Here is a 72,089-nt window from a genome sequence, read left to right as displayed (position 1 = left end):
GTCACTTCTATTGCTGTGCAAGAAACTTGTGAGTTTAATTAGATCCCACTGTTAAATTTTTGGTTTTGTTGCAATTGCTTTTGAGGACTTAATCATAAATTCCTTCCCAAGGCCAGTGTCAAAAATGATGTTTCTTAGGTTTTCTCCTGAGATTCTTATAGTTTGAAGTCTAACATTTAAATCATTAATCTATTCTGAGTTAACTTTGGTATATGATGAAAACTAGGGGTCCAATTTCAATCTTCTGCATATGGCTAGCCAGCTATCGAAGCACAATTTACTGACTAGAAAGTCCTTTCCCCATTTCTTATTCTTGTCAACTTTGGTAAAGATCAGATGGCTGTAGGCATGCAGCTTTATTTTTGGGTTCTCTATGCTATTCCATTATACTATGTGTCTGTTTTTGTACCAGTACCATACTGGTTTGATTATTGTAGCTTCATAGTATAATTTGAAGTCAGGTAATATGATGTCTTTGGTTTTGTTCTTTTTGATTAGGATTGGCTTGGCTATTTGGGCTATTTTTTGGTTCTATGTAAATTTTAAAATAGATTTTTCTAGTTCTCTGAAAAATTACATTGATAGTTTGATAGTAATAGCATTGGAAGTCTAGATTGCTTTGGGCAAGATGGCTATTTTAATGATATTGATGCTTCCAATCCGTAAGCATAAAATGTTTTTTCATTTGTTTGTATCATCTGTGATTTCTTTCAGCAGTGTTTTGTAGTTCTTCTTGTAGAGATCTTTTACTTGCTTGGTTAGAAGTATTCCAATGCATTTTTTTTCCAGTTATTGTAAATGAGATTGTGTTCTTCATTTGGCTCTCAGCTTGATCTTTGTGTGTAGAAATGCTACTGATTTTCATATGTTTATTTTGTATTCTGAAATTTTACTAAAGTTTATCAGCTTCAAGACTCTTTTGGTGGAGTCTTTACGGTTTTCCAGGTAGGTCTAGAATCGTATTTTCAGTGAAGAGAGAGAATTTGACTTCTTCTCATATTTCAATGTCTTTTATTTCTTTCTCTTGTCTGATTGCTCCGGCTAGGACTTCCTGTACTATGTTGAATAGCAGACTTTGTCTTGTTCCAGTTATCAAGGGGAATGCTTCTAGATTTTGCTCATTCAGTATGATGTTGGCTGTGGGTTTGTCATGGATGACTCATTATTTTTACGTATGTTCCTTTGACAGCTAGTTTCTTGAGTATTTTCTTGATGAAGGAATGTTGAATTTTATTGAAAGCTTTTTCCATTTTTATTAAGATGATTCTATGGTTTTTGTTTTTAATTCTTTTTATGTGGTGTATCACATTTATTGATTTGTGTATGTTGAAACAACCTTGCAAACCAGAATGAAGCCTACTTGACCATGGTGAATAAACTGTTTGATGGGCTGCTGGATTCAGTTTGATAGCACTTTCTTGAGGTCTTTTTGCATCTGTGTTCATCAAGGATATTGGATGGTAGTTTTCTTTTTTCATTGTGTCTTTGCTAGATATTGGTATTAGAGTAATGCTGGCTCTGTAGAATTAGGGAGAATTCCTTTTTCCTTGAGTTTTTGAAATAGTTTCAGTAGAATTAGTACCAACTTTTCTTTGTATGTCTGGTACAGTTCAGCTGTGAATTCATCTGGTCCAGGACCTTTCATTTGGTAGATTATTTATTTATTTATTTATTTATTTTTACTCATTCAGTTGTGGAACTCATTATTCGTCTGCTCAGGGTTTCGATTTCTTTCTGATTCAATCTTGAGAGATTGTATTTTTCCAGAAATTTATCCATTTCCTCTAGCTTTTCTACTTCATGTGCATAGACGTGTTCACCATATCTGAGTATCTTTTGTATTTCTGTGGGATTGGTTGTGATGTCACCTTTTCATTTCTGATTATGCTTATTTGGATCTTCTCTTTTCTTTGTTAATCTAGCTAGTGTTCTGTCAGTCTTGTTTATCCTTTCAAAGAATCATCTTTTGGTTTCCTTTCAAAGAATCATGTTTTGGTTTTGTTGATTCTTTATGTATTTTGGGGGTCTCCATTTTCTTCAGTTTAGTTCTGATTTTAGTCATTTCTTTCTGCTAGTTTTTTTATTTTTTTTAGTTCCTCTAGGTATGATGTTAGATTGTTAATTTGAGATCTTCTAACTTTTTAATTTAGCTGTGTATTGCTATAGATTTTCCTGTTAACACTGCTTTTACTGCATCCCAGAGGTTTTGGTGTGTTCTGTCTCTGTTTTAATTCATTTCAAATAATTACTTGATTTCAGCTTTAATTTTGTTGTTTACCCAAAAGTCATTCATGAGCAAGTTGTTTAATTTTCGTGTAATTGTGCAGTTTTGAGAGATATTCTAGGTATTGATTTACATTTTTATTCCAATATGTTCCAAGGATATGGTTGTTATGGCTTTGATTTTTTTGAAATTTATTTGAGACTTGCTTTATGGCCATCTTGGAGTATGTTCCATGTGCAGAGGAGGAGAATAGATATCTGGTTGTTGATGTGTTGAGTATTCTGTAGATGTCTATTGGATTCAATTGGTGCTCTCAAATCAGAATTTCTTTGTTAGTTTTCTGACTTGGTGATCTGCCTAATGCTGTCAGAGAGTTGTTGAAGTCTTCTACTATTATTGCCTGGCTGTCTAAGTCTTTTTGTAGGTATAAATGTACTTGTTTTCTAATTCTGCGTCAATGTTGGTACATATATACACACACACACACACACATATATGCATGCATATATATGTGTGTGTGTGATATATGTGTGTGTGTGTATAGGATAGTTAAGCATTCTTGTTGAATTTGAACGCTTTATTATTATGTAATACCCTTCTTTTCCTATTTTTACTGTTCCTGGTTTAAAGTCTGTTTCATGTAACATAAGAATAGCTCTTTTTGTGTGTTTCTGCTCTTTTTTGTGTCCTGTTTGCATGACAGATCTTTCTCCCACCCTTTACTTTGAGCCAGTGGGTGTCTTTATGTGTGAGATGCATCTCTGGAATACGATAGATGTTTGGGTCTTGTTTCTATATCCAACTTGCCACTCTGCCTTTTAAGTTGGGACATAGAATTCATCTACATTCAAGGTTAATATTGATAAGTGAAGTGAAGTTTTGATCATATTGTGAAGTTGTTAGTTGGTTGCTTTGTAGTTTCTATCATATGGTTGCTTTATAAGGTATGTTGGCGATATACTTAAGTATGTTTTTGTGGTAGGAGGTATCATTTATTGTTTCCATGTTTAGAACTCCCTTAAGGATGTGTTGTTGTAAGGCTACTCCAATGATAACAAATTCCCTTACCATTTGCTTGTCTTAGAATATTTTTTTTTCTCTTTTGCTTATGAAGCTTAGTTTTGCAGGATATGTCTTTTTTTTTTTTTTTTTTTTTTTTTTTTTTTTTTTGAGACGGAGTCTCTCTGTGTCGCCCAGGCTGGAGTGCAGTGGAGCGATCTCGGCTCACTGCAAGCTCCGCCTCCCGGGTTCCCACCATTCTCCGGCCTCAGCCTCCCGAGTAGCTGGGACCACAGGCGCCCGCCACGGCGCCTGGCTAGTTTTTTTTTTTTTGTATTTTTAGTAGAGATGGGGTTTCACCGTGCTAGCCAGGAGGGTCTCGATCTCCTGACCTCGTGATCCACCCGCCTCGGCCTCCCAAAGTGCTGGGATTACAGGCTTGAGCCACCGCGCCCGGCCATGGATATGTCATTCTTGCTTGGAATTTCTATTCTTTAAGAATGCTAAAAGTAGGCCTTCGGTCTCTCCTGGCTTGTAGGACTTCTGCTGAGAAGCCCGCTCAGCTTGATGAAATTCCCTTTGTATGTGATCTGACATTTTTCTCAAGCTGCTTTTTAGATTTTGTCTTTATTATTGATCTTGGACACTCTGTTGACTATATGACTTGATGATGTTCCTTTTGTATAGTATCTCACAGATGTTCTCTGGATTTCTTGTATGTGGATGTTTACATCTCTAGCAATATTAGGAAGATTTTATTGAATTATTCCCTCAAATATATTTTCCAGGTTGTTTGTTTTTACTCCTTCTTTCTCAGGAATGCCAATAATTCACTGATTTTGATGCCTTACGTAATCCCATATTTCTCAAAGACTGTTCATCTTTAAAAATTTTTTCTTTGTTTTTGTCTGATACGATTAGTTTGAAATACCAATCTTTATGTTCTGAAATTCTTCCTTCTGCTTGATCTAGTCTGTTGATAAAGCTCTCAATTGCCTTTTGAATTTTCTGAAGTGAGTTTTTCAATTCGAGAAGCTCTGATTGATTTCTTTTTATGATATATATCTCTTCCTTCATTTCCCGGATTGCTTTAGAAGTATTTTGTGTTGATTTTCAACCTTCTATCATGTTGAGTTTTCTTTTTGCAATACATGCTTTGAATTCTTTTTCTGTCATTTCGGAATTTCCATTTTGGCTAGGGACCATACCTAGAGAGCTAGAATGATTTTTTGATATTGTCAGTACATTCAGATGCAGAATTCTAGAATTCTTGCTCTGATTCCTTCTCATTGGGAGAAGCTGGTACTTCTAATTTTTATAATTATTTTCATATGAATATAATGTTTTCTTTGTGTTTCTTTCCAATTAATTGTTTTTTTTTTTTTCTTTTCCTTTCCCTTCTTCCACCCCTTTCTAGAGGCTGTGACTGTAGAGAATGTTGGGTAGAGTCTTTTGGCTTTGCTTCTACACTCCTATGCACTTTGTTGGCAGGTTTAATATAGGGTTGTGCAGTTTGACCTACAAGCCAGTAGATGGCAGCTATGGGTAAAAGCCAGCTGTCGCCAGCATGGCTGGGTATATACTTGATCCTTGTTTCCTGGAAGAAGCTCTCTTTTGCCTCAGGTAAGAGCTGATTTATGAAGTGCAGTGGTCTGTACTCCCCATTCATCCCTGAGGAGGTGGCCAAAAAGGGTGGGGCCAGGCCTGACAAGTCCAACTACAGGTCCTCTGACAGCAGACACAAGCACCAGTGCCAAGGAAGAATCCAGTGGGCAACCACTAAGCACCCAGAGGTGTGCCTAGGTGTGGAGCTGGGAAACCTCTTGGGCCCCAAGTTCTCTGCACAGGGATGGGGAGATGGCCTAAACTAATTCAGGAGAGTGAGTGCCCAGATTCCTGGAGACCTGCCTGGATGTGGAGTGGAGAGAACACATCCCTGCAGGAGGATCTCTGCACAGGAAGGGTGGCAGCCACTGTTCTTAGAATCAAGTATTTTCCCAAGGAACCCCAGTTTCATTAATCAGAGAATGGTACTACAAACCAAAATCTCAGTTCCAGATGAACTCCTTGCTTCTGGGGTGTCATTGCTTTCAGACTCACTCAGCTGACAAAGCAAGGATATATGTATTTGTGTATACTAACCTGTGTGTATACAAATATCTATAAATATTTCTATGTGTAACCATCTGTATTTATATTGAGCTAGATATAAATTCATACAGATGTCTATGAGTAATCCCTTACAACATAGATCATTCTAGACTGTTTCACTTGCTTATCTATAACCTACACTCCTACAGTGAGAAAGCTGGCTTCCACCATCTGCCATTCATTTACTTAATTGTTCAATCACAGTATACATGTAAAGCAGGATAAGAACTGTTAACCCATATCTCTGTGGGAAACAGCTTCATCAACTAGAGTCTACTGCTTATGTAAAATTTGTTTTGCCTTTAGACTTCTAGACTTCACTCATTGCCAAAGTTACTTAGATTAGCAACTTCCCTCCAAACCCTTCAGGGAAGTTGTTTCATACATTTGTAATATAATTAGATTGTATTTTGTCACATTCTCCATTCCATCCCAGGATCCTGTGGCCTCCTAATTTTTTTGAGTACATGAAGGTTTACTCATTGTCATATAAACAGCATGGAGTATTTTGGTCACTGTTTTGTTGGTTATTGGCTGTACTTCAGTGATTCCTCATTAAATAAAATCATGTGATTTTATATTGGTCAAATGAACAATATATATGTAGTTTTCCAGAATACATTTATAGAATGTCTTTCCCTGTGGAAAATCACCAGATCTTCGATATATATGTCATTCATTTTCTTCAATTTTGCTGCCATGCAGTTTTATTGGCAAAGTTCTTGATTGCATGTAACAGAACAGTAGTTGTAAGCAAATGTCTACTCAATAAAAGTTTGGGAAGAAAAAGAAAAAAAACAGTTTAGAAACAGAGACCTTATTTCTTCTTTGTTTTTGTTTTTAATTTAAAAAAATCAATATATTTAGTACATTATCTGGGGTACTAACCTGGGGGATAATGTACTAAACTAATGTACTGATTGAGATCTGCAATTATCCCAATTTTATCTAAAATTTGCTTATCTATTTCTTCTCAAAAATGTTTTTCTTACATATTTTGAAGAAAGTATCAGATAAGTCCTCATCACATCTACCAGATTAAAAATATCATAGTTATGTGATATTTTATCTGTATTTTAAGATATTGACATCTTAATATCATAGTTAGTTATATAATAGAGCCTAGTCAAATTCCTCTGATTGTCTAAAAAATTATTTTTCTAGTTGCTTTGTATGAATTATGGAACAAATAAGGTACTATTACATTTGTATGTCACAACTCTTTATTTTTTTAATGAAGCAAATATTCTTCCCATTTTGATTTTCATGCGAAGGCCTTAATGCAGAGACTGAGTAGTTGTTATGCAGAGTGCAATGCATAATGCATTTATTTGTTTGCTTATTTTTGCGTCATTTAACTTGTTCCTTTTTTTATATTTTTTTTTTATTTTTTTTTGAGACGGAGTCTCGCTCTGTCGCCCAGGCTGGAGTGCAGTGGCCGGATCTCGGTTCACTGCAAGCTCCGCCTCCCAGGTTAACGCCATTCTCCTGCCTCAGCCTCCCGAGCAGCTGGTACTACAGGCGCCCACCACCACGCCTGGCTAGTTTTTTGTATTTTTTGGTAGAGACGGGGTTTCCCCGTGTTAGCCAGGATGGTCTCGATCTCCTGACCTCGTGATCCACCCGTCTCGGCCTCCCAAAGTACTGGGATTACAGGCTTGAGCCACCGCGCCTGGCTGTTCCTTTTATTTTCTGGGTAGTCATACATGGAAGTTAGCTCTTGATTCTATTTGGATTTTACTTTTTGACAGATTAATTCATGGTTGATGTGCTGTGCTTCATATTGAATGTCAGTAGGAGACTAACAATGTCTAATTTTCCTTACCTTTAATGATGCAAAGATTGACCCATGGTTCAAATAATAACAATTTGATCACCACAATATGTTCTCCATTAAACTTTCATCTAACAGTTTCATACATTGATGATTATTGTCCGAGTCAACTACTTCACTGGATAGCTCAAAATGGTGATTTTCCAGTTTTGTCATTATTCCCAAATTTAGTAAATGTAATTCCTATTTAAAGAACAATTTTCGCACTTTGTCTATGACTACTTGGTTATCTTTCAGTATATATTCTACAGAAAAATGAAGTATAAAGAGTTTGTACTAAACTCTTTTCTTTTAATTGCTGATACTCAGAGAAAGGAATTGGTGTCCTAATTTCTTTATAACATTTATTGAGATGTATGCTGTATATCTCTGCAGGTATATATGTACGTATTTTCATTAAATTATTTTACTACTCTTTTTCAATTTAAAATCATTGTGAAGAAATGAGGATTTTAAAAATACATTTCAATCGGTTCCATAGACTTTTCTTTTTGATGCACAAAATAAAGATGCTTCTTGATTTTGGTCCTTGGGTTATTCTGATAATTCATGAGTCTTTGTTAGCTTCCTTGTTTTGGGTACAAAAAAAAAAATAGCCAGCCTTATCTTCAAGGACTCAGGATTCCTTTGAAGAATAAGATTCAGGGACACAACTAAGTGATGGTTAGGCTCACTGATTTAGGGCTATAAAATGCATATTTCTTTAACAGCAAATATTATTATATACTGATATTTTAAATTCAGATTTACTAATAGTTTTTTTTACTTCTTTAAGTAAATTTTTTTTATTACTCTGAAAAGCTTGATTTCTAGTAACATTAGGAAAATTATTCACTTGCGTTGTCCTGTAATATATGTAAAATAATTATAAAATAATAACATCAACAATGCTATGAACAGTTAGATTACTACATTAATTTTAAGATTTCCTTTCAGATTTTATTGTTCTTTAAACACTGGCTACAGAGGATGTATAGTCAAAATACTGTACTATACTATGTTTTTAAGTAGCTTTAATTCAGGTTTTTGATTATGTCATCAACTCAATACATGGATACATTCACTTCAATTGGTTTACAATTCTTAGTGATTGTCTTTTAAATTTAATTTCATTTTTGAGTTTGTAAACACATCAATGTAAAATAGATACGCATAGTAATACACATCTGAAATAAAGACCATATTCAGAAAAATTTGATTTATATTGTAAAAATATCTGACTCCTTGTTTTTAGTTTCTCCTATAACCACTTTTCTTGTTCTTTATTTATTTTTGCTACCCCTTTCTCATTGCAAAAAAAAGTAAATACATATTTCATCCCTTTTATTACACAAAAGAATCACAATATATATTATATCATATTCTAACCTTATTTACTATACGACACAAATATCTTGAAGATTACTCCATATCAGTGTATACAGATCTTTTGCTAATTGTTTCATTGCATGTTATGCTTTGCTCAGCTTCCTGTTAATAGACACTTGCCATATCAATAATATTTCAGTGAAGAACATTATACATAAATCATTTTATATTTTTGATTATACGTCAAAATGTATTTTTTAAGTTAAATGGTAAATACATGTATAATGTCCTAATTGTTAGGATATTAATAATTATCCAATAATTATTACTGAATATTATTCAATTATTCAATTATTATTGAATAGTTGATATTAGTAATTATTATTGAATATAATTATTGAGGTATTAATATTATGAATTATTATTGAATGATTATTAATTCAATATGACTGACATCCAAATTACTTTCATAAAGATGGAATCATCACATTCTTACAGGCAATATAGAAAGAGCCTCTTTCCCCATAGTATTGCCAACAAAATATACGTTAAAACTTTCCAATTTTGCACAGTTGGATAAGGAAGAAAAAGTATTTCAGGACAATTTTAATATTCAACAATATTGTTATAAATGAAGTTGACCTTCTCTTTTCATATGGTTAAGATTCACTGTCTATATTTTGTTAATTTTTATTATTTTCTTGTTTGTTGTTTCTTCTCAAGTTTTAAGACCTTGTCTTCTTTTGGAAGTATTACTTCTTTGTGATGGAATATACAAATAAATTTTGTGGTTTTTCCTTTTTATTTTGACTTTGGTTTTAGTGGAGGAATTTTTGCCAGTTTAGAAGTTTAAAACAACGTTTTTACAGTTGAGTGATTCCATATGGTCTTTTATTATTTTGGATTTTGATTTAACTTTACAAGTGTTCTTCATTCTGATGTATTAAATGAATTTATTAAATCTTTATGATTTTAGTATTTATGTTTAAATCTCTGATTCATGTAGATTTTTTTCTAGTATCCAAAGTGGAGTATGGATGTGATTGGATATTTTTGTTCATGGCTATTTTCCCCAACACCTTTCCTCCTATTGTTACAGGTTAAATTATGTCCTCCCCAAAAACAGATGTTGAAGTCCTTCCCCCAGTATGTCAGAATGCAATGTTTTTTGGAAACAGAGTCTTTACAGAGGCAATGAAGTTAAAATGAGGTCAGTAAAGTAGACCCTAATTCAATATGACTGATGTCCTTATTTAAAAAGGGAAAATTTAGATGTAGAGATAGATACATGCTGAGGGAGGAAAGATTATGTGAACGGGCAGCAGGAACAGATGGCTATTCCCAGGTCATGGATTGCCTGAGGCTACCTGAAGCTAGGAGGGCAGACTGGAACTGATTCTTCCCTAGTGTCTTCAGAGGGAGCATTGTTCTGCCAACATCTTGATTTCAAGCTTTTAGTCTCCGGAACTGTGTAACAATAAGTTTATACTGCTCTAAGCCACAAACTTTGTGGTATATTTTTATGGCAGCCCTAGGAAGGTCATACACTCATTGATTGGAGGTGCCATCTTTTCTTTATACCATACTTTCATCCTTAACTTAAATATGCTTCTGAATTTTCTATTGTGCTCCATTTAGATTATCTATTTACTCATGTATCAATACCACAATGTTTCAATTGAAGATGGCATACACTAAGCTTTAATATCTGGCAGAGCTCTCTGACACATGTCCTTTTTTTTTTTTTTTTCTTTTTCTTTGTCTTTCTTTTCTTTCTTTGTCTTTCTTTTCTTTCTTTTTTTTCTTTTTCTTTTTTTTTTTTCTTAGAAACAGAGTCTTGCTTTGTGAACTAGTCACTGAAGCATGCACATGCCACCATGCCTGGATTTTCTTCTTTTTTTTTTGTCTATGTTGCCAAGGCTGATACCAGTTTTTTTGCCTCAGCCTGTCAAAGTGCTGGGATTGCAAGCATGAGCCACTGTATTAGTCCATTTTTACACTGCTATAAAGATACTACCTGAGACTGGATAATTTATGAAGGAAAGAGGTTTAATTGACTCACAGTTCTGCAAGGCTGGGGAGGTCTCAGGCAACTTACAATCCTGGTAGAAGGTAAAGGGAAAACAGGCACCTTTCACATGATAGAGAGAGCAAGAGTGAGGATATGCCACACTTTTAAACCACCAGCTGTTGTGAGAAATCCCTCACTACCATGAGAACAGCATAGAGGAACCACCCCCATGATCCAATCACTTCCCACCAAGCCCCTCCCTTGACACGTGGGGATTACAATTTAAGATGAGATTTGGGTTGGGACACAGAGCCAAACCATATCAGCCACCATGCCTAGCCAAAATAACTTGTGTTATTTTTCTTTGTGTGGTTTTATTCCATACTCTTGCTTATTTTTCCATATGGAAATTAGTATTTTTAAAATAGACTGCTAATTGCAGGAAAAAGAAGTTGTTATTTTTATTGGAATTGCAACATTTTATTTTTTAAGACTCCCTCACTGCAGCTTCTTTAACCAGCCCCCACAGGCTTTATATTCCATGTCAGTGTCTCTGTTGTATCTATAGATGCCTTGACTTCAGGTTCCATATACTCTTGAATTCTCCATAAAGACTGAAAATTCCTTGGATGCAAAGGATCTCTTGAAAGTCTTTTCTTCCCATTTGGAGACATACCTAGTCTTGATAATTATGTGTTGAATAGAATCAAGTTGCCTAAATGCCTATTTTAAAGTTTTAAAAGAGAATTTGTTATAAATGGTCTGTAATTCATACTGCTGAATAACTCAGGATGTAATTTAGGTGATGTAGTACAGTGAAATTAGGGTGTTAGATGTGCTTTCTTAAAATCTGGGTTCTAATATTTTATTTATCTCTGTCCATCTCTGTCTAGCTCTCTGTTTCATTCAAAATCATATGTAATAAGACAGTTAATAACTTTGAGATCAGCTTTCTGCATGTTTTGAATCTAGGATCAGAAAGACTCCCTCACCAGATTATTGTGTGAAGGGGTGGCCTGCCCCTCCACACCTGTGGGCGTTTCTCGTTACGTGGAACGAGAGACTTGAGAAAAGAAATGAGACACAGAGACAAAGTACAGAGAAAGAAAAAGTGGGCCCAGGGGACGGGTGCTCAGCATACCGAGGACCCACGCGGGCACCAGTCTCTGAGTTCCTTTAGGATTTATTGATAATTATCTTTACCATCTTAAAGAAAAGGAAGTGGCAGGATAATAGGATCATCGTAGGGAGAAGGTCAGCAGTAACACATATGAATAAAGATCTCTGTGGCATGAATAAGTTTAAGGAAAAGTGCTATGCCTTGATATGCACATGTAAACATCTCCATAAACCTTTTTAGTGCATAAAGAGCAGCATTGCGCTAGCAAGTCCCGCCTTTTGCCCTAAGGCGGTTTTCTCCTTTCTCAGTAAACAGAACATACAATCGGGTTTTATACCGAGATGTTTCATTGCCCAGAGACGGGCAGGAGACAGACGCTTTTCTCTATCTCAACTGCCAACAACCTCCAAGAGGCCTTCTTTCCTCTTCTACTAGTCCTCCTCAGCACATACCCTTCACGGGTGTCAGTCTGGGGGACGATCAGGTCTTTCCCTTCCCACGAGGCCATATTTCAGACCATCACATGGGGAGAAACCTTGGACAATACCTGGCTTTCCTAGGCAGAGGTCGCTGCGACCTTTGGCAGTGTGCATATCCCTGGGTAGTTGAGATTAAGAGAATGGTGATGACTTTTAACCAGCAAGCTGCCTTCAGGCACTTGTTTAACAAAGCACACCCTGCACAGCCCAAAATCCTTTAAACCTTGAGTCACCACGGCACATGTCTCTTGCAAGGACAAGGTTGGGGGTAGGGTCACAGATTAACAGCATCTCAAATACAGAACAAAATGGAGTCTCTTATGTCTACTTCTTTCTATATAGACACAGTAACAGTGTGATCTTTCTTTCTTTTCCCCACAATTGTGCAGATGAGGTGATCCAAAGTTCCTGCTGGGAAATATATCTCAGTCCATCATTTGGTCCCTGCCTGGCAATCCTAGCTTCTTTCTTATCATTTCTTCCTTCACACAGTCGACTTCATCAATATTGGCTTCTTTGCTCTTCCTTGACAAGATCAAACTCATTCCTGCCTTATGGATTATGCATCTGCTTTTCCATAGCTGGAAAATATCCTTACAATTTTACTTGGCCTACTCTATGAATTCCTTCAACAGTAAGCTTAAAAGCACATCTTCATGTGGCCTTCCCTAACAGTGTGTGTACAGCTGCCTATCTTCCCAGTCACTCCTTAATCTTTTTTTCTTTTGAAATGTAGTCTCTCTCTGTCCCCCAGGCTGGAGTGCAGTGGCGCAATCTTGGCTCACTGCAGCCTCCACCTACCGGGTTCAAGTGATTCTCCCGCCTCGGCCTCCTGAGTAGCTGGGATTACAGGGGTGCACCACCACATCTGGCTAATTTTTTATTTTTAGTAGAGATGCAGTTTCACCATGTTGGTCAAGCTGGTCTTGAACTCCTGACCTCATGATCCTCCCACCTTGGCCTCCCAAAGTTCTGGGATTACAAGCATGAGCCCCTGCACCCGGCCCATTCTTTAATTTTACCCTCCTTTATTTATCTTCATAGTACTTGATACCTGAAATTGTATTGTATATTTATTATTTTATTTATTATCTTTCTCATTGAAATCTAAGCTACCTGAGGCAAAGTCTTCTTCACTTTGATATCGCCAGCTTATAATAATGTATTATGTGCTCAATAAATATTTATTAAATGAATAAATAAAATGACAATTTGTGCAAAACGTTTGGTACATAATGGTCACTTAACAAATGTTATCTTCCCTTTTCATTTATTCTACAATAGTGATATTTGCAGTCACACTGAAGACACACGGAAAACCAGCTTAATTCCTTTCCTACAGTTAACATCCCTGAATTCTCAATAATAAAGACTTAAAGGATCTATTCCATTTACTGAATTGCATGTTTTAGGTGGTGTTTTTCCTAAGCACAGGCCATTCTGTACTTGAATTGACAAGACGTCATAGCATATTTGAGTGCTCCTTTTTTTATCGTTAGTCATAATGATTTCTTAGGTTCTGGGTATGCTTATGTGTCCAATTATATATGGGATGTCTGATTTCCAGATGCCAGCAGAAACTCTGCATCTCAGCATTGCTTTTCACCATTGGATCTCCAGCCTGTTGCAATGTCTGTCTTGGTAGTTATTGTTTTGCCAGTTTGACTTCCCTTTTCTTCAAATGGAAAGGTCCTAGTATCACTGATTGTCTTTAAGATTTTTCAGAGTAATAGTCTGAGATTGAGGTAGAGAATTGCCTATCCTATTGAAAGTTTAGAAAAGTGTGCAATCTGGGAAAGTTTCTGATGAAGTTTGACAATTCTCTGAATTGTCAAGGCCTTGACAGTGACAACCAGGAGAAGACATGAGATTCAATCTTTGAGGTCATAGCCCTTTTGACAGATATAGTGAGATGATCTAATCACCAATGGAGGACATTTAAAATGCCAAGGAACAGGACAAGGGTCAATAGACTGAGAAAGGAACATTTAATCAGATATATATGCTATTCATATAGCACTATGCTGGGTGCTAAATCAGAAGCACTTAAGTAGTTTTTGGAGCAATAAATGTATTGCAGCTTGTATTAGTTCATTTTCATACTGCTATGAAAAAATACCCGAGACTGAGCAATTTATAAAGACAGAGGTTTAATGGACTCATAGTTTCACATGGCTGGGGAGCCCTCACAATCATGGGAGCCCTCACAATCATGGTGAAAGATGGAGGAGGAGCAAAGACACATCTTACATGGCAGCAGGCAAGAGTGCACTTGTGCAGGGGAACTCCCATTTATAAAACCATCAGATCTCATGAGGTTTATTCACTACCATGAGAACAGTATGGAGGAAACTGTTGGCTCAGGAATATCCTACTGCTTTCCCTCTCAACCCCTCCATCGTGACTTTTGACTAGGAGACTATTTCTTAACCTTCAGACATTCATTCAGGTATACCACTTTTACTACTTTTTTCATTTGTAAGTGCCACATATACTGTTTATTTTTATTCTTTTTCTAAAAGACATTGCTATGGTTCAAATATTTGTGTCTCCCACAAAAGTTATATGTTGAAATCAAATCAACAATGTGATGCTATTAGAAGAGAAAGCCTTTTGGGAGGTGATTAGATGAGAATACAGCCTCATGAATAGGATCAGTGCCTTTATAAAGGAGACCCCAGGGAACTTGCCCCTTCCATCATGTGAGGACATAAGAAAATGGCTGTCTGTGCATCAGGAAGTGGACCCTCACCAGATTCCACATACGGAAGTGACTTTATCTTGGACTTTCTAGATTCCAGAACTGTGAGAAGTAATTGCCATTGTCTAAATGCTACCAAGTTTATTACGCTTTGTTATAGCAGCCCAAAACAGATTCAAGACATCAATGTGCTACTTAAATGACAGATTGGACTCAAATTTCTTGTCTGACTTTGTGATGATTCTGGATTACCCAGATGGTTGGTGTCCAAAATTGTCTGTGTTCCCTTATATTTGCCTGGCACTCCTATTAGCTACCAGGTACTTCCTTATCCCTAATCAATTATGTGGACTCCTTTGAGCTCTGTCTTGAATAACGTGAAGGTTCTCTGGTTGCTAGGAGTTGAAGCGGGCCTAACTCTGCCACTGCAAAAGACAACTCCCTCCCCGACCCAGGTTCCATCTTGCTTTCTTCCTTTTTGAAGATTTAATTTTCCAATCAAAGCTCAACATCTTTTGGTCTTCCCATCAGGTTTGCAGAAGCCATAAAGGAAAAAATAAGAGGTAGAAATAAACTTATTTTCACAATGTAACTGTGAGACAAATACAGTTCTACATGCTCTATAAATCTGAATCTGTTCAATACTTTAAAACTGTTCACTGTAATCTCCATTTTACCGATAAGTAAAATACACTAAAGTGAATGTAGATATTTGCAAAGGGAATGCATGGTCAAAGCTGAGATGCAAACAAAATCATATCTGACAATCCTGTATGTTCTTCTTCTAGTAAAAACCCAAAGAAGAGAGCCCATTGGCATTTCAAAGATATAATATGCACAGTTGATAATCCCTCTTAAACTGACAAAAGCTCAATCATTTTTGTGATTCAAATAGCTACAAAATATGTGTGTTTCTGATTCAAGTTGCACTTAAGGTATAAAAAAACTATTTTCAAAGAGCCATTTAATGTTCAAGAGCCTTATAAATAGGATCAGGCGACGCATGGTGGCTAACTGAGAAGATCTATTTCTTGCTTCAGTCTTAAATGTGCTGAAATGATACCCAGTTCATAATGCTACTATTGATATGCCCAAAAGGTAGAATCCTGTGACTACTTAATCTCATGTTCCCTCAGAGAAGAGAACTGCATAATTTTTCATTGTGTGAGTGCACCATAATTCATTTGAGCATTTCTCTCTTTTTGGATATTTAGATATCTTTTTCATTTATTTGCTTATACAAAAATCATATTGTTATTTTCTGTGTTTAATTGGATAGGTAAAGATGATGTTTTATTTTTTAAATGATGTATTGTTTGTGAGTTTAAAACTGTGTGTGTGTTGGACATTTAAAATTTTTTTTAAATCAGTTTCTATGTGTTCTTCATCTTTCTATTGGTATAATTGTCTTTTCTTCATTAATTTGCAAGCTCTTTGAAGACAGGGGCCTTATTTGAGCTATTCACTGTTGTATTTTCAGATTCCAAAATAGTACCAAGCACAAAAATAGGCAAAATTAAATAAGAAAGGTCCCTTATGGTTTACCTAGGAATTATGTCAATGATGTTAATAAGAACTTTTCTTAGAATGAAAAGCTTACACAGGTTAGTGCAAGTTTTCAATGTAAAGTACATCTTTTTCATGGCAAGAAAGATTATCCTGAGATCAGAATACATGATTTTCAGATGCCGCATAGATCTTAAACAGAGGGTGCAGGTCTGAATGCCTGCTTTCTTAAACTTTAAAAAATAGAGAAACAGGTATTCAACACTTTCTCTGTGGTCCTTCGAGTTTTGAGGGACGAGGTTTTTCAGAGAAATGAAGAGTGAGGAAATGAATAAATATTAGTTTAACAATAAGAAAAGTCCAAATTGCAAAAACAATTATGAAGGAGAGACAATTCAATAATGAAAAATTGTTATATAGGCCAAACCTTTACAAAAAAATGCCAAGAGCATATAAATGTTTACACTGTGATGGAATTTTGCTAAACCTTTCAGCTTTGAAAGACTCATTACATAAGCCAATTAAAATTCTTAAAACACATGCATGCACTCTTTCCAATACACCTTAAACATGTGGGAAAAAAAACCAAAAAACAAAAAACACCTTATTGCCTTCTTAAAGAGAAAGTGTATAGATATGAGGGGGCTTTCTTGCAGCTCTTACTATGGGCCAAGCACTGTGTTCACTTCACATTCATTAGCTCAGTTAGTTCTCTGAGATAGTTATTGTTGTTTCTCCACTTGACAGATGTGACAATTGAGAGACGAAAGGTTTAAATAATCTATCCCAAGACAGAATGCTCTTGAGAGACAAGAGGCAAGATTTCAACTTAGGCAGTTTGGCTCAGAGTCCAAATCCTTGTTTGACAAACATAATTCCACAACCTCAAGATTCTACTTCTTTGGAATGTGTATTTCCAGTTGCTCTTTCTTTGAAACAATTGCTTATAACAGCTTGTAATTTGTAATGTAAAATGTTTCCTAGCCACAAATCTAAGTGATTTGTCATATACGCTAACTCACTTAGACTTCAAAACAACCTTGTAAAGGAAATACTATGATTATCATTTCCATTTTGCTAATGAGGAAACGAAGACAAACTGAGGTTAGTAACTTGATCCAAGTTCTGTGTAAGGGGCAAATCTAGACTTTCATCAAGGCACCAAGGAACAGAAACTTTTACTCTTAACACCTTTCTATCCTCTACTCTTCTCTCCCCTTCTTTCTCTTCCATACTCCCCCTCCTGTTCTTTCGCCTCCCCTCTTCTCCTTATCTCTCTAGTTCTTCCCCTTTAATGAAAAGATTATATCCAATACATACTTTTTTTAACATTTTGAGTTTATAAATATATATTTGCTTTCCTAAATTATTGGCATATCCATGTCATTATTTCTTTTTCTTCTTTCTCCCTCCCTCCCTCCCTCCCTTCCTTCCTTCCTTCCTTCCTTCCTTCTTTTTCTTTCTCTTCCTTCTCTTTCTCCTTCATTTCTTCTTTCTTTTCTTTTCTTTTTTCTTCTCTTTCTTCTCTGTCACCCAGGCTACAGTACAGTGGCACAATCATGGCTTACTTCAGCCTTGACCTCCTGGGCATAAGTGATCCTCTGGCCTCAGCCTCCCAAATAGCTGGAACTACAGGCATGCAGCACCACGCCTGGCTAATTTTTTTTTAGTTTTAAATTTTCTGTAGAGACAGAGTCTCACTGTGTTGCCCAGGCTGGTCTCTAACTCCTGAGCTCAAGTGATCGTCTTGTCTTGGCCTCTCAAAGTGCTGGGATTATAGACATCAGCCATTACACCCGGCCTTTTCTACATCGTTACTTCTAATGGCTATGTAATATTATTCTATGTGAACATGCCATAAAATATGTTATTTTTTTCAAAATATTGATTTACATTTTCTTTTTGGTTTGTAAGTTCTTGTATAAAGTGAGTACATTAATCCCTTATTTTCTGAATGAAATAATATGCAATGAATGTAATGAATGAAAATGAAATGTAAATAATTTTCTGAAGCATGTTCTAGGGACATTTACAAAATAATATTTCATTTTCTGACTGATTGCAGTGCTCATTTTTTATTTCCTAAATTTCTTTAGAAAAGGGCAAGAGTGATAAACTTGAATCCCAACAGAGTCTACATAAGTCATTTAAATACATTCAGTAGACATGTATAGGTAAATAGTAGGTCATAGATACATTGTAAAATTAGCAAGTCCTGTTTTACCCAGTGACATTCTAATTTTTTTTTCATAAACTGGGATAGGCAAAACTAAATAAACCCTGATGCTTAAATTGGCTTAAGTGACGAAGATATGAGTTTATCTTGCTTTCCTTTTATCCCCATTGGTGTTTATATCTATACTCCAGTCATAGACATGGTCTTCTGTTAATATAACTCATTACCTTAAAAGGGACAATTAGTCAATTATTTATCAAAAAAAATTTGCTATTTTTGTTCAGTTTGTCCTACTGACGGATTTTACAATCCAAAAGTAATTAACTAACTCAATAAATAAAATGGCTGTTGTTCTCTTTTAACTTAATACAATAATTTATAAATTAATAGAGAAAGAGTTTATACTTCATAATTTTTACACTTCTGGTTTAGACACATACCTTTCCATTATTCAAATTTTTTAGATGATTCATAGTAAACTTTAATAGTGTACTTTATTCATCAGGCAAACATTATTTAGTTTCTAACATATGCTAGCTCTGACAAGTGTTACAGAGAAAGAGTTTTTTGTACTCTTGAAGTTTACAATCTATAGGAGAGATAAACATTATCATATTATCACACAATAGTGATAAACTGTAACGTAATGAACACTAAGAAATGTGAAAAGAGAGAAAGAAAAATAATAGAGGGATACGTAAAGTTTTCTAAGTGGTAATGGAGTTATTTCTTAAGGACCTAACATTTGAACTTGCAAAATCAAGATATACCTGGTCATTGAGTTATTATACGAGAGACAACTTGGTTAGAGAAATGTTGAAAGCTGCATTTTTCATTTTTCATTTATTTGCATGAAAAAATGGAATGCTGCGTTTAAAACATTGAGATGTGGAGATTGTTTTTATTATAGATTTAACCTCATGTACTCTGATTAACCTTATAACCAATGTTTTCAGCTAAAGCTTGTATTGTTTTTATTATAACATTAATTCAGAGAAGTACAAAAGAAGAAAATAATGGCCTCACTTCACTTATAAATGCAAATTTTTAAAACCTAATAGAAACATATATTAAATTTAGTCATATATATTATACATATATAAGGTAAGTAAATACAAGTTTTATAAAATATATTATTATCCCTAATTTAGCTTTATCTCTGGAATGTGAAGTTGGTTTAACATCGGAAAGTATCCGTATGATGATGTATTACATCAACATGAGAGAAAAATTATACAATTAGTTCAATAGATGAAGAAATATATTTAATATATTTTAGCATGCATTAATGTGAAAACATTCCTACTAAACTAAAAATATGAAAGAGCCCTTCCTATCTTGATGTCACTGGTGGGAAGCTGACTGAGACAGACATTTTCAAAGTTCCGTGGGACGTGCTCACATAAACAATACTTGGGGTTTGGAAGAAGTTAACAAAGTAGCACTGGGCAGGAGATGGCCCACTACTATGCATTTGTGACAGACCACAATCTTGTACAGATAATGGAAGCTAGTGTGAGCTATTCAGAGTTGAGGCCATCTGGGACAAGAGGGCCAGGATTTTAGGCAACCAGATCTATCCATCATTAGATAAAGGATGCTCCTGAGAAAAAGGCATGACCTTGTGCAAGGAAGTTGTCTTCAGCTAAAGTCAAGTCTTGAACAGACTTGGAAAAGAGCTGTTGGCCTTCAACATGCCAACAGCTGGGAGAATTAGAGCTTCAATCTGGGAGGAGAGGATCTGGCCAGTACACCTCATATTCCCTACATTCGGTAAACATATGTAACAGAATAATTTAAATGTATTCTCTTTAAGTCAATGAAGCCCATTATTATGTTTTTCTTCAAAGCATAGCACTGGAAAAAATCTCTTCGAAAACAAAGAAATAATAGGTGTAGAGACTGAAAAGTCAGACCTAAAACTATCATTATTTGCAAAGAATATAATTATCTACACAGAAGAAATAAAAAGTGGAAACAACTATATCAAATAAAATGTTAAATAATCTTAGCAGTTATTAGATCAATCTGAAATAACCTAAAGATCCACTTGCAATAAAATAAAAGATAAAATGCAATCTATATTTAAATAGAAACTATTCTTAATCTATGAAATAATAATATCTCACAAAACTACTAAGTAGATAATTGTATTCTATCCATGGAATGGCCTAATATTATAAACTACCCAAGAAATTATTATATAGCTCCAATTTTAGAGAGCCAGTAAGTATATTCTCAAATTTATATGGAAGAATCAAAATACTTAAAGAATTAAAATTCTTGTAATCCATCTATTAGAAGAATTGAATCAAAAATATGCTTCTAGCTACAACTTGGCTTAGTACTAAATTTAAATCATAAGGAAAGCTTGGTTAAGGTAGCCACATAGACAAATCAAGTGTACTTTCTAGAGTAAAACATTTGTATTGGTCTCAGACTTCTCAGAAAACTATTATAACATCTACAAAATTCCAAAGGAAAAGTGTTACTTAAAATTGCAATGCCCAACTAAGATATGCTCAAGTAGACAGGACAATAGACATACAGAACAAAAGACATACAATCTTGAAAAAACCTCGGAGAAGGCAGCACCCAAATATTCTACTTGGAAAAAATATACTAAAAGCTAACCAAGAAGTGAATTAAAATAAAGAGCTCAAATATGGGGGATAATTCATATCATCTTAATTCTATTTAAATGTGCTAAAAAGATGAAGTGACTGGGTATGGTGGTTCCAAAGCATGACATGAATACTAGAAAATGTAAAACAAAATACATGCATAAAAAGTGATAAGGACAGCCATGAAGGCTCATGCCTGTAATCCTAGCAGTTTGGGAGGCCAAGGTGGGAAGACCACTCAAGCTCAAGAATTCCAGACCAGCCTCGGCAACAAAACTAGACTCTGTATCTATAAAGATTTTAAAAAATTAGCCAAGAGCGATGCCACACACCTGTAGTTCCAGCTATTCCAGAGGCTGAGGTGGGAGGATTTATTGAGCTCAGGAGGTTGAAGCTGCAGTAAGTTGTGATCATGCCACTGTACTCCAGCCTGGATGACAGAGTGAGACCCTGTCTCAAAAAAAAAAAAAAAAAAAAAAGTCATAATTAGAGAAGGATGAAGTATGAGGAAATGTGTGAATCTAAATATTTCATATTTGATAGAAAGGAATAATTGAAGGTCTCCACATTAAACGTGTGTTTAAATATATCATGCCTTCAGCTTAATAATTTTAATATTTTTTCCCTTAAACTCAGAAGAATTTAAAGGATTTAATATCTAATTATTTTATTTTATTTTATTTTCTAACCTTAGTATGAAGTATGTTTTTACTTTATAATGGAATCTCATAAAATTAATCTTCTCAGACATTTGTAGACAACTTTTTGAAACTTTAATACCTTGATATCCCTTCTTTTCCTTGTTCCTCCCTCTTGATTTTTGATCTCAAGATTCTTGTCATAATCAAGTTCCCATTCTTTTTTTTAATTTTTTTTATTATACTTTAAGTTCTAGGGTACATGTGCATAACGTGCAGGTTTGTTACATATGTATACTTAGACCATGTTGGTGTGCTGTACCCATCAACTCGTCAGCACCCATCAATTCATCATTTATATCATGTATAACTCCCCAATGCAATCCCTCTCTCCTCCCCCCTCCCCATGATAGGCCCCAGTGTGTGATGTTCCCCTTCCCGAGTCCAAGTGATCTCATTGTTCAGTTCCCACCTATGAGTGAGAACATGCGGTGTTTGGTTTTCTGTTCTTGTGATAGTTTGCTAAGAATGATGGTTTCCAGCTGCATCCATGTCCCTACAAAGGACGCAAACTCATCCTTTTTTATGGCTGCATAGTATTCCATGGTATATATGTGCCAAATTTTCTTAATCCAGTCTGTCACAGATGGACATTTGGGTTGATTCCAAGTCTTTGCTATTGTGAAGACTGCCGCAATAAACATACGTGTGCATGTGTCTTTGTAGTAGAATAATTTATAATCCTTTGGGTATATATCCAGTAGTGGGATGGCTGGGTCATATGGTACATTTAGTTCTAGATCCTTGAGGAATTGCCATACTGTTTTCCATAATGGTTGAACTAGTTTACAATCCCACCAACAGTGTAAAAGTGTTCCTATTTCTCCACATCCTCTCCAACACCTGTTGTTTCCTGACTTCTTAATGATTGCCAATCTAACTGGTGTGAGATGGTATCTCATTGTGGTTTTGATTTGCATTTCTCTGATGGTGAGTGATGATGAGCATTTTTTCACGTGTCTGTTGGCTGTATGAATGTCTTCTTTTGAGAAATGTCTGTTCATATCCTTTGCCCACTTTTTGATGGGGTTGTTTGTTTTTTTCTTGTAGATTTGTTTGAGTTCTTTGTAGATTCTGGATATTAGCCCTTTGTCAGATGAGTAGGTTGCAAAAATTTTCTCCCATTCTGTAGGTTGCCTGTTCACTCTGATGGTAGTTTCTTTTGCTGTGCAGAAGCTCTTTAGTTTAATTAGATCCCATTTGTCAATTTTGGCTTTTGCTGCCGTTGCTTTTGGTGTTTTAGACATGAAGTCCTTGCCCATGCCTATGTCCTGAATGGTACTACCTAGATTTTCTTCTAGGGTTTTTATGGTATTAGGTCTAACATTTAAGTCTCTAATCCATGTTGAATTAATCTTCGTATGAGGGGTAAGGAAAGGATCCAGTTTCAGCTTTCTACTTATGGCTAGCCAATTTTCCCGGCACCATTTATTGAATAGGGAATCCTTTCCCCAATTCTTGTTTCTCTCAGGTTTGTCAAAGATCAGATGGCTGTAGATGTGTGGTTTTTTTTCTGAGGACTCTGTTCTGTTCCATTGGTCTATATCTCTGTTTTGGTACCAGTACCATGCTGTTTTGGTTACTGTAGCCTTGTAGTATAGTTTGAAGTCAGGTAGCGTGACGCCTCCAGCTTTGTCCTTTTGACTTAGGATTGTCTTGGCAATGCGGGCTCTTTTTTGGTTCCATATGAACTTTAAAGCCGTTTTTTCCAATTCTGTGAAGAAACTCATTGGTAGCTTGATGAGGATGGCATTGAATCTATAAATAACCTTGGGCAGTATGGCCATTTTCACAATATTGATTCTTCCTATCCATGAGCATGGTATGTTCTTCCATTTGTTTGTGTCCTCTTTGATTTCACTGAGCAGTGGTTTGTAGTTCTCCTTGAAGAGGTCCTTGACATCCCTTGTAAGTTGGATTCCTAGGTATTTTATTCTCTTTGAAGCAATTGTGAATGGAAGTTCATTCCTGATTTGGCTCTCTGCTTGTCTGTTACTGGTGTATAAGAATGCTTGTGATTTTTGCACATTACTTTTGTATCCTGAGACTTTGCTGAAGTTGCTTATCAGCTTAAGGAGATTTTGGGCTGAGACGATGGGGTTTTCTAAATATACAATCATGTCATTTGCAAACAGGGACAATTTGACTTCTTCTTTTCCTAACTGGATACCCTTGATTTCTTTCTCTTGCCTGATTGCCCTAGCCAGAACTTCCAAGACTATGTTGAAGAGGAGTGGTGAGAGAAGGCATCCCTGTCTTGTGCCAGTTTTCAAAGGGAATGCTTCCAGTTTTTGCCCATTCAGTATGATATTAGCTGTGGGTTTGTCATAAATAGCTCTTATTATTTTGAGGTACGTTCCATCAATACCGAATTTATTGAGCGTTTTTAGCATAAAGGGCTGTTGAATTTTATCAAAAGCCTTTTCTGCATCTATTGAGATAATCATGTGGTTCTTGTCTTTGGTTCTGTTATATGCTGGATTACGTTTATTGATTTGCGAATGTTGAACCAGCCTTGCATCCCAGGGATGAAGCCCACTTGATCATGGTGGATAGGCTTTTTGATGTGCTGCTGAATCCGGTTTGCCAGTATTTTATTGAGAATTTTTGCATCGATGTTCATCAGGATATTGGTCTAAAATTCTCTTTTTTGTTGTGTCTCTGCCAGGCTTTGGTATCAGGATGATGTTGGCCTCATAAAATGAGTTAGGGAGGATTCCCTCTTTTTCTATTGATTGGAATAGTTTCAGAAGGAATGGTACCAGCTCCTCCTTGTACCTCTGGTAGAATTCAGCTGTGAATCCATCTGGTCCTGGACTTTTTTTGGTGGGTAGGCTATTAATTGTTGCCTCAATTTCAGAGCCTGCTATTGGTCTATTCAGGGATTCAACTTCTTCCTGGTTTAGTCTTGGGAGAGTGTAAGTGTCCAGGAAATTATCCATTTCTTCTAGATTTTCTAGTTGTTTTGCATAGAGGTGTTTATTCTCTGCTGGTAGTTTGTATTTCTGTGGGGTCGGTGGTGATATCCCCTTTATCATTTTTTATTGTGTCTATTTGACTCCTCTCTCTTTTCTTCTTTATTAGTCTTGCTAGTGGTCTGTCAATTTTGTTGATCTTTTCAAAAAACCAACTCCTGGATTCATTGATTTTTTTTTTGGAGGGTTTTTTGTGTCTCTATCTCCTTCAGTTCTGCTCTGATTTTAGTTATTTCTTGCCTTCTGCTAGCTTTTGAATGTGTTTGCTCTTGCCTCTCTAGTTCTTTTAATTGTGATGTTAGAGTGTCAATTTTAGATCTTTCCTGCTTTCTCTTGTGGGCATTTAGTGCTATAAATTTCCTTCTACACACTGCTTTAAATGTGTCCCAGAGATTCTGGTATGTTGTATCTTTGTTCTCATTGGTTTCAAAGAACATCTTTATTTCTGCCTTCATTTCATTATGTACCCAGTAGTCGTTCAGGAGCAGGTTGTTCAGTTTCCATGTAGTTGAGCGGTTTTGATTGAGTTTCTTAGTCCTGAGTTCTAGTTTGATTGCACTGTGGTCTGAGAGACAGTTTGTTATAATTTCTGTTCTTGGACATTTGCTGAGGAGTGCTTTACTTCCAATTATGTGGTCAATTTTGGAATAAGTGCGATGTGGTGCTGAGAAGAATGTATATTCTGTTGATTTGGGGTGGAGAGTTCTATAGATGTCTATTAGGTCTGCTTGGTGCAGAGATGAGTTCAATTCCCGGATATCCTTGTTAACTTTCTGTCTCGGTGATCTGTGTAATGTTGACAGTGGAGTGTTGAAGTCTCCCATTATTATTGTATGGGAGTCTAAGTCTCTTTGTAAGTCTGTAAGGACTTGCTTTATGAATCTGGGTGCTCCTGTATTGGGTGCATATATATTTAGGAGAGTTAGCTCTTCCTGTTGAATTGATCCCTTTACCATTATGTAATGGCCTTCTTTGTCTCTTTTGATCTTTGATGGTTTAAAGTCTGTTTTAATAGAGACTAGGATTGCAACCCCTGCTTTTTTTTGTTCTCCATTTGCTTGGTAGATCTTCCTCCATCCCTTTATTTTGAGCCTATGTATGTCTCTGCATGTGAGATGGGTCTCCTGAATACAGCAGACTGATGGGTCTTGACTCTTGATCCAGTTTGCCAGTCTGTGTCTTTTAATTGGAGCATTTAGTCCATTTACATTTAAGGTTAATATTGTTATGTGTGAACTCGATCCTGCCATTATGTTATCAACTGGTTATTTTGCTCGTTAGTTGATGCAGTTTCTTCCTAGCCTCGATGGTCTTTACATTTTGGCATGTTTTTGCAATGGCTGGTACCGGTTGTTCCTTTCCATGTTTAGGGCTTCCTTCAGGGTCTCTTGTAAGGCAGGCCTGGTGGTGACAAAATCTCTAATCATTTTCTTATCTGTAAAGGATTTTCTTTCTCCTTCACTGATGAAACTTAGTTTGGCTGGATATGAAATTCTGGGTTGAAAATTCTTTTCTTTAAGAACGTTGAATATTGGCCCCCACTCTCTTCTGGCTTGTAGAGTTTCTGCCGAGAGATCTGCTGTTAGTCTGATGGGCTTTCCTTTGTGGGTAACCCGACCTTTCTCTCTGGCTGCTCTTAAGATTTTTTCCTTCATTTCAACTTTGGTGAATCTGGCAATTATGTGTCTTGGAGTTGCTCTTCTGGAGGAGTATCTTTGTGGCGTTCTCTGTATTTCCTGAATTTGAATGTTGGCCTGCCCTGCTAGGTTGGGGAAGTTCTCCTGGATGATATCCTGAAGAGTGTTTTCCAACTTGGTTCCATTTTCCCCCTCACTTTCAGGCACCCCAATCAGACGTAGATTTGGTCTTTTTACATAATCCCATACTTCTTGCAGGTTTTGTGCATTTCTTTTTCTTCTTTTTTCTTTTGGTTTCTCTTCTCGCTTCATTTCATTCATTTGATCCTCAGTCGCTGATACTCTTTCTTCCAGTTGATCGAGTCGGTTACTGAAGCTTGTGCATTGGTCACGTATTTCTCGTGTCATGGTTTTCATTTCTGTCATTTCGTTTATGACCTTCTGTGCATTAATTAGTCTGTCAATTCTTCCACTCTTTTTTCAAGATTTTTAGTTTCTTTGCGCTGGGTACGTAATTCCTCGTTTAGCTCTGAGAAGTTTGATGGACTGAAGCCTTTTTCTCTCATCTCGTCAAAGTCATTCTCTGACCAGCTTTGATCCGTTGCTGGCGATGGGCTGCGCTCCTTTGCAGGGGGAGATGTGCTCTTATTTTTTGAATTTCCAGCTTTTCTGCCCTGCTTTTTCCCCATCTTTGTGGTTTTATCTGTCTCTGGTCTTTGATGATGGTGACGTACCGATGGGGTTTTGGTATAGGTGTCTTTCCTGTTTGATAGTTTTCCTTCTGACAGCCAGGACCCTCAGCTATAGGTCTGTTGGAGATTGCTTGAGGTCCACTCCAGACCCTGTTTGCCTGGGTATCAGCAGCAGAGGTTGCAGAAGATAGAATATTGCTGAACAGCGAGTGTACCTGTTTGATTCTTACTTTGGAAGCTTCCTCTCAGGGGTATACTCCACCCTGTGAGGTGTGGGTTGTCAGACTGCCCCTAGTGGGGGATGTCTCTCAGTTAGGCTACTCAGGGGTCAGGGACCCACCTGAGCAGGCAGTCTGTCCATTCTCAGATCTCAACCTCCGTGTTGGGAGATCCACTGCTCTCTTCAAAGCTGTCAGACAGAGTCGTTCGCGTCTGCACAGGCCTCTGCTGCTTCCCCTGTTGTTTTTTTAGCTGTGCCCTGTCCCCAGAGGTGGAGTCTACAGAGACAGGCAGGTTTCCTTGAGCTGCTGTGAGCTCCACCCAGTTCGAGCTTCCCAGTGGCTTTGTTTACCTACTTAAGCCTCACCAATGGCGGGCGCCCCTCCCCCAGCCTCGCTGCTGCCTTGCGGATAGATCACCGCAGACTGCTGTGTTAGCAATGAGGGAGGCTCCGTGGGCGTGGGACCCTCCCAGCCAGGTGTGGGATATATTCTCCTGGTGTGCCCGTTTGGTTAAAGCGCAGTATTGGGGTGGGAGTTACCCAATTTTCCAGGTGTTGTGTGTCTCAGTTCCCCTGGCTAGGAAAAGGGATTCCCTTCCCCTTTGTGCTTCCCAGGTGAGGCGATGCCTCGCCCTGCTTCAGCTCTCGCTGGTCAGGCAGCAGTAGCTGACCAGCACCGATTGTCCGGCACTCCCTAGTGAGATGACCCCAGTACCTCAGTTGAAAATGCAGAAATCACCGGTCTTCTGTGTCGCTCGCGCTGGGAGTTGGAGACTGGAGCTGTTCCTATTCAGCCATCTTGCTCCGCCCCCCTAATATCTCATAATTTTAAAATCAAATAAAAAGCCTTTTAACTAAAGTATATTAATTCCTTTAGCGTGACTACATTTAAGTTCAGGAAAAATGAAATTAAGTCCTTCTTAATTTAGTAATAGCATATTAGCATGTCTTGGTGTGTATGTATCTCTCTACTCTTATGTCTGTTTAAATAGATTAAAAATATGAGTTTTTGTATGCATAAAGAGACATCAAATATTGATTGTTTCTGGCAAGCCAGAATATTTGGATAATTTATTTATCTTTTATACTCTTTTCTTATAATGTGAATATATATTACTAAAAAATAAAGAAGTGTGCTTAATAAGATAAATCAAAATAATCAAATGAAAATCTATAAATAAAAATTAAGAAAAATATATTGATAAGAAAATTAATTAAGGAGACTACAAAATTAAATATGATTTACATAGGCCTTTAACATACGTAATAGCCAACTAGAAATAATAATAAAAAAAGAATAACAAAAATTATAAAGATTCTGAGACAAACTTAACAAAATTTTCAAAGTTTGCATGAAGAAACCCTAAAAGTGTACAGAGGGCCACAAAAGATGACTCCAATAAGTGAAGAGACGTACATTATTCTTGAATAGTATGGCTTAGTATTGTAAAGATATCATTTTTGTCTAACTTAATTTATTAATCCAAACCAATCTTATCTGAAATCCTGATAGGTCATTAAAGTAAAATGGAGACTTCAGATATTAATTTAACTATATGCTGAAATTTAGTATATGATATAGATAATGTTTTATACTAGGGAAAATAAGTATTAATCAAAAATTTCAGAGGAGAACTGATTAAGCATTGAAAACATTAGATTTATAAGTAATTTGATATAATGCGGTGCATCCTAGGATGATCGAATATTTAAATCTAAAAAAATGATGCTATAAATTATTGAGATGAAAACATGGGTGATTATTTTTACCCTCTTGGAACACAGAAGGCGTTTTTAAACATGACGTGAAACCTAAAGGTTTTTCTTTAGAAAGATGATAAATGCGAATCCATATTTTAAAAGCTTTAGTGTGGCAAAACAAAATTGAACCAAACAAAACGCCCAGCATTGGTAAGACTAAGATAAAATGGGAATTCTTAAGAATTTGGAGTGGAGCTAAATTTGGTACAAATTTTAGGAAGTAAGTGTGCCAATTGTTGCACAATTTTATTTGATCCAGTAATTCCCCCAAGGCTATACAATTAATATTTATTGAAGGTCTAGTATACATGTGTTGTGCCAGGTTTTATCTAAAAATACATGACTATGCCATAAATGGCCCCCACCTTCTTGGATTCAAAATGTTTTCTTAAAGAATGAGGCGTATTTTTCCATGGAGGTACCAAAGCGTAAGCTTTAGAGTCTCTCATTCGCATGATTTCCTTTCAAGTTCTTAGATATCTTAGTGCTTAATTTTGAATTTTACTTCTTAAGGATAGTGTTTTCAGGTCCCCAACACCTGGTTCTAGTCCTGCTTATTAAAATAAAATCAAACTAATTTATAAAAAGCATGCATAAGAATTTTTTCTTCATTATAGTTATATTCATGGTTGTTTATGGTTTAGATAGCATTATGTTATATATAATCTAAATATAATGTTTAAAATATCAAATATTTATATAGCTTTTACTATGCACTATACAATTCCGTAATTTCTGTATCATTAACTCAGCTTATTTGTAAAGTAACTTGTGAATAGTACTATTTATTTCCATTACACGGATGAAAAAACTAAGTTACAGAGAGGTTAAATGTAACCAGAGTGCTCATCAATACCGAATGCATTAAATAAATCATGGCATAGCCATTTAAAGTAATTTAATGAAATCAACATAATAAACAAATGTATATTAATTAACAGAAGTATGTTCAATACCTTGTTAAGTGAAAATACATTGTTAATAGAGCATTGGCTATATGATTCATTTATGAAAAATGTCTCTGTATCTATTTCTATCTCAATCTATTTCTGTGTTTTTACCTCTGGTAAAATTCACATCTAATCTATATTTATAGGTTCCTTTTGCATAGAGAAATATCTTAAAGAATGATCTTCAAAATGGTGGTAGAATTTATTTCCGAGTCAACAATTTGGGGTGATGTTAAATTTTCTCTTATTGATAACATTCTGCAATTGCTTGATTTTATAAACCATGAATATATTTTGACCCCTAATGAAAAAATGTTGGTTTTGAGGAGAAAATCTGTCTATAGACTAAGCAAATTATACAAAACATCACGCATGTTTTGTGTGCACGTTTGTAAGTTTGTATAATGTAATTAATATTCATGTACGGTCTGCACTGATACCCAGCATACAGTTAATAATATTACCATATAATAGGATTGTAGCGAACTTTAAAAATATTTTATTGTTTATCTACCTTTTTCAATTTTTCCCCAGTGTGCATATTATATCATGTAATTTGCAGTAACATTGATCTATAAACACAATTTTTAAAATGTCAGTCAGGTGTATTCCATGTATTAAGTAATCCTTCATGAACTGTAAACTCACTGAACACATGCTATATATGTATGTCTCTTCAAACATTTTTAATAATTGTTATCATTGTGATTTGTGCTTCTAAAAAAAACCCTAAGTATCCTCATAACTGACCTCTCTTTCTCTGCCCTTTATTCCTACCATCAACATTTGCATCTTTAAGTTTTTCTTCATTCTGCATTTCTTCTATAGTTTCTAGAGCTTAAACTCATCATCACTAATTCTACAGCATTAATGTTGTTCTTTATTGCTTTTAATGCAGATTCCTATTCTATTATTGCATTTTTAATCTTCTTATAATCTTTATTTATCATGGCAGACTTTCATTTTTACTTCTGCCTGCCTCTCAGTCAATTCCCTTCTTATCTCAACTTATTTTCATATAATCTCATCTTTCATCTCTTCATTCAGACTATAGTTTTCATATTCCATTGAGATTACAAAGAATATTTCTGCAATTTCTGCTTTCTTTAGTAACTTTTTAAAGTGTATTTTTTCTGCATCTTAATTGCTCTTTCCTTTTTTTAATATGCAGAATATTTTCACTGGAACAGTTTTTGTTTTTTTTTTGTTTTTGTTTTTTCTGTTTTCAGTGTTGTCGTCGTTAAACAAAGGAGCATCTATCCGTGGTTGATGATAGACTATGTCAGTCGCTTCCACTCAGCCCTAGACTACTGTTAAAATACAGTTCTCAGATCTCAAGCTTAAAGATTTGTTGATATTCATGGATCAGTCCCACATTTATGGTGTCTAGTAGTCATTTATATTATGTGATGTTGGTCTTAGAAAGAGACTCCCTATTCTTAAAGTATTGTTAACTTGCTGTGAGGCAGTATAGTATAGTAATTAGAGTATTAGCTCTATACATAAAATGGTGCATTAGGATTCTTGTTCTACCAATTATTAAAAGAGTGGTTGAACCTCCTCAAACCCCAACTTTATTCTATCTGTGAAATCGGCATAATACCATAATAGCACATACATCACTGTGATCAATCATCATCAAGATTGATATTAGTATCAAACGTAACTCACAGAATCTTCCCAACTATTTTTTTTCTCATTTTACAGATGAGGAAATTGAAGTAGCAACATGGTAAGTAAATTGTTTAAGGTCACATAGCTTGTAAGATATATAAGTGAGATTAGGATTCATGTAACCTATTTTCCATTTTGTGTTCCATATTTAATGTTTGCTATTATTATTATTATTATATAAAATGTATGATCTAAAGCAGCGAGTAGCTATTTCTTGTGCTGAAACAATATTGATAAATTTAGTGTTTCAATTACATGTTGTTTTCTCTTCCCCTGTCTTCATACTATTGGAGTTGTATTCTAAGATGCAAATATGGCATATGCCCTTTTCTGCCTTATAGTCTGTAGCTTTCCTGAAATTTTTAATATCTGAACATATTTAGAAGGACAAGTCCAAATAGGGAAATCTGGGATGGGATATATGTGTGCGTGTAATCCTTTACATCTGCAATATATATATATGTGGGTGTGCCTGTATGTACGTGTGTGTATGCACACACAGACGGCTACTGTAGAATTTGTGTTCTATGTTCTATTTGGTAGAGCTGTAGCTATGCAATCAATTTGTGGTTGTCAGTTTTCACAAATTCTGTATTCCTGGGCCAAGGCATAGACAAATGTGTTGATGTGCCTCTGCTTTGTCCTTCACATTGGCAGCTTTGATCTCTTGCAGGTGACAAGGTGTGTATTAATGTCACCTGACAATTGTGTTTCTCGTTTCCACTTCATGAATATTATAATTAGAGGAAATTCCTTTAAGATTTTGGCAGTAGATTAGTTGTCAATCTTAGTTTCTTGGTCTATTATGCACTCCCATCTATTTCTGTGTTTTTCTAGATATTTTTTCATGCAAGTCACAAATTCTGAGATAAAGAATGCTCTTCAAACACCTTCTTAGGCTGCCCTCTTCTCAATTCCACCCCTGCTTTTCAACTACACATCTACACACTCACACGCAAAAACACACGCAGAGTTGGAGAACCCCAGCTTATATGAATGACAATGGCAATATAACATCAAAGAGAGCAGTGTTAACATTATATAAGAGGGAAACACGCAGTAAGTCCCCTGAGAAAGTTTGTCTACTCACTTACTCAGCAATGGTGGGAGGGTCTAAATTCAAAATAGATGTGGATGGAGATAGATTGGTGGGTTGAAAAGTATAATGGTTAATTTTATGTGTCAACTTGACTGGGGCACGAGATGCCTAGAATTTAATGAAACATTATTTCTGAGGTGTCCAGAAGGGTGTTGCTGGAAAACATTAGCATTTAAATTGCTGAACTGAATAAAGCAAATGGTCCTCTCCAATATGGATGAGCATCATCTCACTGAAAAGAAAAAGGGACTGAAAAGAACAAAAAAGTGGAGGAAGGTTGGATTCACCCTCCCCGTGCCTGACTGCTTGAGCTGGGATATTGATCTTCTTCTGCCCTCAGTGCTCCTAGTTCTCAGGCTATCAGAATTTGGAATCTATACCATTGGCTGTCTGGCTTTCAGGCTTTCAAACTGCGACATTGGCTTCTCTGGGTCTCCCACTTTCAGGCAGCAGCTTGTGGGACTTAGCCTCCATGATCGCGTAAGCCAAAGTTCTCTGGAGAACCCTAATACAGTTGTCTCTCAGTATCCGAGAGGAATTGATTCCAGGACACCCTGCAGATACTGAAATCTGCAGATTCTCATGTTCCTTATATAAAATGGCATAGTTACCTAAGCACATCCTCCCAGATACTTTAAGTCATCTCTAGATTACTTATACCTAATTCAATAAAAATGCTATGTATAGAGTTGTTAAACTATATTGTTTTATATTTTTGTTATTTTTATTAATGTATTATTATTCTTTTTCAAATATTTTATTTCATGGTAGGTTGAATCTGTGGATGTGGAACCTGCAGATACAAAGGGCTGTGTGTATACAAACTGGTAACAGGAATTGGGGTACTGCTTTAACAAATATTTTAAAATGTGGAAGTAGCTTTGTAATGAGTAGAGGCTGGAAGAGTCTATAGTACATCTGTATTAATCCATTCTCACACTGCTAATAAACACATACATGAGACCAGGTGATTTATAAAGGAAAAAAGTTTAATTGACTCACAGTTCAGCATGGCTGGGGAGGCCTCAGAAAACTTACAATCATGGCAGAAGGGGAAGCAAACGTGTCTTTCTTCACTTAGTGGCAGCAAGGAGAAGTGCCAAGCTAAAGGAGGAAAAGCCCTTTATAAAACCATCACATCTTGTGAGAACTCACTCACTATCATGAAAACAAATTGAGGATAACCACCCCCCACCCCAATTAAATTACGTCCCACAAGGTCCCTCCTATGACACATGGGGATTATGGGAACTACAATTCAAGATGAGATTTGGGCAGGGATACAGCCAAACCACATAATCCCTCCCTGGTCCTTCCCAAATCTCATATCCTCACATTTTAAAACACAATCATGCCCTTCTCTACAGCTCCCCAAAGTCTTAACTCATTTCAGCATTAACCCAAAAGTCCAAGTCCATAGTCTTATCTGAGACAAGGCAAGTCCCTTCCACCAATGAGCCTGTAAAATCAAAAGCAAGTTAGGTACTTCCTAGATACGGGGGATGGAGGTCGGGGGTAGAGGCATTGGGTAAATATAGCCATTCACAATGGAAGAAATTGGCCAAAGCAAAGGAGCCACAGGCTCCATGCAAGTCCAAAGTCCAATAGGGCAGTCATTAAACCTTAAAATTTCAAAATGATCTCCTTTGACTCCATGTCGTATATCCAGGTCATGCTGATGCAAAAGTTGAGTTCCCACAGCTGTGGGCAGATAAGCCCCTGTGACTTTGCAGGGTACAGCACCCCTTTTGGCTGCTTTCACAGATTGGTGTTGAGTGTCTGTGACTTTTCTAGGCACATGGTGCAAGCTGTCAGTGGATCTACCATTCTGGGGTCTGGAGGATCATGGCCTTCTTCTCACAGCTCCACTAGGCATGCCCCAGTGGGGACTCTATGTGGGGGCTCCAACCCCACATTTCCCTTCCACACTGCCCTAGTAGAGAAGTTCTCCATGAGGGCCCAGCCCCTCAGCCAACTTCTGCCTGGACATCTAGGCATTTCCATACATACTCTGAAATCAAAGTGGATGTTCCCAAACCTCAATTCTTTACTTCTGCATACCTGCAGGCCCAACACTACCCAGAAGCTGCCATGGCTTGGGGCTTGCATTCTCTGAAGCCATGGCCTGAGCTGTACCTTGGCACCTTTTAGCCATGGCTGGAGCAGCTGGGATACAGGGCACCAAGTCCTTAGGCTGCATGCAGCAGGAGGGCACTGGACCCAGCTCCCAAAACCATTTTTCCCTCCTGCACCGCCAAACCTGTGATGGGAGGGGCTGTCATGAAGGTCTATGACATGCCGTGGAGACACATTCCCCATTGTCTTGGTGATTAACATTTGGCTCCTTGTTATTTATGCAAATGTCTGCAGCAGGCTTAAATTTCTCCTCAAGAAATGGATTTTTCTTTCCTGTGACATCGTCAGGCTGCAAATTTTCTAAACTTTTATGTTCTACTTCCAATTGGATGTTTTGCTACTTAGAAATGTCTTTCACCAGATAACCCTAATTCATCTCTTTTGAGTTCAAAGTTCCACAGATCTTTAGGGCAGGGGCAAAATGCTACCAGTCTCTTCGCTAAAGCATAGCAAGAGTCACCTTTGCTCCAGTTCCCAACAAGTTCCTCATCTCCATCTGAGACCAACTCAGCCTAGACTTTATTGTTTATATCCCTATCAGCATTTTGGTCAAAGCCATTTAACAAGCCTTTAGGAAGTTCCAAACATTCCTACATTTTCCTGCCTTCTTCTGAGCCTCCCAAATTGTTCCAACCTCTGCCTGTTACCCAGTTCCGAAGTTGCTTTCACGTTTTTGGATATCTTTAAAACAGAGCCCCACTACCCAGTAGCAATGTACTGTATTCGTCCATTCTCATGCTGCTAATCAATATATACCCAAGATGGAGTAATTTATAAAGGAAAGAGGTTTCATTAACTCAGTTCAGCATGGCTGAAAGGCCTCAGGAAACTTACAATTGTGGCAGAAGAGAGAGCAAACACATCCTTCTTCACATTGAGGCAGCAAGGAGAAGTGCTGAACAAAGGGGGAAAAGCCCCTTATAAAACCATCAGATCTTGTGGGAACTCACTCACTGTCATGAGAACAGCATGAGGGTAACAGCCCCCAAGATTAAATCACCTCCCACTGGGCCCCCCCTACAACATGTGGGGATTATGGGAACTATAATTCAAGATAAGATTTGTGTGGGGACACAGCCAAGCCATATCAACATGCCAGAAAAAGCTGACATTGCCATAAAGGAACTTTAAAGTTGATTCTGGTTGTGAGAGTTCAGTAAAAGAAAAAAATCAGCACTCTAGAGATAGCTTCTGTCTTCTTAGAGAATACATAAATAATTGTGTACAGACTCTTGGTAGAACAAGATCATTAAAGAAAATTTTGATGAGATATCAGACAGAAATAAAGAATATGCTATTGAACAATGGCAAAAAGGCAAACCTTGTTATAAAGTGGGAAAAGACTTCAATTATATTAATATACTAGTGTTTTGTGGGAGGTAGAACTTGCAAACAATGAAATTAAATACTTAGCTGAAGAAACTTCTAAACAAAGTTTTGAAGGAGTGGCTTGGTTCCTCCTGGTTGCTTACAGTAGAAAGCAAGAAGAGAGAAATGATTTGAAGAAGGGATTGTTAAGCAAAAATGTTCCAGGAATTAAAGATTTGAAAAATTCTCAGCCAATCCATATTGCAAGAAATGAGAACGTATATTCTGAAGACAACTCTAAGGTTGTGGCAGATAGACCATTTGATAAGGTTAGTGTGATTGTGAACTGAGGACTTAATCACCCATCTCAACAAAAGCTAGGGATAAAGATGGGATTACACCAGCAGAAACAGTGCCAGCTGGGGCTAAAGAAAACAGAGAAAATGGAAAGACAGCTGTGAGCATGTGCTGTCTGTCAAGAAAAGAAAAGAAGTTCCCCAAAGGTGATTCTGAGATCAACAGGGCTGCCACTCTCACTACAGGCCCAGAGGAAAGGAGAATTGCTCCTCGTCTTCTAAGGGTGGAAATCCCTGTCTGATTTTGGTGGACCAGAATGCCCCCAGCCAATGGCTCAAGGATGGGCATGTGGGGCCCTTGCAGAGAGCAGTAGTTTTAGGTAGAAGGAGTAGGCCCAACGCACCAAGCCATTGCTATCCAAGTGTGCCTGGAAGCCAGAGAATTGAGCAAAAGAAGATTATTCTCAAGGCTTAAAATCTCAAAGAGCTTGCCTTGCTACATTTTGGAATTGTGTGGAACTCCTCACCACTTCTTTCTTTCTAATTTCTTCTTTTTGGAATGGGAATATCTATTCTATGTCTGTCCCATTATTGTATTTTGGAAACAACAACTTGTTTGATTTCACAGATTCACAGCTGGAGAAAAATTTTGTCTCAATATTAATCACACCTTAGTCTTACTCATATCTGATTTAGATAATATTTAGATGAGATTATGAACTTTAGACTTGAGAGTTGATGATGAAAAGAAATAAGACTTTCAGAGTTGTTGAGATGGAATGAATGTATTTTCCATACAAGAAGGCCATACATTTTGGAGGGCCAGAGAAAGAATGTGGACTGAAAGTCTGTGTCACCCCAACATTGATACGTTAAAATCCTAACCTACAATATGATGGTATTAGAAGCATGGCCTTTGGTGTATATATTAGTCTGTTCTCACACTGCTAATAAAGACATACTGAGACTGGGTAATTTATAAAGGAAACAGGTTTAATTCACTTACAGTGTCACATGGCTGCAGTGGCCTCACAATCATGGCAGAACATGAATGAGGAGCAAAATCGTGTCTTACATGGCAGCAGGCAAGGGTTAGTGCAGGGGAACTCCCATTTTATAAAACCCTCAGCTCTTGTGAGACTTACTCATTACCATGAGAACAGAACGTGGGAACTACTCCCATTATTCAATTATTTCCAACTGGCCCCACCCTTGACACATGGGGGTTATTACAATTCAAGGTGAGATTTAGGTGGGGATGGGACACAGTCAAGCCATATCAGGGGATTTGGTAATGAGAGTGCAGCTCCCATGAACAGAATCAGTGTCTTTATAAGAAAAGACATAAGCAATGATTTCTCTCTCAACCATGTGAGGATACAAGGAGAAGATGACTATCTGCAAACCGGGAAGAGTTCCCTCACCAGTCACTGTATCTGCCAACCTCCAGAACTATAATACATAAATATGTGTTGATTAAGTAACCCATAGTATGGTATTCTGGTATATCAGCTTGAACTGACTAAAACAGGGTTCAGTTTTCTAGGCAGATCCCCTTAATTTCTAGAAGTGAGATATGGAGCCATTTACAGAGATAAAGCGGCAAGATTAGTCTTGAGCTATTAGAGACCCATCAAAGATTTGCAAAAGCCATTGTTTGAAATGGAGGAGGGCCAATGTAGGATAAAGATTTGCCTCATGTAACAAAGATCAAAATAACAGTGGCTTAAACAAAAAAGTTTAGGTTTCCTTCATGTAACAATCTGAGCATAAGCAATGCAGACTGGTTTGGTGGCCCCATAGTGTTAGGGAGCTAAACTTTTTCTGTTTTGTTGCTCTGCTTTCTCAAGTGTTTTGTCCTCACCTATGCCATTCAAGTTTATTTACCATCACGTCCACATTCCAGGCAATAGGAGAGAGAATGAGGAGCAGAAGGAGAGGTCGTCTGCTGATTTTAAGGCTATTCTTAGGAAGTTGAACATGTCACTTTCACTTCCATTCCGTTACTTAGGATGGCCACACCCAGTTGTAAAGGAAGCTGGGAACTGCAGTCTTCAGTTGAGCAGCCATATGCAAAACTGTAACTTAGTAATTCCTTTACTAAAGTAGGAAGGCAAAAAAGAAAATTGGAGGAAAACCATTTATGCCACAGTCAATAAGAGTCATATGTTTATAGGTCCCAGAAAAGTTGTGGAGTGAGTCAAATTTGCTTTTTAAATCTTTCTCTTTTCATTTGTCCTCACCTCTAGTGTTTTCATGATTTCCCGTACTATATAATGACTTTTCCTGCTATGTGGGACAGGGAAATTAGTATCTGTTTCATATACTCATCTATAATATACATTAAGATGGTCAAATGACATTTCCTTAGAGATTATTTTGAGGGGAACTCATGACTTCTTTGGGTTGTTGGACAGTTTTAATTTGTGGAATTCTCTTACTCAATTAACTTGATGATGCTGTTATAAATGAAAATAGAATAGATCTTGTCCGTGTCCTATTCAACAGTAATTTCCCTTTGTTTCTTGATACCAGACTCTAATTGACTCAGGTAATTGGTGGGAATCCCTTGATTGCATGGAATTCAGACTCCTGCCCCAGAATGCATCATGATTGATATAATCCAATCATCCTCTCATTCCCCTTGGCTAGTCATGTCACCCAGTTCTGGATAATGAGACAACAGCAGAAATTAGGGAGCTAGTAATTGGAGACTTTCCTTCCCAAATTAAAAAAAAAAAAAAAAGATAATAATAGCAATCTTGGTTAGAAATGCCAAATGTTCTAAGTTATGAAAAAAAGCAGGCAGAATGGGCTAACAGCTTACACTTGTTGGGACACCACATACATCAATGCCATATAATTAGCAATTTCACCCATGTAGCAATCAGCATTGGAACTTGAAAATCACCTAGAAACTGAGAAATTGAAGGGCCAATGCCTGAGGACAGAACAACACACTGACGTAGTTGCATTGAACAGAGGAATTCTGGACCTATCAGCACAGTGATCCTGGAGAAAGTGAAGATAATATACCAAAGAGGTCCCAGAAATTAATGCAGAAATGACATGAGAGAGGCAGGTAGGAAAATAAAGTCCCATCCAGTAGACAAAGAAATAGGCAGGTAGACAATCCCTCATGGTTACTCACGGGGAGGCCAAAAGGCTTAAGCCACTGAATTTGTGAAATTTGAAAGTGGTCTAGCCCATGGGAGGCCTCCTGGTAGTAGGAGTAACTGGTGAAGTGGTAGGTGCAAGAATACTAGATAGAACGTAAGAAAAGAATTTAGATACAGGAGAATTGTTCTGAGGAATAGTTTTTGGAACTGAAGTGCTCAGAAAGAACATCATGTATTTGAACTAGGGTATAGAGGCAGATATTTTTGAGGTATACTTTTTTGTTGAACACATTTGGAGAAATACTGATGTAGAAACATTACACTCTTATCGCCTCCCATCTATTCCGGTAGTCCTGTCTCCTGATCTTGGATTTCATTTCTTAGGTTTACCTTTGCTGCTGCCTTCTGGGTTGGGCTTATACTTGACTCTCAGAACTACCTAAACACTTTGCTCTGTAATACCCTTTAGCTCTTGCCTTTTCTTGGCACCCTGCAAGTTAGACCCTGGTGTGGATATAGTTCTATGCAGGTAGCTCCTTGTCTGGGTGCTGTAGCCTCAGTGGAGGTGGAATTTGACAAAGGGTCAGGCAGGTTGCTGTTGAGTGTCACTTACTAGGCTTTGTCACTTTCCCCAGAATGGGGATAATATAGCAAAGATCATTTCAGAGGCAGGAGACACCATGTTGAAAGAGTAAGGATCCTTGTTTCGGTGATGGGAAGCATTTAGGTAAAGACCAGTGGCTAACCAGTATTAAAACAAATGGCCTTCTAAGGAACAGGGTGACACACTGAAGAGCAGCCTTTGCCTTGTTGAGATTCCAACCCTTGTTTGGACATTTTTAGTGATAGACAGTGTAAAATGTTTTCTTTTCCTGATTACATTAGTTGAGACAATAGCAGAGGCCTAATACTCCATTTGGCATCTAGTCCTATCATCCTGTCTTGTTCTACTTGTCAAACAAATTTGAAACTGTCACCAGCATCCTGACCAATTCACCCTGCCTTGTATTCCTTGGCCCCAGACATTTGGAGAGTGGAGGCCTTGCCATCAGATCTCAAATTTTCATTCCAAGTTCCAGCAATGCATATCCCAGGTTAATATATATATATACACACACACACACACACACACACACACACACACACACACATATATATATATGATACATGTTTATCCCTTCTCTGTACTCCCAATTCTCAGTCACATTTCATTTGCTGCTTCAAAAAATGATGAGGTGTTCTGCTAGGATGGCCTTTGTGCTCTGACCTGGACTTTTTATTATGTTACCTGGCCTAACTCCCTCGTACCTTCTTCATGTCCCCTTTGACATCAGTAACTTACTCCTGTTCTCTTGCCTGGTCTTCTCAATTGCTTTTTCATTCTTTCTGTCTCAGCCTCTGGCCCTCCTTTGTATACGCTTCCATTCTCTCAAACTCCTTAGACATCCTCTATGGCAATTTTTCCTCAGTGGTGGCAGGGAAGAGACAGATAAGCTATTGCAAGCTTTCTTTTCAAGATTCATAATTACATTTCAACAACAACAACAAAATTATTGATTGGTAAGCACTGTCCCAGACTCTGGTGATAAAGTGATCAAAAAGGCAATTCCTGCCCCCAGAGGAGCTCACAGTTCTATGCAAAAACAAAACACAAAACCAAAGCAGCAGCAGCAACAACAACAACAACAAACACAGAAGGATGTGTACACAAATAGTTACAATACAGTGGGTTAAATACTGTGCATAAAAACTCTAAGAATATATTTTGCCAATATATTTTGTCTGTAGAGTAATAGAAACGTAGAGATGAGATCCAACAATGACATAGCTATTTGTTTGGCGTGTGTTTTCTTTTTCTTATATACTCAAGGAACTTATTACAAATTATAGAAGGCTTGAGAGAAGGGTACTCCCTTGTTTCGTCCAAGAGAAAATAGACTCCAGGAGGTTGAATGATATTCCCAAATCACTGATCATGTTAAAATCATGCTGGCATCTTACGTGTGAGAAAAATTTAACACTAGCTGCTAAAACAGATGAACCCGTACAGTCTTAGTGGCTTAATAAAACAAAAGAGTATCCTTCTTTTCTCATATGAAACTGATGCAGGTTGGGTGGTCTTATCCATCTTGGAGGTATGATGTGGCATGCGTGGCCTCCAAAATTGTTCTAGTAAGGGAAAGAGAGACATGAAGGATACATACAGACTCTTAATTGCCGTGCTCTTGAAGTGATGGTAGTCATTTTCTTGCAATTCATTAGCATACACAATGTGTATTGCCCCAATATGAGAAATGTCTGAAATTTATTGGGTCTTTGCCATATTTGACCTCCTGTGAGAATTTGGGGTCTACTGTCAGTGGGTATGCCTCAGTGTGTGCTGGTGATGGTGGTGGCAGATCACAAAGATTATGTTTAAGAGAGATTGATGGATGAATGGATAGATGGATGGATGGACAGACAGATGGATGAATATGAGATGCCTCATTGATTACTATTGTTTCAGATAATTATCTTAGCTAAGCTGGAGTTTATTTTCCACATTTTCTTATGAGTCGACTCCTATGCTCTTCAGCTGAAGGGCATGACCATCCTTTTCTCCAACAGAATTTAGGAGAATTTTGACAGTGCAGCATGGGACATCATTGTGTTAATCATTTTGTAAGTATTACTGCAGAATAAAATGCCTAGAATAGTAAATAATAGCATTATACCTGTCTTTGAAAGAAAAGGTCAATATTATACCTGCTTGCTGATAGGAGAGATTAATATACTCTTGCTATTATTAATAATAGTAATTAGACTCTATTGCTTTAGCTGATCCGTAGGTCCCATTTATAGGAACAGCCTAATGTTCTTCCTGAGTATGACTTGGCATATTTTAGCACGTCATTGCAAGCATTGAAAATCAGTGCCAGGATCTTCTTATCATTTTATTAGCTTTTTGGCACTTGGATTTTGTATTTGTACTGGGCTTACTTTTCTACCTCTGAAACAGTTAGCAAGGATTTTTGTATAAAAAAAGAAGACTTTTTTTTAATAGCATTTTCTACTGGGGGAGGTAACAATAGACTTTTGTATATTTTGAATCCTTTAGCACGCCACTGCTGCAAACAGAGAGGACAGGCGTCCCTGTCAGGACAATTAATACTTGCAGCAGAAAACTCTTCTTAGCTGTAGAGGAGGAGAAAAAGAGGAGCTTAAATTGAGTTTGTTATGCAAGAAAATCTTTTCAGTACTGGGAACAGAGACAGTGGAGGCTGTATGGCGACCACAGGATCAACTTCTTTTATGTTACAATTTTTTCATCAGGTCAACTTTGAGTACTGAGCAAAGGGTTTGGAAAGATAGCAAAATGTGCCAGAACCGTCCTTCTCTAAAAGTTAGCATGTAGAGGGTCACTTTAGGGATTTCCTCATTCAAATGAATTTCTCTCCTTGTTTGTTTCTCTGCCTTGAATTTTCATGAATATTTCCAGTTTTGGATTAAGGCAGTAAATGTGCCTATTAAAATGAACCAATGTTACCTAGCAGGGGTAAGCTACTAACTCTTTGTTATTAATGTCTTACTGTGAATAATTAAAATGGGTTTTCTTCCCTCAGCTAAGTCTTAAGAAATAATAATGGTAATGTTTAAAAGTCAAAATGTATTGTATGGTAGAGTTTACAATGCAAACTGAGTTATTCCCTCATTTGTTTCTTACAGTAATCTTATGAGATAAGGTAGGGAGAGGGGAGCTGTTATTCTCATTTAACAGATGAAGAATTTGAGGCTCTGACTGGTCAATTGACTGTTTAAGGACGTTCTAAAGGACTGGACTGTAGAAGGAGTAAGTAGAGAGAAGGGGGAAGCAGAAAGTAGAGATGGCATTTGCAGGCTCAGTTCCTGTTAGACCAGCAGGGAACATACTGAATTGCTAAGGTGTGTGTGCAGGTTTGGAGGGTGTGGAGTGGTTTAAGGTAGAGAGTGGCTGCTAACAATAGTAGCATTATCTACCTTTCCTTGACCATCTACGAAATGCTAAGCACCAAATTAGACTCCTGCATACACTGTTTCATTTCATCTTCTTTATAATCCTGCAAGAAGGCTAATATTCCAGATTTACAGATGAGGAAACAGGGGTTTAGAGAAATTGAAAATCTTGCTCAAGGTTACTCAATTAAATGAGGGAAAATATTTTCCTATTCCTAAGATCACTTTCTTGCACAGTCACATGCTACAGTGCAAGAAAGCAAACAAAGAAAAGGTCATGGGAGGGCCTTGAAAACAAATTTCCCTTTTTCCACATCTGTCTCAGGCTTGGCTTCTCTGCCCTTCACCTTTCCATTAACTCTGTAATCTTGCAAAGAGCAGAAATTTTATCACTTTCTGACCAAAGTAAGGGCTTTAAAAATTTCTACCTGGATACCTGGAAGCTTTCAAAGGTTTTTATTCTCCCCTCAGATGCATTACATGAGACATTTCACATGTCCATTTCAGTAACTTTTCCATTGTTGATGTAACATAATGAGTTTTTGCTTTTTATTTTTATATCATGTTTTCTCCCCTGACTGAATAATGTGACTGCCACGTGTTTTCCTCCTACGTCAAAAACTACTCCCAACTACTTTAGGTACAATATAACGTATCAAAAATTTTTGTCCAGATTTTTTTTTTTTTTTTCTGAGAAAGAAGTCATTAGGGGCAGATAGTGAACAATATAATGGAAGGAAGTCAGCTTAGCTGTCCTTAGCATTTGTTACCACAATTGCTATAAACCAGAATTACTTTCTCCTTGATGGAAAGGTAGTCACTTCTTGGGTGAAATGTGGCAGCTGCTTAACCGTGTACATCAATAAAACATGACCATCTAAGAAGCAGCCAGCTAGTACTGATGAGCTGATGCATTTAATTGACAAGGCAGACAAAGACTCAGAGGTATTTTTTAAGTTTTCATTTCTTTATTGAGCAACATTGGGTTAATTTCTCCATTACTCAGTCTCCTCATCTGTAAAATGGGAATAATAACACTTATATAGCTCACAGAGGCATTGCCAGTATTAACTAACTCAGGTAAAGTTCTCTGAGATCCCTTGATGAATGGTGCCGTGGGGTTGCAAATGATCAGTGGCCTTATTATTCTGACACTCACCCATAAGGTCCATTGATCAAATACAGTTCTGGCTTAACTGGGCAGAGCAATGGATTCTGCAACTGCATTCAATGGCAGTTTGCCCTGAAGATAAAGTCTGTCACACACAATGTCTCCCCAGAGCAAGCTTAAGCTGGTAGCATTATTGATGTAGGTGATCTGCCTGCCAGGATGCACAGAGGCAGTTTAACTGGAGCTAATTATGGCTGGCAATAATACCAGAGCCAAGAACTCACCTCTGATTATGATGGGAAGTTCAAAGAATCTATTTCTGGGCCAGATAATTGGGCAGAAATTTCTGCACTATTGGTGTGGGTAGCATTCTGAAGAATGTCAGGACACCTCAAATTTCAGAGGAAGGAGACTTGTAATACTTTTCTAGAGAAGAAAACTAGAGAAAATTGTTATCCTTGCCAATTGCCTTCTGTGATGTTCATTTATTTATTTGGGCCATATTTTGTGGTTGTTGCACAAATATATGCGTATTTCTAGGAGAGGAATGAAGGGATGAAAAGAGTTGGCATGCGAGATGGGTAAGATGGAGCCCCAGTCTCATGGGAGCTTTTGATCTACACGGGGACAAGAGAGATGTTAACAAACATAACACAGAGAGTGGAAGAAGTGGAGCTCTAAGGAAGCTGGAGACAAGGCTGAGTGCAGTTGCTTTGATCTGGTATGGTTGATGTTACTAATACTAAAATCATAAGCCACAAATATGTATGATGTGTCATTCCAAATATCCTCAATTCCATGACTATCACCTGAATAAAAATTGTCATCTTTTCTTATTGGACTACTTTGATAACTATCTGACTAGACTCCACTGTTTCACCTCTTGCCCTTCTGTAGGTTACTTAATACAGGCCAGATTACTCAGCATAAGTTACGTTCTTTTTAAGTCTTTCAAGACTTTCTTCTACATTGAATTAAATTCAAACTCTTAGTTACTATTGCTTCCTGGTTTATGTTGCTCATCTTTAAACCAAAATCTACCTGTTTTCCAAGCTCCTTTTTTGGTAGTTTTCCTAGTTCATGCTAGTTGACTGAAAGCTCAGCCTTTTCTTGCCCCAGGGGATTTGCATGTGTCCTTCCTGCCTAGAATGTTCTTCTCCACCTGATTTCCACTGGTGAGACCCCAATTCTTAACACTTTTCCACTTAAATACAAATGTCTTTCTTCCATGCCCATATCCTGTTTATTGCTCTTCCCTTTCATGGTATTTTTTACAATTTGAAATTATTCATTCACTCTCTTTTTCATTGATTGATTGATTCATTCATTCATTCATTTGCTTCTTAGCTATTCTGTCTCCTACAAAAGGTAAGTTCTCAGAGAGAAAGAATTTGCCCTCACCCCTTACTTACTGGTACCCAGAACAATACCTGGCACAAACCAATATAGAGTTTCCTAATGTTGTTAAATAACAACTATCTTTATTGATCACCCACTACACATTTTATGTATAAATCTCATTTTTACATGCAACAACCTCGAGAGATTGGCGTCATTTCACTGAAATTTTCATACAACTAAATTGAGTCATAGGAACACTAAGACTTGCTAAAAATCACAGCTTGCACTCAGTAAAAACTGGATTCTAACACAAGCCTTCCTGGCTCCAAAGTCAGGGCTGAGACTATTGCCCCTTGATTTTGGAGGCTGGACAAGCGATCTAGATGAAGAGGTTAGGCATAGATCCCCTCTCGATGGTAATGAACATGGATTGGCTTGAAGGCATTTTTTGGAAACTGGAATCTTAAGAGTAAGCCTTGAATTGATAATTACTTTGTTAAATACCAAGGACTTGGTGATTACTTTCTAGAGGAGAATTAGTAAAAACCTTGAAAATCGTGAGCCAGAACAATCTTCTGCCCTTCTTAGGAAATTTTCCCATTTATTTTTAAACTGCTTCTTGCTTGGCGGCATCTTCATCTTTGGCTTCTGATCTCTGTTTCCTGGAGGAAAGTGTAGAGAAAGTGACAGTCATTTTACTTTAGGTTCACTTCAATTCAGTGAAGAGTTCTGCATACTGAATAGTCTAAATAAATACCAAAAATCTGCTTAATTATAGTGTGACAAGATTGAGACTTTTCTCAAACTTTGGCATTTAACATGTGATATTTTATTTGTGGGTGGAAGTACTCTTATAATTAATGCAAACAAACAGGATACCTTTTTAACAATGAGACAAACTTCAAATCTCAGTGTGGTTCTTTTCTTTGCCATTTTGTTTTCAAGTCACTTATATATAGATTAACAGGATTTTCTACCACGATATAAATATCTATCCTGAAAGATAATGTTTTATTTTTTCTTCCAGGACTGTTTTGCTGAAAGGTTTCCAGTTGCCTACGGTGGTAGTAAGAAGATGCTAAAATAAATAAATGAATGAATAAATAAATGAATAAATAAATGTCATAGATACATTTAAGTCATTAAATCTTAACCAGGCCAATGAAAACAACCATAAAGACACATCGAGATGAAACTTCAAATACTGTGGCACAGCTGTTTGTGTGCTGAAGAAACAAAAAAGCTAAACTCAGATCAGAAGAGTTGTTAAAATAGAATAATATGTCTGTGTCTCGGAGACTAAAATATACCTGGCACCAAGAGAAGTACTGAGTATTGAAAGTTGAGACAAGTCACTCTTGACTTTTATGGACTGGTGGTGAAGACAGGCAGTGATTGATACATTATAAGATGGTCAGATTCAGAACAGAATTACTCACAGAATTCCGCGAAAAGACAAGATAGAGCCCTAAATGCAGCCTGGAAGAATCATGACAAACTTCCCAGAAGAGAAGACCCCTGGGCTGAATCTTAAAGGAACGACCTCATTGTCAAAAGGGTAACATGTTTTGAGAGTTGCCCTTGGAATAGAAGTCCCTGAAGCTTCCTTGGCTTGTCAGCCTCATTCCTTTCTGTTACAACTGCCTTTCTCCTCAGCCACAGAACATCACTGTCGCATCCAACTTTTAGGTTCGTATTTCTTTAAATAGGCAAGGCTTTCTCTTTCAGGAAACCATATGAAAACACCTAGTAAAAAATTCCAATTTGCCTGGCTTGAATTTCCTTTGAAATACTTAGTTCAATCATTTTGGCTGAGGTAATGGTGTTTTCTGATTGGTCTAGTTGGACTCATCCAGTCTGCCTGGAACACTGGTTATCTAAGCGACTTCTATTTAAAACCTACAGAAGGAGAAAAGCATTTAACAGATGATGCAGAAAACATTGTTGTGATCAGATTGAATAGTTGACTCTTCTAGGGACTATCATCATTCAACCTACTAGTGGCAAAAGGAATTATGACTGTGGATACATTTTAGGTCATGTGTGCCTAATGAAAGCCTGTCAGTCTAAAAGAAATAAACATTTGCGAGTTACTTTTGAGGCCAACCCTTTGGGAGGTGCTTTTCTTTCACTATCTCATAAAGCTTCTCACTACAACCTTTAGAGACAGGTACTATTTTAAGTATGAGGAACGTAGAGGTTAAGTAACTCTTAGAAGATCATATGGATTTGGAAATCACAAAGATTTAATTCATTTTTAATTAGCATTCCATCTCCCCCACCCCACTATACCATGTGGGATCTCTGGAAAACAGTATTTGTAGCACAATGCATCGTCTTCCAAATGACCAGAGGTGCACAAATAAATAGGAGCTTTGTTTTGTTTTCTTTTTTTGCTGACTTTATAAGATGGTTTTCTTTCTTCAAATTTTAATGTGCTGTGTCAGACAAAAATGTATAATGAGTGCTTTGGATTTTCTGTCTTTTGAGCTGATTCTGTAAGATGTGTCACATGTCTCTTCCTAAGAGAGAATAATTAATGGGGTGTCTTGTAATTTCCACATAATATCATCTCTGGAACCATTTGTCTTTAGGCACATGGTGTAGGGGTGAAAAAGGGGTAGAAGGGGTGCTTGTAAATTTCTGCATTTTGATTGAACATTTTCCCAATAGGATGGTACAGAAAAATGTCAATAATTAATTGGGAAATATTTGTTTATCTTTATAGAGAGATTTTATTATTAAGCTTAGATAAAACATTTTTTTTGGGAGGGTCGTTGTCCCTGGCTCTCTAGTTGTGGACTGGCAGAGTACGGGGTATGTTGGGTGTGGTGCTGCAAAGGCAATATTTAGATCATTTCGTGGGAGGCCAATCACTACTTCTTAGGTTGTCCTATCGCTCATTTCATTAGCATTGCACAGGGTTCCCTAGGAATGATACATTTTCCTCTCTCCGGTAAACATTAAACTTAGTTACAGAGATGAGCAAGATGTATAAATAGAGGGGAAAAGGTGTTTCTCATTTTATCACTCTTTTGTGTAATAGTAGTAAAAGTTTTGTAGGGAGTATTGTATACAGTAAAACAATCATTTGTCAGTGGGTAAACTTACTGAACACCAATGTCTGCTTTTAAAAGATCCCTTGTGTGTCATGAACTACACAGTGTTCATAAAAAGTTGTACTCCAGGGTTACATATTCTTGTTTCCTCAATTACTGGAGTTTTCTGAAATCTCCAAGGAAAGAGGATTAAACATTTATTGTCAGGAAGCACCAGGTTTCACTTCGTCCTGTGCTTGGACGCATTCGTTATGCTAGGCTTTAAATTTTCGATTACGGAATCCATAAAGTACCAACAGCACACACACATTCACACACAAACACACACATAAACACACAACCACAAAATAGTTAAAATTAGTGAATTTTAAAAAGGCGAAAAAAGGGCAAGGTCCAGTTTTGATGACTCTATTCTTAGTCTGTCATGTTAGTTTTGCCATTACAGACAGTATGTCTCCTTGAGGAATGATACCTGGGGTTATATTTGATTATAAATTACTCTGATTATTTACCATTTGATGTCCTAAGAATTGCTATCTTTTAATCCGTAGTCGTTAGTGGAGAACTGATTTGACTCATGTAGTAGATGAGGAAAATAAAAGAAATCAACAACAATTTCTCATGATAGACTGGTGAAGACAGAACATCATTAGATAATGTTAGCGCTCAAGCCAATACCCAAAAACACGGTGTTTTGACAATCAGAACTGAAGAAGTCTCAAGGTCCCTCCGACCTCACTGCTTCCCCAGTCTCTCCCAAAGCATAAGATAAAGCTGTTCTGCGAAGGTCTTTCTTTTTTTTTTTTTTGAGGCGGAGTCTCGCTCTGTCGCCCAGGCTGGAGTGCAGTGGCGCAATCTCGGCTCACTGCAAGCTCCGCCTCCCGGGTTCACGCCATTCTCCTGCCTCAGCCTCCCAAGTAGCTGGGACTACAGGCGCCCGCCACCTCGCCCGGCTAGTTTTTTGTATTTTTAGTAGAGACGGGGTTTCACCATGTTAGCCAGGATGGTCTCGATCTCCTGACCTCGTGATCCGCCCGTCTCGGCCTCCCAAAGTGCTGGGATTACAGGCTTGAGCCACCGCGCCCGGCCCTGCGAAGGGTCTTTCATCTGCCTAAAATCTGAACCCACCAAGAAGAACAATTGTTTTTTCTTCTCCCTCCTATATGACCAAGAGTATATCCACACCTGAATAGAACAGACCCTTTCACTGTCAAAGAGAACTATATACAAGTTAATCTGTGTTCCCGGATCTATTCATTCTCCCTAGTAATCCTGTTAACAGTATTCCTCTTCTCCCTAATTCCATAACATGTTTTGCCAGGATGTTATGTAAGCTTCCAAACTTCATTGGAGGGGATTCTGAAGTCTCCTGTGTATACACGTTAAATAAATTTGTATACCTTTTCTCCTAGGGACCAATCTGCCTCATATCAGTGACTTTTAGCAAATCTCCAGGAGGCCAAAGTCCTTGGCCCCTACAATAACAACACATGCATAAGAATCTATCTGAAGAGGAAGATAATAAGAAGGCAATTTCAAGAACATGGTAGTTTAGAAATTCTAATTTGAAAGACAAGTACAAATTATATATGAACAATGAAATGGAGTTTTAAAAATGTAGACAGTTGGCCAGGCATGGTGGCTCATGCCTATAATCCTAGCACTTTGGGTGGCAGAGGTGGGAGGATTGCTTGAGCTCAGGAGTTCAAGACCAGGCTGGGCAACATGGCGAAACTCCATCTCTAAAAATAATACAAGTATTAGCGGGGCATGGTGGTGCGTGCCTGTGGTTTTAGCTACTCAGGAGGCTGAGGCAGGAGGATTGCTTGGGCCAGGGAGATTGAATAAGCTATGACTGTGATTGTGCTACTTCACTGTAGTCTGAGTGACAGATTAAGACCCTGTTTCAAATATATATATATATTTGAGAGAGACTTGACATCAGCTCTGGCATGTGAAGTACTTGAATGCTGTCACCTACAATTCTTACAAGAAAAAAACTAGATGCTTGAGTATTAATGACTTTTTCATAGGTTAACTAGAGAACTGAAGTCTCAGAGTAAACCATCACACTGAAATATCTAGATTACTTCTAGATGTAGGTGTGTCCAAAGAGATATAGCATGATCAGCTTACATGGAACAGAAACCCTGGAGCCATAAACAAGCAGAAACACTTAAGTGATGTCTTAGTCCATTTAAGCTGCTATAACAAAATACTATAAAGTGGGTGGCTTATAAATAACAGACATTTATGTCTCACAGTTCTAGGGGAAGCTAGAAGTTCAAGATCAAGGCACCAGCAGATTTGGTGTTTGGGGGGCTTTCTGGTTGATAGATGACATCTTCTCACTATGTGGTAGAAGTGGTGAGGATGCTCGCTCATGCCTCTTTTATGAGACAAGAGACAGATGGTTTGGAAAGGTGAATTTCCCTCTTAATGGCTAAAGGTTTTGTGCCTTTTTTTTTTTAAGACGGAGTCTCGCTTTGTCACCCAGGCTGGAGTGCAGTGGCGTGATCTCGGCTCACTGCAAGCGCCGCCTCCTGGGTTCACACATTCACCTGCCTCAGCCTCCCAAGTAGCTGGGACTACAGGTGCCCGCCGAGCTAATTTTTGTGTATTTTTTTTGGTAGAGATGGAGTTTCACTGTGTTAGCCAGGATGGTCTCGATCTCCTGACCCCGTGATCCACCCACCTCGGCCTCCCAAAGTGCTGGGATTACAGGCGTAAGCCACTGCGCCCGGCCTTTTGTGCCTTTTAAAAAACTTTTTCAGTCATCGTTTTGGCCAAATGACTTGGGATAACCTGGAATTCTATTTCATAATATCAAGTGTTTTAAACCTTTAACATATTTGATAGGCTTTCCAAAATCAAATTTCAGCTTCAAAATTGTCTTTTCTAACTCCTAACTTTTGGATGCTACAGAGGGCCCTTGGAACATCCAAAAGAGATGTAAACGGGTCTGTTAGACTGTAGCAAGTAGTAATTTTGGTAAACTACTTGAGACTGAGTGGACTAGCTTGAGAGTGAGAAATTCCTGGTGGTCACAGTCTTGAGGGGGAACCCACAATTCTACAGGATTTGCCTTTAGAAACTCCACCACATTTTCAAAGTAGAAATTCAATTCAGAAAAGATAACCCACAGGGCATGAGGTAGGGAAGAGTAATCATTGTGAAATGCACCCAGAGTCTTCTCCATAACAAAGACCTACCTTTTAGGGAGAAGGTTTCGCTGAGAAATGTAATTCCTCACACCTTGGGCCACCTGAGGGGAGAAAGAGCATAGCCTATCAGGATCAATGCTGCAAAAAATAGATTGAGAAGAGTGAGGCTAAGGAAGGGAGTAGATAGCTGGTGGGAGAAAAGCTGTATCAAAGGAGAAACATCTGAGAAGTTAACAGCCCTGGGAGGAATTCCCAGTAAAGAACAGAGATTTAATTGAAATATTATAAAAGATCCCCTCTCACTCTGCCATTGCACAAAGAGGGCCCCAGTATAATAATAGTGGGTTACAGCTGAAAAAAAGCTGTTAGACATGGACCACTTCTGAGGAACAAGATATAGAAAAAAACAAAACAAGGGCAGTAAACAAATTTGAAGTTTCTGGGCATCTACAGCTACACAAACATAAAACACAGTTGAACTCCCACAGATTAACTGGAGTCATCAACTTAATAGCTAGTTTATCTCAATTCCCAGTAGTTCATACAACTTGTCTGAGTTTCCAGAAAAACATACAAGGTACGTCAAAATGCAAAAACAACCAAGCAAAAACAGTCTGAAGAGACAGAGCAAGCATAAGAACCAGGTTTAGATACAATACAGATTTTGAAATTATCAAACAAGGGATTTAAAATAATTACAATTAACGTGGCAAGGCTATAATGAAGAAAAGGGAAGACAACACACAAGAAGTGATGGATAATTTGAGGAGAAAGATAATTTTCTAAAAAATAATCAAAAAGAAATGCTAGATATTAGGAACACTGTAACAGAAATGAAGGATGTTTTATATATTCATCAGTAGATCCAACATGAAAATGGAAAGAATCAGTGATCTTGAAGATAAGTTAATAGTGACTTTACAAGCCGAAATTCAGCAAGATAAAGGCACTTGAAAAGCAGAGAAGACATCCAAGAACTTTGGACAGAATCAAAAGATGTAACATTCACATAATAATAGAATAATAATAGAGTAGAATAAATATTCAAAATAATAGAAGCTGAAAACGTTTCAAAATTAATGAAGAACAGAAAATCACAAATCCAGAAAGCTCAGAAAACAAAAAGCAGAGTAAATACCCTGAAATACTACCTTTAGTCATACTTTATTAAAACTGAGGGAAAAAATTAACAGAAATCTTGAGAAAAATGAGAGGCAGTGAAATAATGTTAAGCAAAAAGAGAATGGAGTGAAATACGTAAAGTCTTGGAAGAAAAAAACACCAATGAGAATTTATATCCAACAGAATTATTCTTTAAATATGAAAGAAATAAAAACTTCCTTGGGCTAATAAAACCTGAAATTTATCACCAGCAAACCAACCATGCAAGAAATGTTAAAAAGAAGTTCTTCAGCCATAGGGAAAGTAATATATGTTACCAACTCAATGTTTGTGTCCCCTCAAATTTATATGTTGATGACCTAACCACCGATGTGGCTGTATTTGGAGATGAGATCTCCAAGAAGGTAATAAAAGTTAAATGAAGTCATAAGGATTAGGCTCTGATCTGATAGGATTCGTGTCATTATAAGAAGAGACATCAGATAGCAAGCCCCCTCTCTCTCTGTCTCTCCCCACCCCCTCACTCAATAGGAAAACACAGCAGAAAGTGGCCATCTATAAGGCATAAACTAAACTTGCAGCTTGATCATAGACTTCTAGCTTTCCAAATTGTGAGACAATAAATGTTTGCTGTTTAAGCCACTAAGTCTGTGGTATTTTGTTATGGCAATCCCCACAGACTAATACATTATAGGTCAAAAATTTTGATCTACATAAAGAAAGTATAGCGGTGGAGATAAAGATTCCTCTTGACTCACTGAAAGTTCACTGAAAATGAACTTACAGAAGACAGATTAATAGGAAGAAAAGAATAAAAATTTATATTCATGCAGAAAATGCATAAAGATATAATTGAATTATATGAATGTTCAGTTATAACCAGAGAAGAGAGAAAAAGAGGAAAAATGAAGAAATTCAACAAATAAAGTTAAAAACATGGCGTATATTAACACAACTATAACAATAATGACTTTAAATATGAACAGTCTAACTATATCAATGAAATGTAAGAGATTATCATGGTGAATTAAAAATTACAAGAACCACAGTATCAATATAAAGACACAGGTAAAAAATAAAGAACTAGGAAAATATATATCACATTTACTAATCAAAAAAAATCTGGAATAGCTATATTGATGCAGAAGAAGCAGACTTCAGAATAAGCAAAATTAAAATGGATAAATAAGAGTATTACATACTGATAAAAAAGTCAATTATCCAAGAACACATAACAATTCCAAAAATATATATACCTAATAACTGAAAACACATGAAGCAAAAACTGACAGAATTAAGTGAAATAGATAAATCTATCATTATAGTCAGAGATTTCAGCATCTCTCTGCCAGTAATTGACAGATTAAACAGGCAGAAAATCAGAAAGGATATACACTACCGGAACAGCACCATCATGATCTAATAAGCATTTATAGAATACTCCACCCAAAAACAATAGAATACTTATTCTTGTCCAACTAACATGAAACATTCACCAAGATAAACCATATTCTGGGCCATAAAAAACAAATTTAAAAGAACAAAAACCATACAATGTCTGCTTTTAGGCCACAAGGGCATTGAGCTGTAAACTAATAAGAGGAAGATAGCTAGATCTGCAAACATTTAAAAATCTTCTACGTAACTCATAGATTTATGAGATCACAAGAGAAATGTTAAAATGTAATTTGAATTAAACAAAAATAAAAATATAACCACAAAATTTGTGGCATGAGGCAAAAGTATTGTATACAGTGAAATTTAGAGCACCAAGTGCATATATTAGAAATAAAACCAAAAATCTAAAGTCAATAGTCTAAGTTCCCTCCTTAGGACATTAAAGAAAAGGAACAAATGAACCCCAAACAAGAACAAAATAATACAAACTATGGTGGAGATCATTTTAAAAACAGAAAAATGGTAAAGAAAATCAACAAAACCAAAAGTTGGTTCTTAGAAAAGATCAATCAAATTGATAAACCTCTAACTAGATTAACTAGAACAAAAAATAAAGGCATAAATTTATAATATTATATATGAAAGAAGGACCATCACTACTAATCACAGACTTTAAAAAAATAATAAAAGAATACTATGAACAAATCTAACTCACAAAATTGATAATTCAAATAAAATAGACCAATTCCTTGAAAGACACAAACTACTACAACTCAAACAAGGGGAATCAGATGATTTGAATGACACAATATCTACTAAATAACTTGAGTTAATAATTAATGTTCCAAAAAAAGGCACTTGGATGAAATGATTTTACCAGTGATATGCCAAACATTTAATGAAGGAATGATACTAATACTCCACAAACTCTTCCAGAAAATAGAAGCAAAGTGAACATTTCCAGATTCAGTCTATGAAATTAGCCTTCTGTAATACCAAAACCAACTAAAGACATTACAGAAAAAAAAATTACAGGCTAATATCTCTCGCAAACATAGATGTAAAAATCTTCAACAAAATATTAACAAATTGAATTCAGCAATTTATAAAAAGAATTATACATTATGACAAAATGTTATTTACTCTGGGGATGCAGAACTAGTTTAACATTTAAGAATCACCTAAAGAAATTCTCCATTTTACGAAATGTATACAGACAAATCATATGATCACATCAATTGATACATAAAAGGCATTTCACAAAATCTATCGTGTATTCATGAAAAAAACTCTCAGCAAATTTCCCTCAACCCGATAAAGAACATTTAGAAAAAACCTTTAGTAAGCATCAGACTTAATGGTGAGAGATTAGAGATTTTTCCCCTAAGATGGGGAACATGCTAAGGGTGTTTTTGGTCAGCACTCCTAGTCGTCATCACACTGGAAGCATAACTAGTGTAATAAAAGAAAAAGAAATGAAAGTATACAAGTGAGAAAGGAAAAAATAAACTATCTTCATTCGCAGATGACATGATTGCCTATGTAGAAAACCATAAGGAATCTATTTTTAAAAATAAATAAATAAATAAAAACAGCTCCTGAAAGTAATAAGCTAGTATAACATGGTTGTAGGATATAATGTCAACAGGCAAACATCAATTGCTTCTCTATGTTATAGCAATAAACACAGGGATTTAGAAATTAACAGCAAAATACCATTTGAAGTAATACCAAAAATTAGGACAGGCATGATGGCTCACACCTGTAACCCCAACACTTTGGAGAGGCTGACGTGGGCAGATAACTTGAGACCAGATCAAGTGATCTGAGCTGAGATCACACCACTGCACTCCAGCCTGGGTGACAGAGCAAGACTTCATCTCCCCAGAACAAAACAAAACAAAATAATAATAATAATACTACCAAAAATTGAAATACTTAATAATAATTCTAACAAATTTTGTATAAAATCTAGTAACAACAACTAAATAAATCAAAGATACAAATAAAGAGATAATCTATATTCATATATTGGAAATCTCAACATCATTGAGATGATAAATCTCAACTTTATACATTCAACACAATCTCAGTAAAAATCTCAGCAAGCTCTAGTGTAGATATAAACAAAGCTGACTCTAAAGTTTACACAAAAAGGCAAAAATTTTAAAATAGCCAACACAATACTGAAGAAGAACAAAGTTGGAAGACTCAGACTACTGAACTTGAAACCTTACAAGAAAGATACATTAATCAAGGTAGCATAGGATTAATGAAAAAATAGACAGATAGTTCACTGAACTAGAATGAAGAGTCGAGAAGTGAACTAACACAGTTATTATCAACTGACTTTTATAAAGGGCAGAGGCAATTAAGAAAATGACATTTGTATTCAATGATATGAAACAATAGGATGTTCATACCCCCCAAAAAAATCTGAGACACAGACCTCATTCCTTACTCAAATATTAACTCAAAAGCAATCATAGACCTAAAAGTAAAATGCAAAACTGTGAAAACTTCCAGAATAAAATATGCGAAAAATTCTGTGTGACTTTCAGTCTGTTGATGGGTTTTTAGATACAATGCCAAAAACTTGATTCATGAGAGAAAAAATAAGTTAGACTTCAATAAAGTTAAAATCTTATAAGCCAGGTGTGGTGGCTCTCGCCTATAATCCCAGCATTTTGGGAGGCCAAGGCTGGTGGATCATCTGAAGTCAGGAGTTCAAGATCAGCCTGGCCAACATGGTAAAACCCCGTCTCTACCAAAAATACAAAAAATTAGCCGAGTGTGGTGGATTACAGATCCCAGGTACTCAGGAGACTGAGGCAGGAGAATCACTTGAACCCAGGAGGTGGAGGTTATAGTGAGTGGAGATCGCACCATTGCACTCTAGGCTGGGCAACAAGCGCAAAACAGTGTCTCAAAAAAAAGAAAAAAAAAAAAAAAAAAACATTAAAATGTTTTCACCTATGGAAGTCACCGTTAAAAGAAGGAAAACATAAGCCATGCACTGAGATAAACCATTTACAAAAAGATGACTTTAAAAATATTTGTATACAAAAATACAAAGAACTCTTAAAACTCAACAATAAGAAAACACAAAAACTCATTTAATAAAATGAGCCAAATTTATCAGTGGATATCTCACAAAAGAAGCAAATTACAAAGAAGCATATGGAAGTATGCTGAAAATCATTCGTCATTAGGAAAATGCAATAAAACAAGAGGCCAGTACACACATATTAGTATGACTAATATCCCAAAACAAATCAGATAACAGCAAGTGCTGAAAAGGAAATGGAACAGCAGGATTCATTGCTAGTGAGAATGCAAAATGGCACAGCTAGATTAGAAAACAGGATACTTCTTACAAAATTAACTATAATCTTACTATACAATCTAGTAATTGCACTTCTAGGTATTTACCTAACTGACTTGAAAACTTATTTCCACAAAAATAGCTGCACATGAGTGTTTGTGGCATCTTTATTTATAATCACCAAAAACTTACAGCAACAAAGATGTCTTTTAATGGGTGAATAAACAACTGTAGTGTATCCATGCAATGAAATACTATTCAGTATTTTAAAAACATTAGTATTGAGTTTAGAAAAGACATAGATTAATCTTAAGTGCATATTTGAATGAGAGAAGTGAAAATGGATACTTACATCAGTAACGGGAGACTGTAAAGGCTGTATATGGTAAAATTACATTTGTTTTTTTCTTAAGACAGGGCCTTCAGGTCTCAGTTGCCCAGGCTGGATTGCAGTGGCACGATCATAGCTCACTGCAGCCTTGACCTTCCAGGCTCGAACAATCCTCCCACCTCAGCCTCCCACATAGCTGAGACTATAGGCATGTACCACCACACTCAGCTAACCATTTAATTTTTTTTTTTTGTAGAGATGGTGTCTCACTGTGTTGTCCAAGCCAGTCTCATACTTCTGGGCTCAAGTGATCACCTGCCTTGACCTCCAAAAGTGCTGGGATCATAAGCATGAGCCACCATGCATAGCCTTAAAATTCCTTTTATATGACATTCTGTCAGTAGTCACCAGGGGTTTGCAGAGTGAAAGGACTGAACAGGTCAAACAGAGGGATTGGTGGGGAGCACTGAAACTATTCTGTGTGATACTATAATGGTGGATATATGACATTATGTGTTTGTCAAAACCCATATAATGTTACAATACAAAGAGCAAACCTTAATGTACGTAAATTAAAATAAACTATTGATCAGGTCAAGGGTCTGAGGGGGAATATATATTATGACAAATGATCTAACTGTATTACAAATGTACAAAATAAACTCACTAAACGGAGTGATGGGGAGGTGAAGGGGAAGCCACTTACTATAAAATAACTTTGGAAATAATTAGAGTCTATAATATATAAGGCAAAATTAACTGAACATAAACACTGTCCTCTGGTTGAGGATATGTGTTAACAATTACAATACTGCTATATACGTATTCTAGAACTGAACAATTAGGTAAATGAATGGTGGATTGTAAGAGATAAGCAAGAGTGGAAGTCCAGAATCATCTGTGTTCATGGGCTAGATCTAGAGTTGGAAACACCAGTATAAACTCATGTTTAGCTTAATAAAGGTACCTATAGAAATACATGTATATGTGTATACATACATATGTGTATATATATGTAATATAATACTCATAGTTACATGAGATTGTTGATACATGTATTTCCTTGATCTGTCAGCTAAGAGGGCCCAGAAGCAACAACTTCCCAGTAGCCACAAGAATGCTTAGAAGGCAGGCCTTAGTTTCTAATACAGTTCTTCAATAAAAGGAAACAGGATGCTTGGAGAAACTTATGACTTAGTCAGGAAATATACAGTATAAGACTGAGTTGCTTATTGTGTGTCAGAAATTAAGGAATTTCTCAAAAAACAAAAACAAAAACAAAAACAAGAACAACAACAAAAAGCCACAATGATGGGTATATGTCAAAGTACCATGGTAGACCACCTAAAGAACTACCAGTAGACAAGTCTGGAACAATTCTAGGTATTTCTGTAAAGATATTTTTTAGATGAGATTAACATTTAAATCCTTAGACTTGATTAAAACATATTATCCTCCGTATGTGAGTGGGCCTCATCCAAGTAGTTCAAGACCTTAATCACAAAAAGACTTGTCTCTCCCAAGAAAAGGGAAATCCTGCCAGCAGACTGCCTTCAGACCGGAACTGCAACATCAACTCTCCATTGAATCTCTAGCCTGCTGGCCTGTGTTTCAGATTTTGGATTTGTTAGTCTCCACAATCACGTGAGCCACTTCCTTAAAATGTCTCTCTTTGTAACTTACTACACACACACACTAATGTATATATACCACATATAGACACATGCACCCTTTTTATTCTATTTCTCTAGAGAAACCTTACTAGTGCAAGTGGCACTGGATTATAACCCCACATATAAAAATATTCATAATTATATAGTGGCATAAATAAATAATTAAATAAAAGACATGGAAGAGAGACAAATCTCTCATAGGCAAGAACTTCAAATAATGTAGATACTCCTTTTTCAAGTAGGTGGAGTTCAATCCCCCACTCCTTGTGTGTGGGCCTTACTTAGTGACGTGTTTCTAAAGACCAGTGTATGGAAAGAGAGAAAAAAGTAATTTTACAGTAGAGAAACCTGACAGACATTACTTTATACAGGAGACCAAAATTAACCTCAATGTAAGTCGCATTGACAGCATGTACTGCTTATGTGTTTGAGAAGAATGACACTTGGTGTTTGTTGTCTTCCTCCTAAAAATTCATAAGCCCAGTCTGACTATGAGAGAAACATCAGACAAATCCCAACTGATAGACCTTTCACGAAACACCTGACCAGTACTCCCCAAAACTGTGAAGATCTCTAAAAACAAGGAAAGCCTGAGAAACTGTTACAGCCAACAGGAGCCTAAAAAACATGATGACTAAATGTAATTCAGTATCCTGGTTGGGATTTTAAAACAGTGAGAGCATATTTAGAGAAGAACTAAGAAATCTGAATCAACGGTGTATTTCAGTTAATAAAAATATATCTTTACTGACTTGTTAATTTGGACAAATGCATCATGCTAATATAAGGTGTTAATAGAAGACACCAGTTGTGGGCTATATGGGGGATCCTCTCTATTATCCTCAAATCCTTTCTGTAAATTTAAATCTATTCTAAGATTAAAAAGTCTATTTAAAATATATATGCACTAAGAGAGAACCATATTTTCAGTAAAAAGAATAACTATTTTGGGAAAACATTCATTGCTTCTTTCTTATGATTAAAGAACTGAAATTAATAGAAATTTCCACAAAGGCAAGATTCCTCAGGTAAAAGGATTCCTCAGCTTTTAGGATGTAAAACTTTGTCTATCTGGGCAATCCGTACTGACTTGTGAAAACCACATCCATCTGACAAATAATTAATAACCAGAATATGTAAAGAATTCGAACAACTCAGTAGCAAAACAAAAAATCATTGCAAAATGGGGAAAAGATCTGAATAGACATTTCCCAAAAGAAAACATAGAAATGGACAACAGGCATATGCTCAACATCACTAATTATTAGTAAAGTAAAAATCACAACCACAAACAGCTATCACCTCACCCCAATTAAAATGGCTACTATAAAAAAAGACAAGAAATAACAAATGCTGATAAAGATGCAGAGAAAGGGGATTGCTCATACACTGTTGGTGGGAGTGTAAAGTAGCATAGTCATTATGGAAAAGGGTATGGAGGTTTCTCAGAAAACTAAAAAGAGAACTACCATATAATCCAGAAATTTCACTGATGGGCATATATTCAAAAGAAAGGATATTAATATACGGAAGAGATATCGGTACTCTCACGTCTATTGAAGCATTATTAACAATAGCCAAGATATAGAATCAATCTACGTGTCCAGCAATGGGTGAATGGATAAAGAAAGTGTGGTGTTCATACACAATGGAATATGTTTCAGCCATAAAAATGAATGTAATTCTGTCATTTACAGCAATATGGATGGAAACTGGGAGTCACTATGTTAGGTGAAACAAGCCAGGCAAAGAGACAAAAATTGCACATTCTCAGTCATACGTGGAAGCTAAAAAAGTGGATCTCATTGAGGCAGAGGGTAGAATAGTGGCTACCAGAGGCTGAGAAGGGAAGGAGGTAGTGAGGGATAAAAAGAAGTTGATTAACAGATACAAAAATAGAGTTTGATGAAAAGAATAGCCTGGGCATGGTGGTTCATGCCTGTAATCCCAGCACTTTGGGAGGTCGAGGTGAGAGAATCACCTGAGGTCAGGAGTTTGAGACCAGCCTGGCCAACATGGTGAAACCCCGTCTCTACTAAAAATACAAAATAATTAGCCAGGTGTGGTGGTGCATGCCTGTAATCCCAGCTACTCAGGAGGCTGAGGCAGGAGAATATCTTGAACCTGGGAGGTAGAGGCTGTAGTGAGCCAAGATCACACCATTGTACTCCAGCCTAGGCAACAAAAGGAGACTTCGTCTCAAAAAATAAACAAACAAACAAAAGAATAAATTCCAATATTCGATAGTACAGTGGAGAAATTATAATTAAAAATAATTTATTCTATATTTCAAAATAGCTAAAAGTTATTGTGAGTTCCCAACACAAAGAATAAATAAATGTTTGAAGTGATGGACATCACAATTACCCTGATTTTATCATTACACATTGTAACCAGGTATCAAAATATTTCACACACCCACAAAATATGTACAACTCATATACCAATAATAAAATATATAAACAAGCAAAGTCCTCTAGGCCATCCAACAACAAAAAAATCAAATGAGTTTAGAACTAATTATGTGATTTTTGCCATACTTTTCAGATATAAAGACTAATAAAAGCATTTGATTGTCATTTGTAAAAATGCATGCTGAATACACCCATTAGTACACTTTCCATGCTTCGTGTTGATGAAAAATCCATTTTTAACCATAAAGCAATTGATTTTCATAAGTGTCCTTTTCATATATTACTGATTTGTATTCTATAAGCCTACCATTAAAAAATGGTTTGTTTGAGTGCAACTCCCTCCACTTTGCCTTAGGTTTTCTGGTTTATTCAAGTTACCAAGACACAAAAATAGCTGCGGTTTTGGCAGAATGCATTCTCTTTTCCTATAGGGAATACTCACAACTTAGCAAGGAGCATTTTCAAATGCAAATGACCCTCCAAATTAGGGCAGTCCTCCTTCTTACAGCCACTACTAAGCCTCCACCTGCGCATGTTCCTATTCAAAGCCGGTCTACTCAGCCCATATGCATCTCCTCCAGTGTTTTATTTGACAATCTGTTTCAGCTTCGCAAGGGAGCTAGCAAATTATGTATTGCTCATTTTGTCAAAGTCATCATTGATGACAATTCCGGCATCAAGAGGCTCGTTTTATTCTGCAGATGTTTTTATCAAATAGAAGATAAATCATGGTTTCCCATTTTGTTTTGTGTTGTACTTCTGAGAATAACAGAGGGCACAAATAAAAACCTTTTCATTAATAAAGAAGGAAAGAAATACACTCAAGAGGTTCACCACTGCACGATTTTCAGATATGCAGAGCACACACTGGTAAGAGATTTTATATTTAGCACCAATATAACAGCCTTCAGTTAGGAATGGTGAATGGGGTTGGCAGGGGTCGGGAGGTGCATGGAAAGAAGAGAGAGAGGTCATCTTAATTTTTAAGAGATTAATTTCTTCTCATTTCTTTTAGAATACTGGCCCCAACTTAATTTAGGATTCCAATACAGAGGAAAGTTCACCATAGTTTCATCTAGAAAGCGGCATCACAATACATTTCTGAAAAAAATAATTAACCTCACTGGTAAGTCATTGTGAAATTGCTTTAGTGTTCTCATGAAACATGGCTGAGATCCCTATAATTTTTAACATAAGAACCAGGGTCAATAGGTCTCTTGATTTGGTCTGCTGAAATCTATACTTAGATCTGGAGGGGAAATGAAAAAAAGAAACACAGTCATGTGAATCTATCTTGTTCTTCTGCTCAAAGGTGTAGGTAGCTGAACAAAGTAACGTAAGGCTCTTAAATAAAAATAAATATTTAATACAGGCTCACCATAAGCAAAACACCGTTATTCTATTGGAATTGCATATGTGTGATTAAAGTGGCCAGGAATGCTTCATTACCATCTTTATAGTACCTAGTTCCATATGGAGTTCAACGAGGTTTAAATTAGGCCTGAGTGTAATAGTTATCAGAGGTGAATGAACAAATACTAAGTGGATCGTGAGTTCTCCGTGATGCAGGTGGCAGCATTGTGAAAGGCAGCTGAGGGTGGATATCATTAAAGAAAATCTCTACCTTTACATATATCATCATTACCAGCAATGTTAATTATGTCCTAGGCACAATACTAAGCCCTTTATACACATGTCATTACCCCTTATTTTCAAAACTGTGCCTTGAGATGCTCTCCTTCAGTATGAGAAACGGAGGCTAGCAGAGGTTCGGCTGTTTGCCAAACGCCACACAGCTAGGACTTTCTTTTTTTTGTTTGTTTGTTTTTGTTTTTATTATTATTATTATACTTTAAGTTCTAGGGTACATGTGCATAATGTGCAGGTTTGTTACATATGTATACTTGTGCCATGTTGGTGTGCTGCACCCATCAACTCGTCAGCACCCATCAACTCGTCCTTTACATCAGGTGTAACTCCTAATGCAAACCCTCCCCCCTCCCCCCTCCCCATAATAGGCCCCGGTGTGTGATGTTCCCCTTCCCAAGTCCAAGTGATCTCATTGTTCAGTTCCCACCTATGAGTAAGAACATGCGGTGTTTGGTTTTCTGTTCTTGCGATAGTTTGCTGAGAATGATGGTTTCCAGCTGCATCCATGTCCCTACAAAGGACACAAACTCATCCCTTTTTATGGCTGCAAATGTGGCACATATACACCACAGAATACTAAGCTGGTACTTTCTGAATCATGTTGGGCATGTCTAAGAGCACAGGATTAGCATTCATACAGTCCTTGGTTTGAATCTGGACAATCCAACTATTCTGACCATTAGAAACTTTGTATAACTTTTAATTGGCTCGGTTGACATACTTGGTGTCATATTTATTTGTTTATATATTCCTTCACATTGACCACTCATTTATTAGAGGTCTACGATGTGCCAAGCACTATGCAAAACAAGCATGTGTATGTGTGTGTGTGTGTGTGTGTGTATTTGCATACATATATTATATACATGCATATATAAATGTATATATACACACACGTACATACACATATATTTATACATGTATACATGCATATGTATACATTCCCATACACATAGATATATATGTGAAGTACATTTCTGTCTTTTTCAAAGGAAGCAGAAAGAAATTGATGCAGCAACTCTTTATTTTGCTTGGAGTGTTCCCATGGACAGATGGGTTATTTCTTTTGTATGTCAGTGCACCTTTCAGATGCTAGCCAGTCTCTCCTGGAAACCCTTAGACGTTTTGCATCAGCGTTGCAATTTACTATTTAAGGGAGACATTCCTTCTTATTTCCCAATTGTTCTTCCATATAGTCTGAATAAAACATAAGCTGATCAATATATAAAGTGTCCATAAAAGTAGGCTGCTACAATGACTATTTGTGTTAACTCTGTTCTCCCTTTTACCTTACTTCTACATGATTTAGCATTAAAGTTAAAGCAAAAACAATGACAAAGGTACAGCAAAAGCAAATAAGATTTTAACAAGCTTTCAATAGACTGACAAAAGGAGATGGGAAACTAGAAACGTAAAAATAATAAGCAGTAACTCTGCCAAGAAGCACAGCCTCCAAATGGATCCTGAATGAGAAATTTACTTATTTATTTGCATCTTTCTGTTCAGTTTTGCATTAACTATTTTTTTCCCTCTTGTGAACACCATTTGGATTTATTGCATCTCCTGGTGTTCTTTAGCATTTTTTTTCACATCCAATCTCCTTATTTTAACATCTCTTTATGTTCAAATTTTTTAGACATCATTTACTCTTTTTTTCTACAAAAGTAGAAATCATGGAATGAACAGTTAGAGTTATTGTTAGTGCACAAATAGCTTAAGACAGATCGTAAAGTCCCTAGTGATCAAGGAACTATATAATGCTGACTAGCTCCAGCAGCGACAGCAAAAATTTTCATAAGCCAGATGCTTAGCTTTCAGCTCAACCCCATCAACTTATCCTCATCACGTGATAATCCCCCATTACTTTCCAAAAAACCTATTGTCTTTCTGACCCTTGAAAAAATTCTGCAGTTTCTAAGGGTCTTTCCCTAGCTTCATTCTTTCTGCAACTGCATATAACTCAAAATGATGAGGACATATGACAAAAAATTAAATAATGAGGACACATGATAAAAAGGCAAACACATTATTTTTTACCAGCCATAAGCAAATTCAGATGCAGAATTTTAAAACAGAGGACACTAAAGGCCTTTTGGATAAGAAACTACAACTTACAGTTTTGGAACTTAAACCTTTCTTGTACACATAGAATGTGAATACGGCAGTTTTAATTTCCAAAAGAGCAATATTGGATTCCTTAATGAATGAATATTTTGAATATTACATATCATTATTCAAGGTACCAAGATGAAAGGTACCTAAACATGACAAAACGCTATTTTAAAATATTTACTAATCTTCTTAATCTAAAGATTTTCTTTAGAATCAGTATTTATAACACAAGGCAAGCTCTTACATTTTCTCCAAGTTTTTAAACCAATTCTATATAACTTAAAAGTTAATTATAGAGAGGCATTGTGTTTCTTAGTACCTCTCTCTCATAGAGGTGAGGAAATTAAATTTCAGACAGATTTCATATTGAGAAAATAATCTGCAGAAATACAAGGTGGATAACAAACTAGCCATGAGGGCAACAAGCAAAAATCAGTGCCCCTGACTTTTAAAATCCAATTAGGGATTTTAGACATTTAGCTCAATGGGAGTCAGCTTTGTGAGGCACCACCTGCCCCCTAAGGTGAATATGATTCATCGCTGTAAGAAGAATAGAAGAGGAAATCTCAAATAGGGGAAATGATGGTTCTGAAATACTAAGGGCCAGTAAAGTCTCAATAAATATGTTAAATTTTTAGGCTTCATAACAAACTACCACGAACTGGGTGGCTTATAACAACAGAAATTTATTCTCTCATGAGTCTAGAGGCTAGAAATCTGAAATCGAGATCTCAGAAAGGCCAAGCTTTCTCTAACGAGTCTAGAAGGGGACTTTTCCTTGCCACTGCTAACCTTCAGTTGGTTGCCAGCAATCACTGGCATTCCTTGGTTTGCAGATGCATTATTTCATTCTCTGTTTCTGTTTTCACATGGCTTTCTTCACTGAGAGGCTGCATGTCTATGTGTGTTCACATTTCCCTCTTCCTGTAAGAATGCTATTCTTATTGCATTTATGGCTCATTCTGATCCATCATGACCTCACCTTGACTTGTTCACATCTACAAAGATCCTATTTCCAAATAAGGTCACATTCAAAGGTTCTGGGTAGACATACATTTTGGGGGGATGCTATTCATCCCAATATACTAGGATCCCATGTTCTAGTTCAGCTCACATATATCTGTGAGGCACCTTTAACTTATGTCCAAATCTAAACTCCTGATTTCCTATCCCCAAACACGTGTTCCACCCAGTGTCTCTCTTATCTCAGTTAAATAACAATAAAATCCTTCCAGTTTCTCAGGCCTAGAAACTTAGCATGATCTCTTTTTAGTGCCTTTCTTTCACAGCACACATCTAATACATAAGAAAATTCTCTTGGTTATAGCTGCACATCTATGGAATCTGACCACTTATCACATCCACTACGGCAAATGTTACTATATGAGCAGCCATCATCTCTCATCTGGATCATTTCTAGAGCCTTCTGATCAGTCTCCTCATTTCTACCCTTTTCCTAACAGTCTACTTTTGGAACACCAGCTGGAGCGATTCTTTTGAAACATAGGTCAGATTATGTCACTCTTCTGCTAAAATTTCTCAAGTAGCTTCTCATTTCATTCACAGTGAACAACAAAACTGTTACAAGACCCTGTGTAACCCTGTCCTCAAACCCATCTGACCTCAGCTTCCCCACCACCCCCTGTTTCATTCAAACTGTCTGTCTGAGATTTAACACTGATTGTGTTCCCACCTTAGGATCTAGGCATGCTGTTTCCTCTCTTCAAAGACAACAGTGAAGTCACTCAAATATCTACATTGCTGGAGGAGTCAAAGGTAATTTGAACAAACTCTTGATCAAAATAAAGTGAAAGCAATTCAAGTGTTATTTCCAGTTACAGCAGAAGAAAACCATTGTAGGCTACAATAAACACCTCGTTTCAATCATTTGAATGCTTATTACAGTAACAATAACAATAAAAATATTACACTTTCCAACAGGCATGTATTAGATACTTTGTTAAAATGACTTTTTACATTATAACATGATCTATAAATTCTTAGTCTTACATCCATTAGGATACTAAAGAGATAACCTTTGGCCAGGCGTGGTGGCTCATGCCTGTAATCCCAGCACTTTGGGAGGACAAGGCGGGTGGATCACAAGGTCAGGAGTTCGAGACCAGCCTGACCTACATAGTGAAACCCCGTCTCTACTAAAAATACAAAAAAAGTAGCCAGGTGTGGTGGCTTGCGCTTGTAATTCCAGGAGGCTGAGCCAGGAGAATGGCTTGAACCCAGGAGGCGGAGGTTGCAGTGAGCCGAGATTGCGCCACTGCACTCCAGCCTGGTCGACCGAGCCAGACTCTGTCTGAGAGAAAAAAAGGAGATAACCTTTGAACTACAGCAAGGGAGAGAGCAAGCACTGTGGAATTATGTGAAAAATAGAAAAATGCTCTTCCTTATTCTATAACTTAAGCATATCAACTCTGAATGTCAAATCTGGGTCCCATAGGGCCATTGGTAGTTTATATGGGAAGTGTGGACTTACAGGAAGTCTCAAGCCTCCTCCAAAACTTTTCCAGCCAATACCCTTAGATCTGTTATCTGAATTTATTTTCTTAAAAGAACATAATTTAATGAAACAGTGCTCAAAGACTAACAGAGTTCTATAAGAAAACACTAGATAGTTGCTTCAGACAACTACTTAGACACAAAATGCTAACAGATTGTATGTTTTTTAAAACAAAGAAAGTTTTAAACAAAAGATATTCATGTTAAATAAGAAATTATGAAACAAAAGTCAGAGATGAAAACCAAGCAGGTAAAACTCAAGAAGTATATGGGAGAGACAAATAAAGACATAATAGAGAGCAAAGGCAAGTAAGAAACAATTAGAAGTTATAATTTCTATAGAAAAAGCCATCAGGAATATGGCAAGTGGGTTTGAAAAAAACTGCATAAAATAAGACACAATAGAATAACATTTGAAATTGATTATTTAAAAAAAAACTAGCAAATATGGAAGACTGAAAAAGATAATTGAATACATATAAAACATGGTCTTCTATTATAAAAATGAGAATAGAATATATGGAAAATAAAAATATACTAAAATATATAATGACAATAGCTACCTTGAAATTTAAAGAAAAGCTTGCATTTGCAAATAAAAAAAGTACATCCATAGCAGTAAAGTAAAAAATTTTGAGGATAACAAGAAAATTGACAAAAAAAAAAAAAAAAAAAAAAAAAAAGCTCCTATTTTCAGTAATAGAGGGTCACATTGTTTGGACCAATAGTTTTGCTAAAAATAAGAAAAAATTATAGGTAATATATTTTTAAGGGTGGAGGGTTGGGAGAGGAATAGCATTAGGAGAAATACCTAATGTAAATGACGAGTTAATGGGTGCAGCAAACCAACATGGTACGTGTATACCTAGGTAACAAACCTGCACATTTTGCTTATGTACCCTAGAACTTAAAGTACAATTAAAAAATTACTTAAAGTATTGAATATTTGAAAAGACAGTGAGGAGCTACTAAGTGAACACTTTGTGGAAACGTAGAAGCATAGAATTAGAGGTAGTGCCCTGCACTGGAATAGAGAAATATTTTCACTGAGGGCATTTGCTGCTGCTGGCAAACTTGAGCCGGCAAATATATATGTTTGAATTAAAATAATATGCATGATATGGTATATATGTATATATGTAAATAATTTTCTCAGTGGTAGCATGGGGTTTATCATTCACAGCATCAGGAAAATTATATACTTTGGATTAATACCAAGTCAACAACTTAATTTCAGTAGCATACAAGAATTTTGATACAATATAGCTCTGTTTCTTCCTCCTTTGTGCTGGTATTTTCATACAAAATATATTCTTATACGTAATAGGCCCATCAACACAATTTTGTAATTATTACTTTATGTCCTCATCTTTTAAATTATGTAGGAGAAGAAAGGCATTACAAACAAAAATATACGTGTACTGTCTTTTATATTCAACTATATAGGTACCCTTAATGGTGTCTTTTATTTCTTCATGTGTTACATGGAGGGCATGTTTACTAATAACTGATTCTCTCAGTTTTTGTTTGTCAGGGAATATCTTAATTCATTCTTCATGTTTAAAGGATAATTTTGCTGGATGTAGAATTCTTGGTTGACAGCCTTTTCCTTCAGCACTTTGAATATATTATCCCACTGCCTTCTCGCCTACGTGGTTTCTGTGAGAAGTCAGTTGTTAACCTTATTAAGGTTGCCTTGTATATATTGTGCCAGTCTTTTCTTGATGCTTTCACAATCTCTTTTTGTTGTTGACATTTTTTAGTTACTATGATACATTTACTTAAGAATCTCTGAGTTTATCTTACTTTTTTATTTTTGAGCCTCCTGGATATGTAATTTTTATTATTTTTTCAAATACTTTTTCCTGCCCTTTTCTCTCTTTTACCTCTTTGTCCCTTGAATTTGTGATGGTGCGTTATATGTTGTTTTGTGCATATGTATGTGTTTGTGTGTATATGTGTGTGTTCAATAGACTTATTTTGTATGAAGCTTTAGGTTCACAGTAAAACTAAGCAGAAAAAAAGTACAAAAATTTTCCATATGTTTCTTGTCCCTCCACATGCACAGCCTCCTTATTATCAACATTCCCCAGTAGAGTTGGCTGAGTGATATATTTCTTAAAACTGATGAACCTGCATTGACAAGTCATTATGACTTACATTAGGGTTCCCTTTGGTATTATATGTCAGTGATGAATATCCACCATTATAACGTTATACAGAGCATTTTTAACTGTCCTAAATATCCTTTGCACCTCCTCTGTTCATACTCCCACTCTCATATGCACAAGTTTTTAAGGTTTGTTTATTTTGTTAAATTTTTTATTCCAATCTTCAGTGAGATAATTAGTTTATCTTCAGTTTATTAATTCGTCAAGTTTATCAGTTCTTAGTTCCAATAGCTCAAATCGGTTTTTAAGCCCCTTGTGAATTCTTTAATTCACTTACTATATTTTTAAACTTTAGAAATTTTTACTTGGTTTCTTTTTACAATTTCTTTCTCTCATTAATATTCTGTATTCACTTAGACATCATTGTCATTCTTTTATTATTTGACATGATTTTCATTAGTACTTTGAATCTATTTATGATGGCTGATTTAAAGTATTTGACTAATAATTCCAATATCTGGTATTCATCAGAGATAATTTCTATCAATTAACTTTACTCTTGTGCATGGATTAAGCATTCAGTTTCCTTGTGTGTTTTATAATTTCCGTTTGAAAATCGATTATTTTAAATAACATAACGTAGTATATCTGGAAATTCGATACCGTGTCTCCTAGGGTTTGATGTCCCTGTTGCTGCTGCTACTGTTTGTTTAATGACTTTTCTGAGCAAATTGTATACACTTTGTATCCTTTCTTGTGTATAGCCTCTGAAGTCTCTGTGTCAGTAAGCTTCATAGTCAGCTAATGACTGAGCATAGATTTTCTTACATGTCTTGAACCCATAAGTCTCTCAGTCTTTGCATAAGGCTCCATGTGCCAGTGGGGCATACCTTCAATATTTTTGAAGTTTACAACTCTGCCTTAGTCTTCACTTCTTGCCTGGCATAGCATAGAGGTCTGACAGTGGAAAGATAATAAAGCCTTCTTAGGGCTTTCCTGGGAAGGCACACAACTCTGCAGATTCTTATGGCTTTTTAGATATTCATAAATTTGTCAGTGCTTCTCAAAGGCCCCTGTGGACATCTCACTGTTCA

Source organism: Trachypithecus francoisi, unplaced genomic scaffold, assembly GCF_009764315.1.
Source record: "Trachypithecus francoisi isolate TF-2019V2 unplaced genomic scaffold, Tfra_2.0 Lachesis_group1, whole genome shotgun sequence".
Taxonomy (NCBI): domain Eukaryota; kingdom Metazoa; phylum Chordata; class Mammalia; order Primates; family Cercopithecidae; genus Trachypithecus; species Trachypithecus francoisi.
This window is presented reverse-complemented; position numbering follows the sequence as displayed.